General features: G+C 39.3%; 2 protein-coding genes and 2 pseudogenes across 3 annotated transcripts; 3 read left to right on the plus strand and 1 right to left on the minus strand.

Annotated features, from left to right (window-relative positions):
- The first annotated feature begins 1,112 nt into the window (after positions 1–1,112).
- On the plus strand, positions 1,113–2,550 carry LOC112400763 (polyadenylate-binding protein 4-like). The gene is given in 3 exon segments (XM_024746691.1): positions 1,113–1,432; positions 1,756–2,128; positions 2,131–2,550. Coding segments are annotated over 3 exon segments (1,113 nt in total).
- An 18,563-nt stretch (positions 2,551–21,113) lies between these two features.
- Positions 21,114–26,617, plus strand: LOC112400773 (nitric oxide-associated protein 1-like; annotated as a pseudogene).
- Positions 26,618–29,783: 3,166 nt separating this feature from the next.
- On the minus strand, positions 29,784–57,394 carry REST (RE1 silencing transcription factor). 2 transcript variants are annotated; one of them, XM_024746724.1, is made up of 4 exons: positions 56,466–57,392; positions 52,570–52,653; positions 49,884–49,886; positions 45,253–46,607 (listed from the first exon to the last, which is right to left on the minus strand). In XM_024746724.1, exons 1-4 carry the CDS (start codon positions 57,373–57,375, stop codon positions 46,252–46,254), a joined length of 1,353 nt encoding a protein of 450 aa, XP_024602492.1. In that variant the 5' UTR covers positions 57,376–57,392; the 3' UTR covers positions 45,253–46,251. The 2 variants fall into 2 exon arrangements, with proteins under 2 accessions (XP_024602491.1, XP_024602492.1); XM_024746723.1 differs by lacking the exons at positions 45,253–46,607; positions 49,884–49,886 and adding an exon at positions 29,784–29,841 and having other exon boundaries at positions 56,466–57,394.
- Positions 57,395–58,556: 1,162 nt separating this feature from the next.
- On the plus strand, positions 58,557–59,199 carry LOC112400787 (EKC/KEOPS complex subunit TPRKB pseudogene; annotated as a pseudogene).
- Positions 59,200–63,917: the final 4,718 nt, after the last annotated feature.

A 63,917-nucleotide genomic window follows, 5' to 3' on the forward strand; every position in this document is an offset into this window, starting at 1 on the left:
AACTTAAATTTGGGGGAAAGAGACATATTGGTAAAATAATTCAAACAGAACTTCAGAACTGTAAGAAAGCCCTAATTTACAAATGCCCTTTATATATCAATTTCATCCAATATGTTTGAAACATTTCTTGAAAAATGTGTCTGAAGATTAAAACTAAACAAAATGCACAAAGATAAAAATAAGTATGACAACATGAATGGACCTTTAGATAATTATGCTAAGTCAGATGGAGGACAAATACCATATGATTTCACTCATATGTGGAATCTAAAAAAAAAAAACCCAAAACCAAACCAACCAACAAACAAAAGAACAGAAAAACGAACTCACAGATATAGGACAGATTAATGGTTACCAGAGGGGAAGGGAGTTGAGGGGTAGTTGAAATGGGTGAATGGGATCAACTGTACGATGATGGATGGTAACTAGACTACGGTGGTGATCACTCTGTTGTATATACAGATGTTGAACTATAATGCTGTATTCCTGAAACTTATATAATTTTTAAAAAGGATTAAAAAAGGGATAAAATAAGAACTCTAGGCGGGGTCTACAGGGAGGAGAGCGGCCGGGGTTGGTCAGGGCGCATGCGGCCGGCGGCGCCTGCACGACCCGGTCCCGGTCGGTTCGGGGCTCCAGGACCCCGTGCCCGCCGCCCACGCGCCGCGTCCCGGGCCGCCGCCGCCGCCTCAGACGTCACTTGTGGAATTCTTTCCCCCGGCGGCTGTAACTTTAAACCGGCCTGAACGAGGCCTATTTTTAGTCAGAAACCAGCCACCGGAGAATGGCTGTGGAGAACGCTGAGATGGAGGGCCAGCCCGCCACTTGAAGATTCCTCACCAAGTGGCCGGGAAGGACCGGCTTGACCTAGGAATCCTTCTTTGAGATTTCAAGGTTCTGTCGCCCCCTTCCAGGGTTGGCCGGACTGGTTGCTGAGGGGCTTTTGACTGAGGGTGCTGCCCAAGCCTGGGGAGCTGTACATGAATGAACCGCATCGCCTGGCCTCAGAGCGCTGACTCTGAGGCCACCACGCATGAGCCCAGGCCACCATCCTGCAGAAGTCACAACAGGAGCTCCTTAGGGACCGGCTTGTGGTGGTGAGGAGCCAGGAGATGCATGTAGCAGCCAAGTACCGCCAGGCCTCCCTGTACGTGGGTGACCTCCACGCGGATGTCACCGAGGACCTGCTGTTTAAGAAGTTCAGCGCTGTGAGGCCCGTGCTGTCTATCTGCATCTGCAGGGACCTGGTCACCTGCCGCTCTCTGGGCTATGCCTATGTGAACTTTCTGCAGCTGGCAGATGCCCAGAAGGCCCTGGACACCACGAACTTTGACCCTATAAAGGGCAAATCCATCCGTCTCATGTGGTCTCAGCGTGACGCCTACTTGAGGAAATCTGGAATTGGGAACGTGTTCATCAAGAATCTGGACAGGGGCTTCCCTGGTGGGGCAGTGGTTGAGAGTCTGCCTGCCAATGCAGGAGACACGGGTTCGAGCCCTGGTCTGGGAGGATCCCACATGCCGCGGAGCGACTGGGCCCGTGAGCCACAACTATTGAGCCTGCGCGTCTGGAGCCTGTGCTCCGCAGCAAGAGAGGCCACAATAGTGAGGGGCCCACGCACCGCGATGAAGAGTGACCCCTGCTTGCCGCAACTAGAGAAAGCCCTCACAGAGAAATGAAGACCCAACACAGCCAAAAATAAAAAAAAAATAAAAAAAAAATAAAAAAATAAAAAAATAAAAAGAATCTGGACAAATCCATTGATAACAAAACCCTTTATGAACACTTTTCATCTTTTGGGAAGATCCTGTCCTCCAAGATGATGAGTGATGATCACGGCTCCAGGTGCTATGCGTTCGTGCACTTTCAGAACCAGAATGCCACCGATAGGGCCATCCAGGAGATGAATGGTGCACTGCTTAAGGACTGCAGGCTGTTTGTTGGCAAATTCAAAAGCCGCAAAGATCGGGAAGCCGAGCTCCAAAACAAAGCCAGTGAGTTCACCAATGTTTACATTAAAAACTTCGGAGATGACATGGATGATGAGAGACTGAGGGAAGTTTTCAGCAAATATGGAAAAACCCTGAGTGTTAAGGTGATGACAGATTCCAGTGGGAAATCCAAAGGCTTTTTGGCTTTGTGAGTTTTGATAGCCATGAGGCTGCCAAAAAGGCTGCTGAAGAAATGAATGGAAAGGACATAAATGGACAACTGCTTTTTGTAGGCCGGGCACAAAAGAAAGCAGAGCGACAGGCTGAGTTAAAGCAAATGTCTGAGCAGCTGAAACAGGAAAGATTTTGGCAGTGCCGGGGAGCAAAACTCTATATTAAGAACCTGGATGAGACCACTGATGATGAAAAGCTACGGAGGGAGTTTTCTTCATTTGGATCAATTAGCAGAGTTAAGGTAATGCAGGAAGAAGGGCGAAGCAAAGGGTTTGGCTTGATCTGCTTCTCCTCTCCTGAGGAGGCCACTAAAGCAATGACTGAGATGAATGGCCGCATCTTGGCCTTCAAGCCGCTCAACATCGCCCTGGCCCAGAGGCTGTAGGAGAGGAAAACTTAATGCAACAGCCAGTGTTTGTAGCAGCTTGGGGGATGTTAGTGGTCTCTGCCTGAATCGTCCTCAGTAAATTTCAAATCCCAACTGATGGGTGCTTAGTTTAGTAAACATTAGGATCGAAGGTTTTGTATACAAAGCTATTTATTTTTCTTTGGAGGAAAAATAAGTGAATCTTAGAACCTCAGTTCTTTTTATAGAGGCATACCATCTAATTATAATATGGTATATTTTTCTAATTTTGATGTAGTGCTAATAGCAATAAGTATAATTAGATATATTTTTACTGCATTTTGAACCAACTGAAGTGTGGTAATTATTTGCATTTATTGCATACTTTTTCTTATTTTAATAATATTGCTAGCTTTAATTTCTTCCATGAAAATATGCCCAAAGTAGTTCTTATACCCAAGGATTGCAAAGTAATTTATTTTTACAAACAGAAATCTTCTAATTTCTCATCTATTTTTTTTAAAGAAACCAAAGTTTAAAAATTGCTACTACAAACTCAATATCTAATTTCATTTTGAATTAATGTTTAAAATACTAGGAAATAGTTGAATTTCCTTTCAATTTATATCCTGAAATGGTGTTTTTCTGATGGCTGAAATTAATGATGGAGTTTTTAATGTTGCCTACAAACCTGCTTTATAGGATATTTTACTGTTCTTTCCATTGGTTGACATAATCCAGGTGCTTGATGGTTATCAAAATTGTGACTTGAATAGTAAAACCTTAACTTCCACATTTCTTAAGTTATAAGCCTGTATCATTTCAGGTCAAAAAGTTGGCCTAGATCTTAATTCTCTTCATACATATACAGCATAAAATTATGCTTTAAGTTTTGAACCAGGTACCAACATTACAAAAGTCATATACAGAAAACACAGACATTCTGTTTAACAACTGTGTTTTCTAATCTCTGTTATATGTTGTAACATGTAGTGATATTGTCTCAGGGTTCAGAACAGTAAAAGTTTATGAACTCCACGTCTCCTGTTATTAGACCTTAAGAGCTATGTAACCTATGAAGGCTCACTTTTAGCCTTGATTGATCAGAAGTTCGCTAATTGATTTTCTGATAAATTGAAGTTGTATCACTTAGGCTGCTTTCCAGCATGATTTTTATTTCAGTCCCATTCCCAGATCTTTTATTCTCTTCTGCCTTTCCTCTATATTACTCAGCTCCTCTATACTTTTTAAAAAGGGTTTTATTATACTGACTTTTACTGTGTGCTGTTTGAAATCCACTTTGGAAATAGATGCAAGAGTTATTTATTTACATTTAAGTAATTACTTTTAAAATTCTGATTCTCTCATACCAAAGGTGTCTAGAAAATAGTTTTGTTGTTGTTGTTTTATTTTTTTTTTACTCTGCTTTGTTGTTTCCTGTAACCATATATTCAAGTCTTCTGTTTCATATATTACCAGTACAAAAGAAATATTAAAATATTTCCGTGGCAATACTTTAGCTATGAAAGAATGAGAAAATCTGTTTTTTGTATGAACTATATCTATATTCACTGTACATTTTCTAAATTTAAAATCTCTTTAGACAATGAAAAAATTATGGACAATGAAAAAATTGAGGCAACACATAATCCTATTATGCAGACAGATCTTCTGTTAAAATTTCTTGCATCTCCTCCCAAATTTCTCTATATTTATACACATGATTTAACAAAAATGGAATCATGCTATAAACCTTGTTTGAAACTGCTTTCTTAACTTGACAATACGCCATAGTCAACTTCCATGACCACAAATAATTATTTGCACTATAATTTTAATGACTTTTATCTTTCCTTTAATGTTCGTACCATAATATAACAATTTCCTCTTGATAAACGTATAGGTTGCTAGATTGTTTCCTCCCTTTTTTTTCCTCTATCATAAACAACTTGGAGATAAACACCCTTTGCAAATTCTTAAAAGCTGATGTATATAATTATTTTCTTCAGAAAATGTATGATTCATTGGAATTAATGTTTAATATTTAAATTGCCCAAATGCTGTTCAGAGATTTGTGCCACTTAATATTTCTGCTATGAGTATGGAGGATTGCTCATTTCCATATACTCTAAGAACAAACGATTTTGATTAAGTTGTTGTCTGATTCAACATGACATGTAAAAACAAAATATCTCATTGTTATTTTACTTTTTTATCACCTCAAAAGTTAAAAAGCGTTTCTTGTAAAAAAAACCACAAAAAACAAAAAAACCCTCTAATTTGAATGACCGTGAAGATGATGATATCAATGACTGAAATATGGAATGGGTAAGAATTTCAACTTTAGGTTAAAATTATTCTACTTTGAATATGTTAAAGGTAAGATGAAAATAAGTCACTGAAGTGAAAATATTCAGCAAATGACTGATGATAACAAATGGAGCAAGAGTGAGAGATCAGAATTAGTAGTGTAGATAGAGAGAAATCACAGTATGATGCCTTAAAGAAGAACAAAGAATCTAAAAGAGTAGATGTACTGTTTATAAGGAATAGACACTTGTTCATGTCAGGGATGGGGAAGGTGATATACAATGAAGATACAAGTAGATATAAGTGCAAGAGGAATCTCTCCCCTCGCCACCACACAGGAAGAGCTGCATAGCTGGACTTAGCTTCTAGCCTCCTTTCCTTAGTAACTATCTCCCCCATCCTCAGATTAATTTTCTGAAACAACATGTGTAGCCCAACTAATCATCAGCCTCCCATTTTGACATCATCAGATTACCACACAGGTTACTGGCCAGCCTACAGATTGGCTAGCTTTGGGTCAAAGTCCCACCCTGATTCAATCCACCAATATTAGAAGTCAGATCCTATGGTAGAGAACACAGTACACAATCATCCCTGTACAAGGTATGGCCTCAAGAATGGTGGGGGCAATTTCCTTCAGTAGAGACTGTGAGCTGACAGGAAAGAAAAATTTCTCACAATGATCTGGGTTAGCCATTGATATGTAAGAAGCATCTAGAAGGCACTGTCCGTAAGATAAATAGCAATGGTTTTTATGGACAATTTACAATGAAAAATCTTTACAAAACTATGAACAAGTTTCAGTCCCCCACGGAGCTAGCTGAACCATAGTTAGTTTCCCCCAAATCATTAGAACAGTAGTACTTCATTCAAATGCTATTCTTTAAACACCTAAACTCTATGAATAGTTCATATTTATGCTATCTACCATCATAATTGTACAAGAAATCATCTTATTGAAAGCATTGGTGATAATTAAGTAATATCACATTCACAATGCTTGGGACAGATCACTTGATGTTAAATAGTGAAAAAACAAGATGTCATCTCACAATAGCCAAAGCACCTATAATCAATTCAAGTATAAGCATCTAATAATTTATTTTGTAACAAATGTTAAATGCAATGACTGGTCAAATAGAGTATTTTATCCTTGAGCAACCTGTCACATACATTGAAAACAATTCTCTTTTGGCTAAGATCAAAATATTCTTTCTCCCTAAGAGATTACAGAATATAGGCATAGCCTACAGAATATAGGCATTTAATAATAAAATGTCTCTTGGTGTTTAATACTCAAACATCATAGAAAATACAAAATATCTCAGTAAGAAGTTTTTATAGTCATGTTTAATAGGGAAAATACATATGTATTTACACACCAAAAACTCAATAGATTTTTAACAAAACAATGTTCAAGACAGGTTCACTTATCCTCCAAATACAACTAGTAGAATGTCAGAAGCATGTGTTCTTTGAAAAAGGAGAAAGGGTCAACCGAGAGGATGTGCATCTTGGAGATGGCAAGGCTCAAAGAGGCATCATAATGTTACTATATACAAAGCAACTGTCAGTTTGGTAAGAGAGGAGAGTTTTTACATTTTACATCCTGTAGCAGGATGTTACTTTATTTAGTTAAAAGTTACTCTTCTTACCTATATGTAAGGTTTCTTACTGACTTTTACTACAGTTAATTATACTCAGAATTGAATGGGAATTTGGGTTGAAATACTACCACCTACTGTAACTTCATCCATTTAAAATAATGAGAAAACAAAGGAATCAAATTAATAGCACCTAATAGGCATCATGTGCCTCCTGATATAATGCACTAAGAGCAGAAAATTCACTGTTTCCAAAAGTAATCATCTGAATCCAATTATGAGGAAACCCAAACTGAGGGGCATTCTAAAAAGTAACTGGTCTGTATTCTTCAAAAATGTCAAGGTAAGGAAAAACAGAAAAAGAGTGAGAAACTGTTGTAGATTATGGGAGACAAAAAAATAAGGCATGAAAACTAACTGCACTATGTGCTCTTATGTTGGATCCAGGATCAAAAAAGTTTTTTTATTTTGTTATAAACAACGTTAGTAGGACAACTGGCAGAATTTGGATATGGTTTCTAAATTAAATAAGATAACTGTATTCATATTTAATTTCCTGATTTTGATGAGTTCTATTATGAGTATATAAAAGAATGTTCTTATGTAACCAAATTACTCTCAAATGTTTCAGAAAAAAAATATGTGTAGAGAGAGAGAAAAAGGAAAAGACAAAGAAAATGTAATATAAGGTTAACATTTACGGAATCTGGGTGAAGTACATACATGATTTCTTTGTGTAACTTTTGTGTAGGTCAGAAATACTTCAAAAGTTAAAGTTAAATATTTAAATAAATAAATAAAATGAGAAACCAGCTCTCATGTAGCATATTCATATAGAAAATTTAATTTTCAAAAACAGAATTAGCAGGAAATCCCTGTATAGGTTATAGTGCTTTTTCAAGTTGATTCAGTTTGGTCTAAAAAGTTACCTGATTACAATCTAGCATGCCTCTTGCCACAAATCTGGGGGATTTCATCCTCCTCCTCCTCATACTGCATACCTACAAAAAACAAAAATATTCTCACTTTCAGTAAAATGCAACCAGTTAACATCTTGCTCCTATGATACGATGTAGCAGAAACATATAACTATCTCCTAAGTAAAAAACAATCCTTTTACCCCACTTTTCTAAAATTTCAACTACATTAACTAAATTGTAATGAAATAATATTCATAGGTCTATGTATACATATGTCTATGTCACACAGGTATTCTCCCAACACACTAAGAGGCTTCATGACAAAGGTTCAGTGTAAATTGTGTGAATTTTAAGTATTCCATCTTCTCCAGAAAGTCCATGTAATTCTCATTAATAGCTAACTATTGATAACTAGGAACAAGGTCACAGTCCTGTGACCAACAGGCTCCTTGGAGACATTTGGGTAAGAGGGTACAGCCAGCAAGGGACTCCAACAGCTAGGCAATACCTTAAGGTGGGCTGTCTATTACAGCAACATTTCATACATGGACAGGGATAACAGGCTGTGTTTTCCAAAGATGATCACAACCATATCGTCCATTTCACATGCTCCTTTATAATAATAAAAGTCGTATTGACACTCCTACTACGAAGATATGAGAGTCTATCTTTTCTTCCCTTGAATGTGAGTGGATTTTTGACTCTCGTATAACCAAGAGAATACAGCTAAAACAATGCTACATAACTTTAGAAGCTAGGTCAGGAAAGGCAATGTGGTTCCACCTTGTTTGCTGAGACACCTTCTTCTGGAGCCCTGAGCTGCCATGAAGAAGTTCTACTACTCTAAGCCTGGTATACTTGGGTGAGGAAGCCCAAACCATATGGAGAGGCCACTTACAGATGCTCTAGTCAGCAATCCTAGTCCTTGAGTTTTCCTAGGCTGGATGCCAGACATGTGAGTAAACACTCTAGGATCACCCAACCCCCAGCTGTCAACACTCAGCCTTTGAGACTTCTCAGTTCAACCACTGACATCAGGCAGCAGACGAGACATTCCTACTATGCTCTGTCCAAATTCCTGACCCACTGAATCCATGAACATATTAAATTAATTTTTACACAGCCACATTTTGGGGTAGTTATACAATAATCGGTACTTAAACAACAGGGCATTGTAAAAATTAGTGTGCACTGGTCCTAATATTAGTCTCATCTTCTTATGTAAAAGAATAAGTGTGTTGTGGAGATAAGGACGAGATGGGGGAGTAGAAGGACTTGAGCTCAACTCCTCTCATGAAAACACCAAAATCACAACTAACTGCTGAACAACCACTAACAAAAAAGATGGAAACCTACCAAAAAAGATATTCTACATCCAAAGAAAAAGAAGCCACAATGAGATGGTAGGAGGGGCACTTTCACGATATGATCAATCCCATACCTGCCAGGCAGGCAACCCACAAACTGGAAAATAATTATATCACAGAGGTTCTCCCATAGGAGTGAGAGTTCTGAGCCCCACGTCAGGCTCCCCAGCGGGGGACTGGCAACAGGAGGAGGAGCCCCCAGAGCATCTGACTTTGAAGGTCAGCAGGGATTGAGTGCAGGAGCTCCAGAGGACTGGGGGAAATACAGACTCCACTCTTGGAGGGAGCACTCAAGTTTTCACATGCACTGGGACCCAGGGCAAAGCAGTGACTCCATAGGAGTCTGGGCCAGATGTACCTGCAGGTCTTGGGGTGTCTCCCGGGTAGGAGGGGGTTGGCTGTGGCTCACACCAGGGGCAAGGCCACTGCTGGTAGAGGTCCCAGAGTGAGCTCTCCCAAGGTTGCCACTTTGGCACCAAGACCTGCCCCACCTGAAAGCCTGCAGGCTCCAGTGTTGGGACGTCTCAGGCCAAGCAACCAACAGGGTGGGAACACAGCCCTACCCATCAGCAGACAGGCTGCCTAAAGTTGTCCTGAACCAACAGCTGCTTATAAACACACCACTGCCCACCAGAAGGATAAGACCCAGCTCCACACACCAGTGGGCAGGCACCAGTCCCTCCCACTAGGAAGCCTGCACAAGCCCCTGAACCAACCTCACCCACCGGGGGCACACACCAGAAGCAAAAGGCGCAGCCTGAGGAACAGAGACCACAAACACAGAAAGTTAGACAAAATGAGATGGCAGAGAAATATGTTCCAGACAAAGAAACCAGACAAAACCAGAAAGAACTAAGTGAAGTGGAGATAGTCAATCTACCTGAAAAAGATTTCAGAGTGATGATAGTAAAGATGATCCAAAATCTCAGAAAAAGAATGGAGGCACAGACCGAGAGGATACAAGAAATGTTTAATAAAGAGCTAGAAGATTTAGGGCTTCCCTGGTGGTGCAGTGGTTGAGAGTCCGCCTGCTGATGCAGGGGACACGGGCTCGTGCCCCGGTCTGGGAAGATCCCACATGCCGCGGAGCAGCTGGGCCTGTGAGCCATGGCCGCTGAGCCTGCGCGTCCGGAGCCTGTGCTCCACAACGGGAGAGGCCACAACACTGAAAGGCCCATGTACCGCAAAAAAAAAAAAAAAGAGCTAGAAAATTTAAAAAACAAAGACATAGAGATGAACCATACTATAGCTGAAATTAAAAATACACCAGAAGGAATCAATTGCAGAATAAACGAGACTGGAAGACGGATGGTGGAAATCACTGTTGCGGAACAGAATAAAGAAAGAAGAATGGAAAGAAATGAGGACAGTCTAAGAGACCTCTGGGACACAGTAAATGCACCAACATTCGCATTATAGGGGTCCCAGAAGGAGAAGAGAGAGAAAAAGGGCCTGAGAAAATATTTGAAGAGATAATAGCTGAAAATTTCCCTAACACAGGAAAGGAAACAATCACTCAAGTCCAGGAAGTACAGAGAGTTCCATACAAGATAAACCCAAGGAGGAACACTCTGAGACACATATTAATCAAACTGATAAAAATTAAAAACAAAGAGAAAATGTTAAAAGCAACAAGGGAAAAGCAACAAATAACATACAAGGGAATCCCCATAAGGCTATCAGCTGTTTTTTCCCCCAGAAACTCTGCAGGCCAGAACGGAGCGCCACGATATATTTAAAGTGATCAAAGGGGAAAACCTACAACCAAGAATGCTCTACCTAGCAGGCTCATGTTCAGATTTGACAGAGAAATCAAAAGCTTTACAGACAAGCAAAAGCTAAAAGAATTCAGCACCACCAAACCAGCTTTACAACAAATGCTAAAGGAACTTCTCTAGATGGGAAAGAAAAGGCCACAACTAGAAAAAAGAAAATTACCAATGACAAAGCTCACCAGTAAGGATAAACATACAGTAAAGGTAAGAAATCATCTACACACAAATATGAAGTCAAAACCAGCAATCATGAGAAGAGAAGAGTACAAATGCAAGATATCGGAAATGCATTTGCAATTAAGAGACCAGCAACTTAAAGCAATCAAACATATAAAAATACATAGAGAGACTACTATATAAAAACCTCACGATAACCACAAACCAAAAATCCAATAGATACACATACAAAAAAGAAAAAGCTATAAAACACAACTCTAAACATAGTCATGGGACTTCCCTGGTGGTGCAGTGGTTAAGAATCCACCTGCCAGTGCAGGGGAAATGAGTTTGAGCCCTGGTCCGGGAAGATCCCACATGCTGTGGAGCAACTAAGCCCACGCACCACAACTACTGAGCCTGTGCTCTAGAGCCCACAAGACACAACTACAGAGCCTGCGAGCCACAACTACTGAAGCCTGCACACCTACAGCCCGTGCTCCACCACAAGAGCACGAGAAGCCTGTGCACCACAACAAGGAGCAGCCCCAGTGTGCCGCAACTAGACAAAGCCCGCGTGCAGCAACAAAGACCCAATGCAGCCAAAAATAAATAAATAAATGAATAAATTTATATATTAAAAAAAAACACATAGTCATCAAATCACAAGAGAAAAGAACAAAAGAAAATGGGAAGAAAAAAGACCTACAAAAACAAATCCAAAACAATTAACAAAATGGTAATAAGAACATACATATCAATAATTACCTTAAATGTAATTGGATTAAATGCTCCAACCAAAAGACACCGACTGGCTGAATGGATACAAATACAAGACTTATATATATGCTGTCTACAAGAGGCTCACTTCAGATCTAAGGACACATACAGACTGAAAGTGAGGGGATGGAAAAAGGTATTCCATGCAAATGGAAATCAAAAGAAAGCTGGAGTAGCAATACTCATATCAGACAAAACAGACTTTAAAATAAAGACTGTTACAAGAAACAAAGAAGAACACTACACAATGATCAAGGGATCAATACAAGAAGGAGATACTGCAATTGTAAATATATATGCACCCAACATACGAGCACCTCAATCACACCCATCCTTCTGAGACTATTCCAAAAAACTGCAGAGGAAGGAACACTCCCAAACTCCTTCTATAAGACCACCATCACCTGATACCCAAACTGGACAAAGATATCACAAAAAAAGAAACTTACAGGCCAATATCACTGATGAACATGGATGCAAAAATCTCAGCAAACCGAATCCAACAATACATTAAAAGGATCATACACCATGATCAAGTGGGATTTATCCCAGGGATGAAAGGATTTTTCAATGTCCACAAATCAATCAGTGTGATACGCCATATTACAAATTGTACAATAAAAACCATACAATCATCTCAATAGATGAAGAAAAAGCTTCTAACAAAATTCAACACACATTTTTGATAAAAACCTTCAGAAAGTGGGCATAGAGGGAACCTACCTCAAAATAATAAAGCCATATATAACAAACCCACAGCTAACATCACACTCAATGGTGAAAACCTGAAAGCATTTCCTCTAAGATCAGGAACAAGACAAGGATGTCCACTCTCGCCACTTTTACTCAACATAGTTTTGGAAGTCCTAGCCACCGTAATCAGGGTAGAAAAAGAAATAAAATGAATCCAAATTGGAAAAGAAGAAGTAAAACTGTCACTGTTTGCAGATGACATGACACTATACATAGAAAATCATAAAGATGCTACCAGTAAACTACTAGATCTCAAGAATGAATTCCGCTACACCAGTCCCTCCCATCAGGAAACTTACACAAGCCTCTTAGATAGCCTCATCCACCAGAGGGCAGAGAGCAGAAGCAAGAAGAACTACAATCCTGCAGCCTGTGGAACAAAAACCACATTCACAGAAAGACAGACAAGATGAAAAGGCAGAGGGCTATGTACCAGATGAAGGAACAAGATAAAACCCCGGAAAACAACTAAATGAAGTGGAGATAGGAAACCTTCCAGAAAAAGAATTCAGAATAATGATAGTGAAGATGACCCAGAACCTTGGAAAAAGAATGAGGCAAAGATCGAGAAGATGCAAGAAATATTTAACAAAGACCTAGAAGAATTAAAGAACAAATAAACAGAGATGAACAATACAATAACTGAAACGAAAAATACACTAGAAGAAATCAACAGCAGAATAACTGAGGCAGAAGAACGGATAAGTGACCTGGAAGACAGAATGGTGGAGTTCATTGCTGCAGAACAGAATAAAGAAAAAAGAATGAAAAGAAATGACGACAGCCTAAGAGACCTCTGGGACAACATTAAATGCAACAACATTTGCATTACAGGGGTCCCAGAAGGAGAAGAGAGAGAGAAAGAACCTGAGAGAAAATATCTGAAGAGATTACACTCAAAAACTTCCCTAACATGGGAAAGGAAACAGCCACCCAAGTCCAGGAAGCGCAGAGAGTCCCATACAGGATAAACCCAAGGAGAAACACGCCAAGACATATAGTAATCAGACTGGCAAAAATTAAAAACAAAGAAAAATTACTGAAAGCAGCAAGGGAAAAACAACAAATGACATACAAGGGAACTCCCATAAGGTTAACAGCTGATTTCTCAGCAGAAACTCTGTAAGCCAGACGGGAGTGGCATGACATACTTAAAGTGATGAAAGGGAAGAACCTACAACCAAGATTACTCTACCCAGGAAGGATCTCATTCAGATTCGATGGAGAAATCGAAAGCTTTACAGATAAGCAAAAGCTAAGAGAATTCAGCACCACCAAACCAGCTTTACAACAAATGCTAAAGGAACTTTTCTAAGTAGGAAACAGAAGAGAAGAAAAGGACCTACAAAGACAAACCCAAAACAGTTAACAAAATGGTAATAGAAACATACATATCGATAATTACCTTAAACATGAATGGATTAAATGCTCCAACTAAAAGACACCGACTGGCTGAATGGATACAAATACGAGACCCATCTATATGCTGTCTATAAGAAACCCACTTCAGACCTAGGGACACATACAGACTGAAAGTGAGGGGACGGAAAAAGATATTCCATGCAAATGGAAATCAAAAGAAAGCTGGAGTAGCAATACTCATATCAGATAAAATAGACTTTAAAATAAAGAATGTTACAAGAGACAAAGAAAGACACTACATAATGATCAAGAGATCAATCTAAGAAGAAGATATAACAATTATAAATATATATGCACCCAACACAGGAGCACCTCAATACATAAGGCAACTGCTAACAGCTATAAAAGAGGAAATCGACACTAACACAGTAATAGTGGGGGACTTTAACATTTCACTTACACCAATGGACAGATCATTCAAACAGAAAATTAATATGGAAACACAAGCTTTAAATAGACACAGAAGACCAGAAAGATTTGACATTTATAGGACATTCCATTCAAAAACAACAGATTACACTTTCTTCTCCAGTGCACAAGGAACATTCTCCAGGATAGATCACATCTTGGGTCACAAATCAAGCCTCAGTAAACTTAAGAAAACTGAAATCATATCAAGCATCATTTCTGACCACAACGCTATGAGATTAGAAATCAATTACAGGGAAGAAAACTTAAAATACACAAACACATGGAGGCTAAACAATACGTTACCAAATAACCAAGAGGTCACTGAAGAAATCAAAGAGGAAATCAAAAAATACCTAGAGACAAATGACAGTGAAAACACGACGATCCAAAACTATGGGATGCAGCAAAAGCAGTTCTAAGAGGGAAGTTTATAGCTATACAAGCCTACCTCAAGAAACAAGAAAAATCTCAAATAAGCAATGTAACCTTACACCTACAGGAACTAGAGAAAGAAGAACAAACAAAACCCAAAGTTAGCAGAAGGAAAGAAATCATAAAGATCAGAGCAAAAATAAATGAAATAGAAACAAAGAAAACAATAGCAAAGATCAATAAAACTAAAAGCTGGTTCTTTGAGAAGATAAACAAAATTGATAAACCATTAGCCAGACTCATCAAGAACAAGAGGGAGAGGACCCAAACCAATAAAATTAGAAATGAAAAAGGAGAAGTTACAACAGACACCACAGAAATACAAAGCATCCTAAGAAACTAGTACAAGCAACTCTATGCCAATAAAATGGACAACCTGGAAGAAAGGGACAAATTCTTCGAAAGGTATAGCCTTCCAAGACTGAACCAGGAAGAAACAGAAAATATGAACAGACCAATCACAAGTAATGAAATTGACACTGTGATTAAAAATCTTCCAACAGGGGGCTTCCCTGGTGGCGCAGTGGTTGAGAGCCTGCCTGCCAGTGCAGAGGACACGGGTTCAAGCCCTGGTCTGGGAAGATCCCACATGCTGTGGAGCAACTGGGCCCGTGAGCCACAATTACTGAGCCCGTGCATCTGGAGCCTGTGCTCCACAACAAGAGAGGCCGCGATCGTGAGAGGCCCACGCACCGCGATGAAGAGTGGCCCCCACTTGCCGCAACTAGAAGAAAGCCCTCGCACAGAAATGAAGACCCAACACAGCAATCAATCAATCAATCAATATTAAAAAAAAAATCTTCCAACAAACAAAAGTCAAGGAACAGAATGGCTTCATCAAACATTTAGAGAAGAGCTAACACCCATTCTCGTCAAACTCTTCCAAAAATTGCAGAGGAAGAAACATTCCCAAGATCATTCTATGAGGCCACCAACACCCTGACAGCAAAACCAGACAAAAATACTACAAAAAAAGAAAATTACAGACCAGTATCACTGATGAATATAGATGCAAAAATCCTCAACAAAATACTAGCAAACAGAATCCAACAACACGTTAAAAGGATCATACACTGTGAAGTGGCATTTATCCCAGAGATGCAAGGATTCTTCAATATACGCAAATAAATCAATGTGAACACCATATTAACAAACTGAGGAAGAAAAATCATATCATCTCAATAGATGCAGAAAAAGCTTCTGACAAAGTTCAACACCCATTTATGATAAAAACTCTCCAGAAAGTGGGCACAGAGGAAACCTACCTCAACATAATAAAGGCCATATACAACAAACCCACAGCAAACATCACTCTCAATGGTGAAACAAAACACAGGAAGAACACTCTTTGACATAAATCAAACCAAGATCTTTTTTGATCCACTTCCTAGAGTAATGAAAATAAAAACAAAAATAAACAAATGGGATCTAATGAAAGTTAAAAGCTTTTGCACAGCAAAGGAAACTACAAACAAGACGAAAAGACAATCCTCAGAATGGGAGAAAATATTTGCAAACGAATCAACAGACAAAGGAGTAATCTCCAAAATATATAAACAGTTCATGCAGCTCAGTATTAAAAAAACAAACAACCCCCCCCAAAAAACCCAAACAACCCAATCCAAAAATGGGCAGAAGACCTAAATAGACATTTCTCCAAAGAAGACATACAGATGGCCAAGAAGCACATGAAAAGCTGCTCAACATCACTAATTATTAGAGAAATGCAAATCAAAACTACAATGAGATATCACCTCACATCAGTTAGAATGGGGCATCATCAGAAAATCTACAAACAAGAAATGCTGGAGAGGGTGTGGAGGAAAAGGAACCCTCTTGCACTGTTGGTGGGAATGTAAATTGATACAGCCACTATGGAGAACAGTATGGAGGTTCCTTAAAAAACTAAAAATAGAATTACCCTATGACCCAGCAACCCCACTACTGGGCCTATACCCAGAGAAAACCATAATTCAAAAAGACACATGCACCCCAATGTTCACTGTAGCACTATTTACAATAGCCAGGACATGTAAGCAACCTAAATGCCCATCAACAGATGAATGGATAAAGAAGATGTGGTGCATATATACAATGGAATATTACTCAACCATAAAAAGGAATGAAATTGGGTTATTTGTAGAGACGTGGATGGATCTAGAGACTGTCATACAGAGTGAAGTAAGTCAGAAAGAGAAAAACAAATATTGTATATTAATGCATATATGTAGAACCTAGAAAAATGCTACAGATGAACTGGTTTGCAGGGCAGAAATTGAGACAGAGATGTAGAGAACAAACGTATGGACACCAAGGGGTAAAAGTGGTGGGGGGGAGGTGGTGGTGGTCTGATGAATTGGGAGACTGGACTGACATATATATGCTAATATATATAAAATAAATAACTAATAAGAACCTGCTGCATAAAAATAAAATTGAAAAAATTTTTAAAAGAATTAATTCTGCTAAAGTTGCAGAATACAAAATTTATACATAGAAATCTCTTGCATTTCTATACACTAACAATGAAAGATCAGAAAGAAAAGTTAAGGAAACAATCCCATTTTTACCATCACATCCAAAGAATAAAATAACTAGGAATAAACCTACCTAAGGAAGCAAAAGATCTGTACTCCAAAAACTTTAAGACACTAATGAAAGAAATGGAAGAAGACACAAACAGATGTAAAGATATATCCTGTTCTTGGATTGGAAGAATCAATATTGTCAAAATGAGTATACTATCCAAGGAAATTTACAGATTCAGTGCAATCCCTATCAAATTACACATTTTTACACATTTTTCACAAAATTAGAACAAAATTTTTTAAAATTTGTATGGTAACAACGAAGACCCCGAATAGCCAAAGGAATTCTCAGAAAGAAAAATGCCACTGGAGGAGTCAGGCTCCCTGACTTCAGACTATGCTAGAAAGCTACAGTAATCAAAACAGTATAGTACTGGCACAAAAACAAATACAGATCAATTGAACAAGACAGAAAGCCTGTTGGGCATATAAAAGTTATGTTTATACTACACCATAGTCTATTAATTATGCAATAGCGCTATGTCTAAAAAATTATGTATATACCTTAATTTAAAAATACTTTTTGTGAAAAATTGCTAACCATCATCTGATCTTTCAGAGACTCACTGTAGTAAAATCAAAGATCACTGATCACAGGTCACCATAACAAATATAATAATGAAAAAGTCTGAAATATTATAAGAATTAGCAAAATCTGATACAGAGACATGAAGTGAACAAATGCTGTTTAAAAATGGCATCAACAGACTTGCTCAATCCAGGGTTGCCATAAACCTAAATTTGTAAAGAACAGTAATGTGAAGCACAAAAAGAGGTGCAAAATAAAACAAGGCACACCTATAAATAGCTGTCAGCTCAAGGCAAATTCAAGTTTTCCTTCCTGGCACTGTATTCCCAAATATTTTCCATCTGAGGTTAAATTCCCAGATGCAGAACCTATTGATATGGAGGGCTGACTGTACTCAGAAGTCATCCACGTATGGAAACTGAAACCATGGAGAAGGGATGAAATCATCCAGGGATAATGTGAATAGCAGAAGAGAAAGAGAAAAAAAGCCACAAAGGTAAGAAGAATTAAGTGAGAGTGATGTTGCAGATAGAAGGAATGACTTTCCATGAGAAAGTCATCAACAGTGTTGACTGCCACAGGGTTTAGATAAGGTTTAAAAAATGTCCATCTGATTTATCAATTGAGAAGTCACTCATTTTCTCAAAATATTGGAAGAAAAAGGAAATAAACCATTCAACTTGCTTTCTTGAGGACAAGAGAGATCTAGTATTTCACACAGAAAGAAGCCAGCTGAAGAAAGAGTGTCTAAAAACTGATGAGGGCATATCAAATAATGATCAAAGGACACAAGCAGGACTGGAATTGAGACTCAATGCTGGAGCAAACTTGATAACTGAGATAACGTTAACTGTTTTCCCACAGGATTATTATACATTGTTAAGAGAATACTAATTAGCATAATCACTACAGTGGTCACTTGGCACCATTTAGCAAAATGTTAATATTTTGTGTAACATGTATACATTATCTGACCTGACAATTCTACACCTAAAATTTTATTCTACAGATATATTTGTATTGGACAAAATGATACGTACAAGATTACTCATTACAGCATTGTTTGAAGCAGAAAAAGACTGGAAATAACCCAACTATCCATCAAGACACAACTTTAGTTATGGTATATCCAGACAAACTAAGTAGCTGTGAAAAAAAATTAGGATGTTCTCTATGTACTGATATGAAAATCTCCTGGATATAGAAGATAAAGCAAAAAATAAAAGTGCAGAAAAATGTGAAGTTACTTTTTGTCTGTAAAAAGGGGGAAAACAGAATACTATATTCGTAGGGACTTCCATGGTGGCACAGTGGTTAAGAATCCACCTGCCAATGCAGGAGACACGGGTTCGATCCATGGTCTGGGAAGATCCCACGTGCCATGGAGCAACAAAGCCCGTGTACCACAACTACTGAAGCCCGTGCGCCTAGAGCTCGTGCTCCTCAACAACAGAAGCCAACGCAATGAGAAGCCCACACACCTCAACAAAGAGTAGCCCCTGCTCGCCACAACTAGACAAAGCATGTGCAATAAATAAACTTGTAAAAAAAAAAGACTACTATACTTGTATTTCCTTGAATATAAATAAAGCATCTGGAGAGCTAAGAATCTAAGAACAGTGGTTACTTATGACTCTAAAGAACAGTGGTTACTTATGATGGAGAGGGCTCATACAGGAGAGATGGCGGACAAGAATAAGACCTTACACTTTACATTTTCATGGCTTGTGAGCCATGAGAATATATTACCTACTCAAAAATAAAGCTAAAAAAACTTTCACTTTTTTTTCCAACACAGAAGTTAAGAGAATGTAAAAAAAAAAAAAAAGAGAGAGAATATAATAATGATGCTAATAGACTCAAGATTAAAAGTGACAGAAGTTTAAACAGTAGAGTTTAAGCTTCTGCTTCTATTTTCTCCACGAAGCAGCTGAGAAAATAAGGATAAATGTGAGGGGTGAACACGGTATAAGGAGCTAGAAGAAAACGACGTAGAAATAGAAGTTGTAGAGAATGGAATTGGGAGCTTTAAAAATACATAATGAAAATACACTAGACATGACTAAGAATTCTACATATAGAAAGAAAAAAAAGATATATTGGTCTTGTTCAGTGAAACACACGCCACCTAGAACTGTGTCATCTTGTGGAAAGAGGAAATGGAAAAGTCATCTTTTAAGATAATTTACTTAGGCACGTGACAGCATGAAGGAACGCCAAAACAGACTAATCCCTGCTCCCCTCCTCTCAATATTCTTTGTCCCCGGAGTATTTCCAGAGCCTAGCACAATGCCTGACACAGGCTGACGCTCAAAAATTCAACTATTCATAAATTCATTAACTCTGGCCTTAAGGGAAATCAAGAAAGGAGTCCTTTGCTTCAAAGTCGGAACAACGGAACCTGTCGCATGGTTCTGCGCGCTGTTTTCAACACGGGAAGGGAGTGTCAGACTCACCCAGGGGCAGACAGAGGAGAGAACAAGAGTCACCCTGACCGAGATAATAAAGGCTACGTTCCCTGCACCCTCCACCTCTCAAAATCCCGGATTCGTTCCCGGCCTCGGGAGTGTGGGGAAACGACTGGGGCCATGGTGCGGCGGGCCAGGGAGGAGGCCGCAAATCCTCAATTCGTCCAGCTACCCACGTTTCCCCCCTTAGATGGGTCGCCGCGGAGTGTTCTGAGTGGTCACCTACCCTTGTGTGCGTCACACATATTGACAAATGGTTCACGAGAAGCTAACTCTCAAAACCACAGAGAGAAAAGCCAAGCGCCCACAGACCTACGCAGCGTCGAAAGAAAACATTTCCGTGTCAGGCGTTCCCAGAATACTCTGCGTCTCACGGCGCGGAAGGGGCAGGGGGAGCGGGAGAAAAAAGGCCCAATATTAATTCTGCGCCTGCGCAAAGTGTAGGTTAAGCTTTGCTGACGGCTAGAACTGCACATGCGCAAGTTGTGGGCTGAAGCTTCAAGTGGTTGAAGCAGGGGCTGCTTCTACACTCTCAAGCTTTGGATCTAGCCAATTAAAGTTTTTGCTTTTTAATGCTGTTGCACAAATGACACATGGAAAAAGAGCCAAGAAGATGTATTAATAAAAGGTTTTTACCATTGTAAAGCAATTATACTCTAATATAAAGATGTTTTTAAAAGTTTTTATTGTGGCCATATGTCTGCGGCATTCGATTTTCTATTTTTTTCCAGTTCCAAAGACAAAAAAACACGAAGATTTTAAAAATGTGATTTCTTACCAGCAGATGGTGCCAGCGGCGGCGCGTTGAAGAAGCCTGAAAGTGAACAAACCCTCACTCGCTAGCCTATTCGACCAAACCCACCGTAGTCTTAAGCCCCCGGTGCCTTTATCTCGGTTTCAACTGGGCTCTCAGGCCACAGAGCCTTCCTCGCGAGAATTTACGAGATTAGACGCGAGAGGAGGAGCCGAAGTGCGACGCTGACAAATGACATTTCTCAGGTAGTCTCTACTGTTATACGCACATCTGGGGCCACAGAGCACGTGAGAAAAGGTGGCTCAGCCCCTTTTGCCCACGCCCGCGTTTCTCATGCTGCCCACGGGCCTCACTCAGGCTGCTATGCAGCTTCCTGCGGGGATCCACGCCCAAGATAGCGCGCCATGGCCTCCGGGAGACGCTCCTCGAGAGGAGATGTGAGGCCAACTCCTCCTCCCTGTACCCATCCTGCCTGGGATGTGGGCTTCCCCGTGGCGCGACAGCGACTGGGGATAACCAAGGAAGGGCTGACATGGAGGAGAGTTTTCTGTTCCCCGAGTACGTCCTGGATTCGGAGCCCGCAGTGACCCTCCAAAACCAGCTGCGGGAGCTGCAGCAGCGGCAGGAAGAGGAGGAGCGACGGTGCTACAGCGGCAGGAGGAGCGGCGGCAGCAGGAACTACGGAACTCCCGGCAGATGCACCCGGACCGTGTGCCAGCGCTGCTGATTGCTGGTGTTTCACCGGCGCGCCCTGCACCTGCAGGTGAGCCGCGAGCAGTACCTGGAGCTGGTGACCGCCGCGCTGCGGAGGCCCAAGCTCGCCCTGGTGCTGTACGTGATGGACCTGCTTGATCTGCCCGACGCCCTGCTGCCGCACCTGCCCGCGCAGGTGATCCAAGCAGCTGATCGTGCTGGGAAACAAGGTGAACCTGCTGCCCCTAGATACTCCCGGCTACCGACAGCGGCTCCAGGAGTGACTGTGGAACGACTGTGCCCGCGCCGGGCTCCTGCCGCCCCCTGGCTACCGAAGGCCACAACACCCCAGCGGGGACCGGCCACGGGACGAGCAGGAGAAAGCGAATCCTTCGCCCAAGTCCAGCACGATGCTCAGAGACGTGCGGCTCATCAGCTTCAAGACTGGCTATGGAGTCGAAGAGTTTGATCTCCGCGCTCCAGCGTTCCTGACGCTACCGCGGCGACGTCTACGTGGTTGGCGCCACCAACGCTGGCAAGTGCACTCTCTTCTACACGCTTCTGGAGTCCGATTACTGCATTGCCAAGGGCGCCGAAGCTATAGACCAGATGGTGAGCCTTAGGGCGCCAGTCCCCATCGTTTTCTGAGACGCTGGGAGTCTGATCGTGGTTCAGGCACCTATCTTTCATTAATGTCCACCAGGGGCTGGCTGGAGCCTTCACTTTAAAAATTATCTACCTACTTTGGTCACATTTCTCTTCTGTGTCAGTTTAGTGCTTGAAAATTCAGTATATGTTGTAGTAACTTTCCAACATAAATAATTAGAGTACTTCTATGTACCAGTCCCTCTTCTAGGCACTGTATGTGAACCAGATGACAAAGTAGTTTCTGTTATCTTGGAGGTTTCCCTCGTAGCTTTAGTTCTTTGTATATTTCTCCGGAAAATCCTTCTTTCACTTTCTACACCTAGCTTCACCCCTCACTTTCTCTTCATATCTTGAGTTTACTCATGAGATTACTATACAGATTTAACATTTGAATAATTCACTAATGCAATATGATGTGTGGCTTCGCTGAGATGAAATGTCAAATATGTGGCTTTAAGAAACGTCTGTGGTAACTGCAGAATGGGTGCTTCTATGGCCCTGTTTGCCATAGAAGGCAAAACTAAATACTTCATTTGTTCCTTTGAAACCAGTATTTAACTTTGAAAAGCTGTTTTTCTCTGTAGAGAACTTTAGTTGACTTATATACACAGCAGTTTTATACTGGTTGGTAGTTTTTCATTGTATAAAATAAGTTCCTTCTTCCTTTCTTAAGGAAAATCAGTGAACATGGCTTACAGTTGTGGCTTCCAACTTCCTTCCCGTTCACATTACTTCATTGGACAAGGCGGACACTGTATATCAGAAGCACGGGGGTCATACGTTACTCAAGGTGAGGCAACATGCTTTGATGGTTGTATAGTTAGGTTAACACACCCTGTAATAGTCCCACGGCCCTGCTAAAAAAGACTTTGTTGGACAGAACCAACTTTGTTACACCATCAGCTAGCTCTCCCCGACCTTGTTCACCTTGAGGATTTTGGCTATAAATTGAGGTGGGCTCTTATAGAAAAGTGATGTTGGATTGGACTGATCCTAGAATAGTGACAGAGCTGGGTTTTCTCTAGGTGACACTGTCCAATATTGTAGCGCCATGCGCCTATTTAAATAAGTTAATTAAAATGAAATAAACTTTAAAATTTAGTTCTTCCCTTGCACTAGCCACTTTTCAACTGCCCAACGGTCACATCATTGCAGAAAGTCATACTGGATAATGTGAGTGAAGAGCTCTAAGTTACAGATTTTCTCACAACTGGGTGATGCTACTGGCATCTAGTGGGTGGAAGCCAGAGATGATGCTAAACATAATGCAATGCACAAGACAGTACCTCACAACACAGAATTATCTGGTCCAAAATATGAGTAGTGCTGAGTTGAGAAGCCCTTGTATGAGTGGAAAAGCTCTCCTCTGAGGTTCTTAATCCCAGGCACTTAGGGGTTATCGTACCTCTTCTCTCCTGCTTTACTTGCTCCTTCCTTTCACCTGTTAAGGAGTGTGTTAAAATTTCTCTGACCTTTAAAAAAACAAAACTCAGTGTCCCACTCATTCCACCCCTTTACAATCAAGCTTACTCCTCACATCCCATGCTCTGCAGTCCCTGTTGTGCCCTTTCTATGCCACTGAAATTGTTCCAAGTTCACCAGAGACTGAATGAGGCCTGTTTACAGATCTTTTAACCAGACATGGGTACACCACTGGTGGCTGGTGTGTAATGTATGATAGTTAAGATCTCTGGAGCCAGGCTGGGTCCAAATCCTGCTCTGCTCCACCACTTAACGAAGCTGTGTGACTTTAGGTAAGTTTCCTTTACCTCTCTCTGTTGTACCTACACCACGAGGTTGTGGAGAAGATCAAGTGCAAGGGGACTGCTGTCACTGCTACGTAAGTATTTGTGGTGATGAAGGTTATGGGACATACCTACTGCAAAAATAGCAGGTACGTCCAATGCAGAGGTGATTTACCATTAGTTAATGCTCATACAACTGAAAATAAGTCAAAACACAAAATACACACCCACCCTTCAACAAGGATAAAACCAACCTGACTTGGGAAGTAAATGCTTCTTTCTCTCTGGATTTCCTAAGAAAGCCAGAGTGAAATTAAAACTCCATCGAAATAACTGTCCTAAAGTTAATACTCCAGAGACATGTGGGATTTTCAGGGTACGGCTCCACCCCCATGCATCTGTGTAGTCTTCAGAGTGGACTCACTGATACTTCTCAAAACACTGAGGCTTCTCTCCCGGTGTAATACAAATGGTTTCTTGGGCTGCTCTGTGGCTCATCCTTGCCTTCTGGTTTTCTTACTCACCTCCCAAGTCAAAGTCAATCCTGCCTCCTAATTATCACTGAGTCCAGCCTCATAGTCCAAACTGTAATCTACTTTCTTTAGGCTGTTTTGAGATCCTGTTTTGAGGTATTTTCCCAGTTCCCAGTTTTACTGCCTTCTGCCCACCCTCACCCCATCACAGCTGTAGTTCTCAACCAGGGTTGACTCTTACCTCAAGGGAACATTAGACAAAGACTGGAGGCGTTTCTGGTTTTCACAACTTGGTGGATGCTGAGTAGAGGCTGCTAAAAATTGTGCAATGCACAGGACAGCCTCCCGAGACAAAGAATTATTTGGCCCAAAAGGTCAATAGTGCTGAGGTTGAGAAACCCTGCACTACGCAGATTTTCCCAAAATACAAAGCAGGCCACAGTATTCTTTTTTGATTCTTTTCTCTTTCCTGCTTACAATTCCTTGGTAGTTCCACATTACTGAGAGAAGTCTAAACTGATAGCCTCATCACTAATGCACACACACACATAACATACTCTGCACAGTTAAACTACAGTTCTCTGAACTCATTATCCTTTTTCCAATTTCTGTGTCTGTACATGATACTAACCCAGGATACCTTCCCACTGAATAACTTTAATCTGTTTTTCAAATTCTGCTCTTCATTAATGTTTTCCTTGACCAAACCACGTTCATTACTTCCTTCACAATCACAGTACTTAGTAGATGCCTCTCATCACGTTTCTTACCTTGTAATTTATTTACTTGCTGTTTCCACCTTCTGATCTCCTCGAGGGTAGGGACCATACAGAACATACTGTAATAGCTATCTTTGTGTCCTTAGTGCTAAACACAGAGAGATCTGTTAATAAACAGGAAAATTATTATCCAGTTACTTCCAATTCATGGAAACACCTGTAAACATAGAAGCTGAATCTTACCCATTATCCATGTACCCTTGAGAGGTGATGAGGCAGGGATTAATCTCTGTGTCCAGCCAGGCCTGTAAGAACTAAGGTATTTGGAAGGATGTTGCTTTAATTGCCCAAAATTATCATGTCTAAAGCTTTATGGAGGACTGTAAAAACTGTAAGCTAATAAAGCAAGATTCTGCTGTCTGGAAGTTACCACCAGTTGGATGCCCACATGGGGCCCTTGTCACTGGGATCTATAGGCTTCATCCCATCACAGAGCTCCCGGGTTTTTCATTTGACCTAGAAGTAATTTGAGGTTTTTTCAACAGTTGAATGTTTAAAAGGATTTATTCTTGATACCTGTACAGTATTATCTTATCAGTGCCTTACTTAATATTAGAGTTATCAGGGGTTTAATTTGAACCTCCAAATATCTTCATCTCCTTCCAATGGAAGGTTCCAATGGGTGGAGAAGAAAGAATGGCAGGATTTCCTCCTCTTGTTGCTGAAGACATCACATTAGATGAAGGACTTGGGGAATCTGAAGCAGTGGCTGACATCAAGTTCTCCTCTGCAGGTAATTTTACACCAAGCACTTTTTTTTCTTTTTTAATTTGGCCGCACCACGCGGCATGTGGGATCTTAGCTCCCTGACCAGGGATCAAACCCGTACCCCCTGTAATAGAAGCACGGAGTCTTATCGACTGGACCACCAGGGAGAGGTCCCTACACCAAGCACTTTTTAAAAGGTGAATAAAGTAGCCTTACTGACCTTTAGTATATTTTTATACAGATGTGCCTTAACTGACATAAGCTGAATATTTTAAGAAATACATACTAGATTATTCATAAGATGTAACCTACTCTGAAAATAAATCTGTACCTTTTCACAAATGCATTGTATGCTTTTAAAAAATAGAGTGAAAGACAGCAGTAGCCTCCCTTGGGTTTCCATTTTGAGCTGTGTTTGGTGTTTTTAATAAGATAGTTGCTAACACCACCTGTGTTCTGCCATGTTCTTGCATAGGCTGGGTAGCAGTAACGCCGCAGTTTAAGGACAAACTGCACCTCCGAGGCTACACACCTCAAGGAACAGTTCTGACGGTCCGGCGCCCATTCTTGCCACATGTAGTTAACATCAAAGGAGAGCGCATCCGGAGAAGCGTGGCCTATAAAACCGAAAAGCCTCCTGCCCTTGTGTACAATCTGCAGAAAAAGAAAAAAAGATAAATATATGAAGCTGACCTGTTCACACTGAAGATTAACGATATAGAACATACTGTATACATTACATTGCATTAAATATTGCTATAATAAAACCTTCCGCCACCCTTTTTAAGCTACCAAGGACTGTGCCAGTTTTTAATGAATTGAGTTTGTAAACAGAAGTTATTTTTTGCTGGGTACATATATGTGTGTATCTGTGATTCAGATATACCTTAAAAGGAGTTCTGTTGAATTCAGGTTTCTCCCACTATATTTTTAGTGAAACCAGATGGCATTTCTAATTTGGAGTCTAATTGAGAGAGCAGCTTAGCAGTTGGCATATGAAAAAATGGCAGAAAATCAATGTCTCCAAAATACATGGCCTGAAATGAGATAAAAGCGAGTAAGTGGCTTTGCTCCACAGAGTCATCCAGGGACCCAACCAGGGGAACATGCCGCAGCTTCCATCTCTGGGTCTAAGGTGGTTGCTCAAGTTGTCATCCTTTCGCAATGGCAAAAAGAGAAGAGAGTGAAGAGCATGCAGCTCCCCTACTGAAAAGAAGGGGGAAGTACTGGAAGTTGCTCACATCACAGTGTCCATTGGTCAACACTTACATGGCCACACCCACCATGGGGAAGCTGGAGGATGTAGAGGGAAATGGGGATTTCGGACTTGTATTACTTAAGGGAAGAAGGGGAGAATGGAAACTGGAAAACAAGTAGAAGTTTCCCCTACATAATCTAAAAGGGCCTGAAAATCTTAGAAAAGAATTCATGTTATGTTTTTCTGGCATTCAGTTTCTTCTGCAAGGATCAGAGCACTTTAACCATTTTATTAACATTTGCCTGTAAACTGTATAACATTGCATCAGTCAGAAGTCTTTACCTTTATGTATTCCTAAATGAGTAAGTGGCACTAGAGCTGTGGACAATGCACTGGCCAGTCAAGTCCCAGATCCCAATGTTGAGATAAAAGCTCGTGGAGTAAGCTGGCCTGAAACGCAGATCCATGAGCTTCCTATAGACTCAGGTTTAGCATGAACTTTTTTTAAAAATAATTTTATTTTATTTATCTTTGGCTGCACTGGGTCTTCGTTGCTGCGTGTGGGCTTTCTCTAGTTGGGGCGAGCGGGGGCTACTCTTCATTGCGGTGCACAGGCTTCTCATTGCGGTGGCTTCTCTTGTTGCGGAGCACGGGCTCTAGGCGCACGGGCTTCAGTAGTTGTGGCACATGGGTTCAGTAGTTGTAGCTCGCAGGCTCTAGAGCGCAGCCTCAGTAGTTGTGGTGCATGGGCTTAGTTGCTCCGTGGCATGTGGGATCTTCCTGGACCAGGGCTCGAACCCGGATTCCCTGCACTGGCAGGCGTATTTTTAACTACTGAGACACCAGGGAAGCCCTAGCATGAACTTCTTAATAGTCCCATGTTCTCTGTCAACGTGTACACTCTAGCTCCCTTCTCACTAAGTAAGGATAAACAGTCAGTGTTTTAAAATGCAACTTGTCAAAACTTTGTAGAACTCACTTTCATTGGGTTTCAAAGTGAATACTATTGACATCTTGGGAAAGGTAGTTCTTTATGTGCATCCTTCATTCCCAGATATGAAAGGCCAGGAGCAACTTCCCCGCCCCATCCCTCATCGTGATAGTTGAGAAGTACCCCTGACGTTTCCAGACCCACCCTCTAGAGGGCGGTAGCTTCCCAAGTTGAGAAAATGATTGGTAGTCGATTTCTAGTTTATTTTGGAGAGAGTGAAATAGTTAATTTTACAAGTTAAAATTGTGACCATTATATTTCTATCTACTGTTTATAGTTTAGAGCTAGGCCTGAATCTTTAGATAAAATGAAGAAAATATGGTAAACTTAGCATCTGTGGAAAAATACAGAATCCAAAAACTGATACTGTATTTACCCTGAAATCTTATAATGTATTTTAGAGAGCAGAATATTTCTCCCTCCTTATCTTCTCTCTAGGCTTTTAGACCTCTCAACCACCAAGGATTCCATTTTTAAATGTTCATAACTTATATTCTCAGGTTTTTCTTACCTGTAAAATTCAATGGTTATGTTTTGACTGAGGCATATCTAAAAATGTTCCAAGGTACTTTGCTAGCAATTTCAAACAGTGCAATTTACTAAGTAAGTTTCAGTCTCCCTGGTTGTCTTTAGTCTCTTTGGGTCATCATTTTCTCATTTGTAAAATGGGGGAATGACAGCAGATATTTCAGTCCTAACATTTTATGATTCTCAGCAAAAACAGGCAGGAAAGCCAGGAAACGGTGTTTACAATACCTCAGACAGAAAAGGCCCTCAGACCTCAGACAACTGTGCCTAGACAGTTGAGAACTGGTGCTATGATCTGCTATTAATTTACACCACATTCTGCCAACCTAATGCAGCCCAGGATCACTGCTGTTCTATCCAACTGACCCACAATGGGTTTTGGTTTAAGAAAGTTCTCTTACTGTGTTGGTTTCTGAGCATACGTCAGCTTACTGATACTCCTTAATCCATTGATCTTAGTGTGAAGAGTGCCCTCCCATCATTAATCATTTACACTATGACAGCAAGCAGGAATTAGTAAAGAGTAGAAATTAATGGCAAGGTGTCAGTACAGCCCCCTCATGTCCACAGAACAGAAGTTGTTTTGAGGGGCTAGAAAATGATTTAGTAACTTTATACCAGTTGGTTCTGCAGCCTTGTTGTGTTCAGCATGTCACCCCTTTTGTATTCATGACACCTTAAAAGGAAGAAAATATGTGCCATCAAAGAGTTTTTGACTTCTATGTGATATTAAATATGCATTTTTATTTTTTAAAGTTCCATCATATCTTTCTTCCCCTCTTTAAAACAGGAGCATTTCCTTCAAAGTTACTGAGACAAAGTGAAGTTTAAACATTTTGCATTTTTAATCACCATAAACAGCAAGCCCTACTAATCATTAGGTCTTTACCGTGTAGTTCCGCAGAGTCTAAATTTGTTTATGTTACTTGCAACAATTCCCATGACAACCAAGGAAAAGTGGAGCACAGATGCAATCCTGTGTGCTTGTGTTTCTTGATCACTCAGATGCTTTTTGCAAAATGGAAATCAAGGCTAGTTTCCTGCAGATGACTAACTTGGAGCTCCACCTGTGCCAGACATGGCAGAGCTGTTAATCACTGAGTAGGCACCCAGCACTGAAGCTGAGGCGAGCTGTTTTGTCGATGGCCTCTGACCATTTACCCTGGCTTCCCTCCCACTTGGCTCTGTCTTGTGGAGCAATAGAATCATTTCCATTCTTTCTCAGAATGTTCCATTTTCTCTTGGCTGCTCTTCTCCTCCTCGGGGGATTGTTTTCTTTCAACTGTCAAAGAGTAGTGCTTAAACAATAAAAAAAAAAAAACTTCAGACTCACGTGAATCCAATCGATAGCACCTCTGCCTGCTCTTAATGTCTCTGTTATGTTGTCTGCCCCACTGATGCCCTGTAGTGGGTGGGAATGGCTAAAGATTAACATTTTAACATCATGTAGGAATGATGCCTCACTTTTCCCCTTCATGTCAAAGACCATCGATATTCTCTCATTTAATACAGGAGTTTCATGATCTGATTATTAAGTCTAGACCATCCTTAAAACACTGTTTTGCAGAAGCTTCCTTTTGCTTCTCAAACAATTATCAGAATTTACTTTCTGGCTAATCAACCTAGTGGAAGAATTTGGTTATAATATTCTCACTGGTAGGTGCAATAGGTATGATGCTTAATCACAGTCAGTCAGTACCTCTGGCCAGTAACTGTGGTAAATCTGAGAAAACTGAGGCCACACACACACACACACACACACACACAAAGACAGACATGCTAGAGAACACATCATCAGATGATTTTGGACATGAGAGACTGCCAAGATCCTTTCTAATTTTTCAGTAAGCCCCTCGAAAATAGCCAGCATTCAATGCATGAATGAATGAATTAGGAGGAAGAGGGGACTTTTTTGTTTTGGGAGCTGGTTTTTGCCTTCCCTGAAAAATAGCAATAGAGCAGACTTAAATTTGCTTAGTAACTTGACATTTTTCTAGGGTTTCTTCCTGTACTGCCTAAAGACAGTACCTCAGGACACTTGTATGTGAGACTTCGCAGCTGCTATGATCATGATAGCCCATATAGCTTCTTTTTATTCCTTTACATTCTTATAATAGTAATAATAGCTAACTCTTATTTAAGCAAGCACAATGAGCCTGGCGCTTTTAAGCACTTTACATGATTAACTGAATTCTTACAACAATCCCATGCAGGTGGTACTGTTATTACCTGCATTTGGAGATGAGGAAGCTAGGGAACATGTAACCAGCCCAGGGTCACACAATGAAGGAGTGATGGATCTCTGATTCAAACAAACCCCAGCAGCCTAGCCACAGCACCCTGTGGGTTTGTTTAATTATACAGTAAAACTGACTTTTTTTTCCTCTTTCGATGTACAGTTCTATGGAGTTTTAATATATGTACAAGTTAATTAACAACCACCATAATCAGGATACAAAACAGTTTCACCAGCACCCAGGTTTTAACCACCACATAATACTCCCTCTATATACTAGAACCCATTACAAGGCTAAAGGCGAGAAGGCAAGAACTTTTCAACCTTAAGAGGTAAACGTGTTATCTTAGAAAAGAAAAGCAACCCACGTTGAAGACCTCAAAGGTTATGACACAATTTCCTTGGAAACCCTGTGTTACTGCCACTTAGTTCTCTTTCTATCTTCCTTTGAACCCTCCCATATACAACTCCAGCCTGAGAACGTTCCTCAGAGCTAAGGTGTGTGACGTGCTGCACCCTTGCTGTCTGACTTCAGCACTGCTGCCCAATCCTAAAGTGTCTCACTGTGATTTCCATGCTGTCTTACCCTCTCAGGTAGTTTTAAATTGAAAGTGCTTTCATGGCTGGCTGGGAATCTTTTCACATTGCTAGTGAGCTTTGTCAAGTGCTAGTGAGCTTTGTCAAGTACCACGGACAGATCACAGCATGAGTGGAGATCCTGACCCACAATTCTGATGAAGAAAATAACATACACAGGAAATTTGGAATGCAAACATCCAAAGAAACACACCAGTAAAGTATCCTAAAAAACAAAAACTGATATAAAGTCCTGATCCTGATGCTTTAAAAAGTGGAGTCATCTGCAGTTACAGAGCCAGAAGAGAGGTCAGCAGGCAGCAGCTTGACTTCTACATTTGTGCCTATAGCTGTGCTGGAAAATATGTTCTACTCAGAATTTACCACTTCTCATGAAGGTCTGTACTTGATCTAAGAACAAAACCATCGATGCAGCTCTACCCAGCACCAGTCCCTCCCATCAGGAAACTTACACAAGCCTCTTAGATAGCCTCATCCACCAAAGGGCAGACAGCAGAAACAAGAAAAACTACAATCCTGCAGCCTATGGAACAAAAACCACATTCACAGAAAGACAAGATGAAAAGGCAGAGGGCTATGTACCAGATGAAGGAACAAGATAAAACCCCACATAAACTAAATGAAGTGGAGACAGGCAACCTGCCCGAAAAAGAATTCAAAATAATGATAGTGAAGATGATCCAGGACCTCGGAAAAAGAATGGAGGCAAAGATAGAGAAGATGCAAGAAATGTTTAACAAACACCTAGAAGAATTAAAGAACAAACAGAGATGAACAATACAATAACTGAAATGAAAACTACACTAGAAGGAATCAATAGCAGAATAACTGAGACAGAAGAACGGAGAAGTGACCTGGAACACAGAATGGTGGAATTCACTGCTGCGGAACAGAATAAAGAAAAAAGAATGAAAAGAAATGAAGACACCCTAAGAGACCTCTGGGACAACATTAAACACAACAACATTCACATTATAGGAGTCCCAGAAGAAGAAGAGAGAGATAAACAAAATTGATAAACCATTAGCCAGACTCATCAAGAAAAAGAGGGAGAGGACTCAAATCAATAAAATTAGAAATGAAAAAGGAGAAGTTACAACAGACACTGCAGAAATACAAAGCATCCTAAGAGACTACTACAAGCAACTCTGTGCCAATAAAATGGACAACCTGGAAGAAATGGACAAATTCTTAGAAAGGTATAGCCTTCCAAGACTGAACCAGGAAGAAATAGAAAATATGAACAGACCAATCACAAGTAATGAAATTGAAACTGTGATTAAAAATCTTCCAATAAACAAAAGTCCAGGACCAGATGGCTTCACAGGTGAATTCTATTTAACATTTAGAGAAGAGCTAACAGCCATCCTTCTCAAACCCTTCCAAAAAATTGCAGAGGAAGGAACGCTCCCAAACTCATTCTATGAGGCCACCATCACCCTGATACAAAAATATTTGCAAATGAATCAACAGAAAAGAAGTAATCTCCAAAATATATAAACAGCCCATGCAGCTCAATATTAAAGAAACAAACAACACAATCCAAAAATGGGCAGAAGACCTAAATAGACATTTCTCCAAAGAAGACATACAGATGGCCAATAAGCACATGAAAAGCTGCTCAACATCACTAATTATTAGAGAAATGCAAATCAAAACTACAATGAGGTATCACCTCACACCAGTTAGAATGGGCATCATCAGAAAATCTACAAATAACAAATCCTGGAGAGGGTGTGGAGAAAAGGGAACCCTCTTGCACTGTTGGTGGGTATGTAAATTTATACAGCCACTATGTAGAACAATATAGAGGTTCCTTAAAAAAACTAAAAATAGAATTACCATATGACCCAGCAATCCCACTACTGGGCATATAGCCAGAGAAAACTGTAATTCAAAAAGATGCATGAACCCCAATGTTCATTGCAGCACTATTTACAATAGCCAGGTCATGGAAGCAACCTAAATGCCCAACGACAGATGAATGGATAAATAAGTTGTGGTACATATATACAATGGAATATTACTCAGCCACAAAAAGGAATGAAATTGAGTCATTTCTTGAGACGTGGATGGATGTAGAGACTGTCATACAGAGTGAAGTAAGTCAGAAAGAGAAAAACAAATATCATATATTAATGCATGTATGTGGAACCTAGAAAAATGGTACAGATGAACCGGTTTGCAGGGCAGAAGTTGAGACCCAGATGTAGAGAACAAACGTATAGACACCAAAGGGGGAAAGCCGTGGGGGTGTAGGGATGGTGGTGTGCTGAATTGGGCAATTGGGATTGACATGTATACACTGATGTGTATAAAATTGATGACTAATAAGAACCTGCCAAAAAAAAAAAAAAAACCAAAAACCATTGATGGTAAAGGAGAAAAAAGGAAGTTCATTAAGTTTCTTATCAAAGAAACGGAGATGATTAATTTTAAAAATTTCTGTAGTTGTATTTTAAGTAAACTAATGTAATGTTAAATATATATATAAAGTCCTGATCCTATAAGTGACATAGAACTAGTAGTCCCTATTTATTCACAAATCAAATAGCTTCAAAAACCAAATTAATTTGGTTCTGAACTTGTTTAAATTGCCTTGCCTTTCTGCTTGAGCATTCATCCTGTTTCCTGTTCCTTTTCACATCTTAACTGATTTTCACTAAAAGGGGATCTTAGTTGTCCAACTAAAAGCTTTCTATTACCTCCAGTTTTCTCAACATTTAACATGTAGCCTAAAGAGATTTCTCATTTTCCACTGTTCACTTTAAACTTTATGGTTAAATATTCAACTGGAAGAAAAATTAGAGATATGGTGACCTCTTTCCCTTAAATACTAGATAAGAGATATATTTTACTGAAACACTTGCTAAGGAAAATGTCTTTTTCACTGGATGAAAAAGCTATTATGTAAAGTTAATTCCAAGAAATGTACTGAACATTTACAGCATGGGAACTTGGATGAGACTATTCAACAAAAGAAAACAATGCTTAACAGTCCCACTTACCAACTCCCCCATTCAGCCTGGCTTCTATCAGTTCTAGGTACAGTTGCTCATTTGTCAATAGGAAATGCTTCTTTTTTAACTAGACTGAAGGCATAATTAGGTTTCTACCCACATCTGTTGCTGAATAACTAACCACCCCAAAACTTAGTGACTTCAAAGAAGCTTCTATTTGCTCTTTAGTTTGGCAGTTTAATCTGGGCTCAGCTCAATGGTTCTCCCACTCTGTGGGGATATGCATTTGCAGATCTCACTCCATGTCGGGAGCTTCAGCTGGGATGGCTGTAATAACTTGGAAACCTGGGCCTTCTTCCATGGGTCCCTCTCTCTACCTAGAATATCGTCCCGAAGGAGGCCAGTTCAGGCTTGTTCACAAGGTCATCGTGTTCAGAAAAAGCATGAGAGTAGAAGCTGCAAGGCCTCCGAAGCTCAGAGATCAAGCAATGTCACTCTGCTGCATTCTACTGGTCAAAGCAAGTTGCAATGGCAGCGCAGGCTCAAGTTGATTGCAAGGCTGCAAAGAACCTGTAGCCACTTTCACCCATTACAAGGTTTCAGCATGTTCATCCCCTTGAGGAAAATGCAGTATAACATGCTATATATTCTGACCTATGTGAAGAGAATCCACTGTAAATTTATCAAATAAGAAATTTGATGCTGACTTAAATTTACCTCAGGAGTCAGATACATAGAACAGCTCATGACTGAGGAAAGGTAGGAACACAAGGCTGTGGGATTTTGATTTCATCATGAATCTTTTAGGAATAGTGTTTTAGCTGTGCATGTATTACTTTCATAAAGTTAAAGTGAAAAAACAAATCTGTTCAGGTGCAAACCTAGGCAATCTCTACTCCCATCCTGACCCACCCTCATGGAGCACTTACACTATCAGAAAGCTAAATCAGGAAGTCAGCTATCTGCATAGTCTCTGTTAGGGGAGGTAATGAGGACACAGAAATGAAGGAACTTAGTATCTCAAAGTAGTACCCTATTACTCTCCAAGAAGGAGAAAGGAGGTTTTAGGCAGAATCCAAGCTTAGGATCCTGAGGCCCTAGAAACTCTTCCTTTCTTTTCCTGGCTCTACAACCAGGGAGAGGAGTAGAGTGACATGGGGTTGAAAGTGATTTCAGAATCCTGCTCTTAGCATTGGCCACCTACCAGCATTTCTCCATCTCTGATGCCAAACAAGGAGACAGAAACCCACGTGGAGACATTTGTTGCTGTATGTCTCCACCACTCCCTATGGATTCTGAGAGACCAGGAGACAGGCACCTGATGCCAGGTGCCTGCAACTCAAGTGATATTCTAATAAATGGATCAAATGGGACAAATATCTGGGCCTACAATATAGCAGGCTCACAGGGCCCAAGAACCAAGGACATTTCAAAATAAATGCCGCTCTTCTCTTTAAATTATATGTTCGTCTGTTTTCAAATAGTTACCCACAAATCAAAACTACAATGAAGTATCACCTCACACCGGCCAGAATGGCCATCGTTGAAAACTCCACCAACGGGACTTCCCTGGTGGCACACTGGTTAAGAATCCACCTGCCAATGCAGGGCACATGGGTTTAAGCCCTGTCCAGGAAGATCCCACATGCCATGGAGCAACTAAGCCTGCGCACCACAACTACAGGAACCTGCGTTCCAGAGCCTGCGAGCCACAACTACTGAAGCACCCACGCGCCTAGAGCCCGTGCTCCGCAACAAGAGAAGCCACCACAATGAGAAGCCCGGGCACCAAAAAGAGTAGCCCCCACTCACCGCAGCTAGAGAAAAACCCACACGCAGCAACAAAGACCCGACACAGCCAAAAATAATTAATAATTAATTTTTTTAAAAACTACAAACATTAAATGCTGGAGAGGGTGTGGAGAAAAGGGAACCCTCCTGCACTGTTAGTGGGAATGTAAATTGGTAGCCGCTATGGAGGACAGTGTGGAGGTTCCTTAAAAAAAAAAAAAACAACTAAATATAGAACTACCGTATGATCCAGCAATACCACTGCTGGGCATATACCCAGAGAAAACTCTAATTCGAAAAGGTACATGCACCCCAATGTTCACAGCAGCACTATTTACAACAGCCAAGACATGGAAGCAACCTAAGTGTCCATCGACAGAGGAATGGATAAAGAAGATGTGGTATATATATATACAATGGAATTATTACCCAGCCATAAAAAAGAATGAAACAATGCCATTGGCAGCAACAAGGATGGACCTAGAGATTATCATAGTAAGTAAAGTAAGTCAGACAGAGAAAGATAAATATCACATGATATTGCTTATATGTGGAATCTTGAAAAATGATACAAATGAACTTATTTACAAAACAGAAAGAGTCACACAGTAGAAAAACTTATGGTTACCAAGGGGAAAGGGAAGAGGGGAAGGGATAAATTGTGAGATTGGGATTGACATATACACACTATATAAAATAGGTAACTAATAAGGACCTACTGTATAGCACAGGAAACTCTACTCAATACTCTGTAATGACATATATGGGAAAAGAATCTAAGAGTGGAAATATGTATAAGTGATTCACTTTGCTCTACAGCAGAAACTAGCACAACATTGGAAATCAACTACACTCCAATAAAAAATTTTAAAAATACTAATTATTTTTTAAAAAATAACTACCCACCTAATTTAGTCGCTTACCTAAAAATGCCAGCTTATGCTATCTCAGAACCGGGCATCAGTAGAATCAGGGAACAAGTGTATTACCCTACTTCACTTTCATTTCAAAAAGGTGAAGTTCATCTCACTACTGCTAGTAAACTACTCATGATCGTCAGTAAATATAAACTGGTTAGATGTTATGATAGAGAGACGGCTGCTTAAAGAGTGACCTCTATATCATGTTAATATAATTAATACATTATCATAAATTGAGAACATTCAGATCAGGCTGAAATCCTTTTCACCACCACTCCTAATTTCCCCACATAAAATTCTTCACTTAATCAGAAAAGCAGTGTAACACAGACCTGCCACTTCCTACTTGTGTGACTTCAGGCAATTGGCTTGTCTGTAGGAAGCCAAGTGGGAATGACAATCTACTTTTTAGGGATGTTGAGAGGATTCAGAGTTAATGGGATGTGCTTAGAAGAGTGCCTGGTACTTAGAAAAGGACTACTCCTAGATGCTAATGTGGGATCTCCAGTTCTGTGCAAAATGTTTCCCAATTATTTCCGGTGTCCCCAGGGTTGGCTCCCGTGGGTCATGAATAAGGCCAGCCTGCTCTTACGTGAAGTCAGCCATTTCCTTCCTCCCCAACAACAGCTCCCTTCAGGGGAAATTCGTACTTGTGCACACAGGACACAGAGCAGAAACATGCAAGTCTCACCACTCCACTGCTGCTGCTACTAACCTACAGAAAAATCATGTTCATTAGTGTCCCTACCAAAGAGGCTATCTCAGCACTTCTGACACACTAGTGCAGATTCCTGCCCTTGCCTCTCTCTGGTCCCTGGGTACTGCCATCACTACAGCTACCTCTGCTACTGTTAACTGCAAGGCCTCATGCTTGCTACTAGGCAAACTTGCCTACCTTATTTTCAGTATCTGTAAGATGTGCTGTATCTCATCAGAAAAATCTTTGGTCTTAAACGGATTGAAAGGGAAAAAAAGAAAAAAAAAGTCTTTGTCCTGCCATGCAGATAAAACTCCTGCCGGGATCCCCACACTGGTCCACTAGACATGGCAAAATAACAGCTACCATTGTAGCTCGTGCTCAAGCAGGGACCTCTGTCTTATTAACTTGCAATTCCTTAATATACCATCATATGGAGAAGTCATTTCCCCCCAGTAAAATTAGCTGAGTACCAAGGTGCCATTCCCCTATCACATCAATGGTGAATGTTAAATGAAAATGTTACTCATCATTCTGTTACTTTAAGCAACACTAAATTAAACATCCATCTTCTGTATTTAAAAAAAAACCACCTTGAAATAGGGTACAAGACTTAATTACTATTAGCAAATATAAAAGTTGTTGTACTTTAAGAACATAAGCATAAACATAACTTGTGGGCTTCCCTGGTGGCGCAGTGGTTGACAGTCCGCCTGCTGATGCAGGGGACACAGGTTCATGCCCCGGTCCGGGAAGATCCCACGTGCCGCGGAACGGCTAGGCCCGTGAGCCATGGCTGCTGAGCCTGCGCGTCTGGAGCACAGGCTCCGCAACAGGTGAGGCCACAACAGTGAGAGGCCCGCGTACCACAAAAAACAAACAAACAAACAAACAAAAAACATAACTTGTAAGGTTGTAAGATCCTTTGGATCCCCTGAACCACTCACTCCACTTGGTGTCCACTCTCAAAATACTTCCAGATGGTCAATTTTCACTATAATCAGTGATTAAACCATGATACTATGAAATATTATGCAACAGTTGTAAAGAATAAGGAAGGTCCTTAACTAGGACAAAGATCCTCAAATTCTACTCACTGCAGAATATCAATAACCTGAATTATGTAAAAAGCATAGAAATCAAGCATTTCAATATGCATACACATATGGAGGTTAAGAGTTAACAGCAGATCATTAACAGTAGTTAACTCTAGAGGAGAAACAAATGAGAGTAAGAGGATTAGTAGGAAGAGAGCTAGTCGGGATGAATTTTAACTTGCTTGAATTTTGAGTATGTAGTTGTACTTGCATTATGTCTTTTAAGAATTAGAGCACACCAAAAAAGAAATGAAAGGTGTGGTATTTTAAAATCAATAAAAGAATTAAAACATCATTCTCTAAAATTGCCTTCTGGTGGTAGAATCTCTACCACTGGCAAATTTCTACTTGCAGTTTATCCCTTAAGGCATTCCATCAAGCTTCCATAACTTTTATTGACTGTTATGACTTAAGCACAGAGAAATGTAGTATTTCTGAGTTTCAGTCGTTCAGTGTGATACTCAAACTGTAATAGTCTCGTTTAGCTTAAAAGGGCACCCCGCCCCCCCCGCCCCGAACTGGGGTAAAGTGAATAACTCAGCTCATGAAACAAGAACCTAGGTCTATGGGGAAAAGAGAAAGCTGTTTTTGATAGAGAATATCAGTTACCATAGAAGATATATAATTGACTTAAACAAAAATCAGTAGATGCTAAAATCAATGGCTGTGTTGAAGAATAAGATCGTTTCACTATATCATCCTACAGAATATTAATTATAAATGGAAAAAAAAACTTTCCGATTGAGAAATGTGGTGGACAACACCTTAACCAAATAATAAAAGTTAACACAACCAATAATGGCATCATATGCCTTCTGATGTAATGCACCAGTACTTACTATTCCTACGAAGATGCGTAACCTGAACTGAAGCATGAGGAAAACAATTAGAATAACCCAAATTAAGGAACATTCTTTAAACAGCTGGCATACGCTCTTCAAACTCTTAATGTTGTAAAGGACAAAAGCATAGAGTTGTTCCAAGTTAAAGGAAACTGAAGAGATGTGACAACGAAATGCGATGAGGGATTAGGAACAGGGAGATTGTTGAAGGTTAATATTAAGACATTTGGCACACTCTGAATATAGACTGTGTATTAAAGACTACACCCATCTTTAAAGTCATGAATTTCAACATTATAAGAGAATGCCCTAACCCTTAAGAGATAAACTGAAGTATTCAGAGATGAACAGGTATGCTTGCAACTTAATTTCTGGGGGTCCACCACATAATATGTAGATAATAGAAAGCAAATGTGAGTAGTGGATCACAATAAGGGGTACACAAGGGACTTCCTTGGTGATGCAGTGGTTAAGACTCTGAGCTCCCAATGCAGGAGGCCCGGGTTCGATCCCTGGTCAGGGGACTAGATCCCACATGCATGCTGCAACTAAGAGTTCGCATGCCACAACTAAAGAGCCGGCGAGCCGCAACTAAGGAGCACACATACTGCAACTAAGACCTGGCACTACCAAATAAATAAAATTAAGTTAAAATTTTAAAAAATAATAAGAGGTACACAAGAATTCAGGGTACCATTTCTGTAACATCTCTGTAAGTCTGAACCTTTCTCAAAATAAAGTTTCTTTTTTTAACTTATTTATCTGGCTGCGCTGGGTCTTAGCTGCAGCACACGGGATCTTCATTGCGGCATGTGGGATCTAGTGCCCTGACCAGGGATCAAATCCAAGCCCCCTGCATTGGGAGCACAGAGTCTTAACCACTGGACTACCAGGGAAGTCCCAAAATAAAGTTTCTTCACTAAGTCTCTTTCTCAAAACTTACTATTTCCTGCTACTTGGGTGAACTCTCCTTGACTTGTTAATGCACCCAGAAAAAAAATCCTACTCTATGAACAGAGATTTCTGCATTATCAAAATCTTAAAATTACCACTACCATTGTATTATTAGTTGAAATCAAGGAAACACACACACACCAAGGCACCACGCACATAATTATGCTTGGCCTGGGCAATTAAAAACTATTTGCCTTTCCACGGGCCAGATACTGTTTTAGGTGCTTGAGGAAAGCAGTGAACACAAAAGCATTCTGACTGTTAATGGAGATTACAATATAGTTGAGTAAAGTAGTGGACACAAAAGCCCACATATAACATTAAAACTCCACTATTTTGCAAGACATGAAGACAAGCAGGTGGATTATACAATTTAATAATGTCAAATACAGGAAGCACACTATATATTTAAGGATACTTACTTGCTCTGTTATCTAGTGGAAAATGTCTTAATATTAAAACTACATGCCAAGCACTAGGCTAAGTGCTCAATAAGCATTTAACACTCAAAGCCACTCTATGGACAGAAGTACCATATGCCCCCATTTTCTGGATGAAGAAAGAGGTTTAATAAAGTTAAAAATGATTTGCCCAGTTATAGTAGTAAGAAGAGAGGCCCATTGTGAACCCAGCTCTAATTGCAAGGGCCACAGAGCACCTCATACAGCAAACATCGAAATCCTTTAAAAAGGCAATTTCATACCACAAACCTTCCCTGATTACCAAACATTAGCACATTGTTTTAGCAGCTTCACCAACCTGCCTTTATGGAGCTAAGGATGAGAGCTGTAACGTACCCTAGAGATCATACTACTGTACCGTTAACTCTACCTACAAACTAGTGTTAAGCCCTGACTGAGACCATGGGCAGAATACAAAGAAAGGATGGCCAAAAGTTAAGTGTAAACAGATGATACATATAAAAATCATAACAGGGTGAGCCTCTGAGAAAGGAGTAGCAAGGGACTGGAGAAACACACTAAGAAGAATTCTTTCCTTCCTTAAAATAACAAACCAAGTCACACATCAGTAACATTTATATATTCATGATAAATTTCCCATATATCCTTGCATTAGGCAGAAACTTACAGCTCCTCATCACTGATTCTACCATGCCAATAAAACAAATGCTTGGAAACTCGTTTTGCTTTGTTCATGATAAGGACTCTTGCAAGAGGCAGAAGCAACAGGGGCAAGAGAGTGAATCACACTCATCGGTTCAACGAGAAATCTCTGTCCTTTCCTGACAGCTTCCAGGTCACTTGCTGCATCAGGACAGGATGCAGTCCAGGTGTTTTGAGGCTTTGCATCGCTTTCCCTTTTCCCTAAAGTCCACAAAAACACCTAAGCCTTCAACATACAGCACCACTGTTTATGTGAACTAACAAAGGAAAAAGAACCTTACTAGAATGTGGCTTATCACTTTTTCATGGGTTTCATATTCTTCTCAGACTCTCACTGAATACAGTAAAATCCTTAAAGTAGTGCCCGGGCTTTCAGTGAACATTCAATGTAACTCATTTTATTTTCTCTTCAGTGCATCTTTTTCCAATTATGAGTCAAAATTTACTAATACCAGGCCTGCAACTGAGAACGGACGTGTACATTAAAACTGTTAAAGGGACCTGTAGTTGGGAAGGAATTACTACGTAAAATCTCCTATAAACTGTCTGCAGGTTGTTTTTTCCCAACCTTCAGCTCTGCCTCCCAAAAAGCAAATTATAGAAAGATGGGCTTTAGACTACTACCCACTGGGATTGTTAACTCAAACAAAAACATCTGCCACAACCTTTCTACCTACCATGGGTTATCTGGGGTAAAAGATTTTGAAAATTAATACACTTGCAATTCCAGCCAAATAAATTGACTTCCTTGATACTTGATGTACCAATAATAAACAAAGGCATAAAATGCTTTTTAAAACTTTATTTCAACATAACTATACTTACAGAAATACACTCATATTGGTTATTAGAATGCAATTTAACTTATCCTACACAATTTGGACCAAAAAACTTGGTACATGGTTTGCTTTAAAAAAGAAAGAAAACGCATTTGCAATCTGGTTTATTTTTCCATCTATTACAAATGTATATAAAAGATCCACCATCAAATGCTGCTAAAGCAAACAGCATGAACCTTGAGAAATTAAACTTTGGTTTGTCTCTGAAAAATAACATGTATTGCACTGTAAAAGTTTATAAAATTGGTGCAACAAAACATTGTTGTAATGTTTCAATGCCAGTTCACAAAGTTCGATAACTAATGGATGTTGATGAGGGTGGGGAGTGCCTATGTGTACGTGTGAAAATATAAAAGCAATCCAATCTAGTTAATATTGCATGTAGATCACAAGTTTACTCAAATCAAGATTCAGATAATTTCTTAAATCTGAATTAACACTACCAGTCCAGTTCATCTGCTGAGGTCAACAAGGAAACTGCACAGTAGCTGTTTTTCTGATTTGTGCAAAAAAGAAAATGAAGTTTCTTCCCCCAGGTTTTCAGTCTAGAACTGAAACTACAGGAAAGGTATTCCTTCCACTGTCAACATTCATGGGGTGATAGGCGATGACTCAAGCTTAAATCTGAATTAGCACTCAGATGAGAAATAGTTCCCAAAGTTAAAGACCACATGACTTTAGAAGTAACTCTAGAGGGAATCTAAAGTCATGACAAAGATAAAATGGCCCTTCTTGGGAGACCAGAGTAAAACACCCAGCCATAGTCATAAGAAACCTTAACAAAAAATGCAGCCCTTTGTGAATGACACCTCAATTTAACTTTAAAAAAGAAAAAAAGGCAGCCCCACAGAAGCAGCTCTGAAAAGAGGAAGAAAATATAACTTAAAATACCTTGAAAACCAATGTGAATATAGGTTCAGAAGATAGTTAAAAGATATATTTTTATAAGACTACCAAGGATTAGGCTTATATTCTAATATTTCAACTTTTGCTCTAGTACTAAACATCAATCTACAAATAACATGTTCACTTTTCATTCTTTATCAAAAGGGAAAATTCTAGCTTCAATCCTATTCAGTGGAGGGTATACTGAGAAAATAAAAAGATTCAAACAGTTCCATGCAAATATCACATTTTTCAAATGGAAGAACTCCCAACTAGACCAGAAGTTCTTATTACTAATGCACTTTTCATTGAAACAATTTTTAATAAGAACAAATACATGGCATTAAGGTTCAGAACCTAATATAGGCCTGACAATCAAGTCCTTGTTTTCTGGAGGAAAGGCCTCAAGTTCATTCAATTTCCAGTAACAATGTTTTCACAGATCACTTTCATAATAAGGAGTTTTAATTTCCTTCACATTTTTGTTTTTGGCATTCTAGTCTTAAAATCTAGATAAGAAAATTAGTCCAATTCCCCAGAAGTCAGATTTTTTTCTTTTGAAGTATCAAAAGAATCCACAAAACCTCTTCCCAAAACTGATTCCCAATCTGTAGTTTGTACTTAACATGAATCTTTTCATGTATACTGTAAAAGGTAACTTATATAAAATGTACCCATGAATATTAAAAAATAGTTGTTAGAAAGATTTAACTAGCCTTATAATTTAAGTTTTAAAACATAAATATTTGCAGCTTAATCTTCCATTGACAATGATTGTCGGAGCTTAGAATTCAACATCATTTACAAATCCCCAACGTGCACACAAAACACACACCAGTAACACAACTTACTCCTCATGTCTTGAGAGAATCTTCTGCTTCTTTAAATCTTTGGCCTCCCAGTCAATTCCAAGTTCAAATGTCTTTTAACTTGGACTTCACTCTCAGAATTTTAACAAGTTTTCCACCCATACTTCAATACTTTTCCTAATCTTTCCTGTTGCATTGCCAAACTCTGAAACCTGCTTCAGAGGTCATCAGACAAAAGAAAATCAATGAAATATAAAGTGGTTATTTCAGAATAGAACATGGGTGAACTGGAATTGTTCAGGGTTCCCTATGGGGATCATACTTTATTGGACTACAATGAATAACTGCTGTCAACAAGAAAAATCCTTTACTGGATTCTTTCATATTCTTTGGTGACTGGCCAAAGAACCTACCAACAAAGTTTGGAAGTACATACTCTTCCATACAAAGTGCCCCACAGGAACACGAGAATAGCTTCAGCTCATTTGAGTCCTCACCTGTAGAAAAAGGCAGTCACAGGAACAGCTAGGACACCCACTAGTTGGTGGAGATCCCTGAGAAAGTGTGATTTTTTTAATCTGGACTGAATTTAACTTTCACCAGCCCTTTTCACTGTATTCACAGGAAGTAGCAGCTGGTCTACCAGCACTCATACTACCTTTCTCATCATAGGTTTTCTGTAAAATCGCTATGGCTTTGGAATCTCACAAACTGATATTCTGTATAACTTGAAGGAGTAAATTATGCCTCCTAATTCCAGATTTGCAGTTTCCAAATAAAAATTACAGTTCTTTATTCAGCGGAGTAGACATAAAAACACCAACCATCTATGAAAGAGGTTTCCCTCTAAGATACGATTTAACACTGTACATTTAGGAAGTAGATGTACTAAGACAGGCCAAAAGTTTACTTATGGTTGGTATTTGAGATAAAAATCCATTCAGAAAAAAAAAATCCATTCAGTATAGACCTAGTGGCTTATTTATTGTAAAGTTCAAACTGAGAGCTATGAATTCATTATACGCATTTAAAATAAATAGCTTATATGAAATGCAGATTCTGGCATAGATATGAATATCAAAATCAATGAATTTAACCTGCATGTTTCATTTGCTCAGAAATTTGCACACACTAATATTCTGCCAAAACGACAATTGCAGCAAAGGAAAAAAGAAAACTGCCCTTTTGCAAACAAGATTAAAAGCATCCCTCCAAAGAGGAAAAAATAAAATGCAAATATATGTATAAAGTGTTACTGTTCAACAAAAATGCTAGTTCTAGAAAAAAATGTAACTGCATAGATTAAAAAAAACCAAAAAAACAATGTGCAACATCTTAAGCTATTAAAGCACCGAAATAAAAAAACACACCAAAATCAATGTTTTTATGACGATTAACATATACACAAATAAGAAATACGTATTGATCAAAACTCAGGAAGTAAATACCTGGGCTGATACACTGTCCATTGTTGGCAGAACTTCTCTTCAATTTAAATGTCTCTTTTCATCTCTAAAACAATTTTAAAGTGCTAACTTTATATAAAGCAGGCAAATTCTTCAAGTAAGTTGCTATTTAAGTATGCCAATTTTTACAGAGCTAAACAAGGAACTAAGAATAAACTAAAGTGAAACAGGAGTAGACATGGGGAAAAAACTCAATAGTTATAGTTGAACAAATCAATAGAATGCTCTAATACCACCTTGGCCCTCTTGGTTCAATTAAAAGCAAAAGCTAATAGATTTAGCTGGTTTATTACACTAACTCCCTTGGATTTGCTAAAATGTGTACATCATTAGGTACACGGATTCCTAAGGAAAAGAATGCCACTTAAAAATCAAGACTGGATACTAATTAAAGCAATTTTTTAAAAACAAAAGGCTGTCTACTACTACAAATGAATACAAAATGTCACAGACCTTACAAACTAAGAACTGAAGCCTTGCCCAAAGTTTATTTACTCCTGCCCTTGAGCTGCCTCTTCAAGGAAGTATACATTAACCAAATGGCGATTGAGGTGTTTGCTGTAATCTTTTTCCTTTCTAAAAGAACGATCACAGAAGATACAAACAAAATCTCCCTCGGCCACTTTGACTGCCAAGGCTTCCTTTCCATTTTTTCTACTAGTCTCTTGTGGAACCGGCCGAGCCCCATTCAATCCAGAGTCATCACTATCCTCTGACATGTTGTCACTTAGGTCACTTCCATCATGACTGTGGATGCCTTCGTCTTCATCCATTTCCTGAGACTCATTTACTGCCACGGTGACAGGAGGTGATGCCACAGTAGCTGTGGACACTGCTTCACATTTTTCTAGCGGTAGAGGAAGAAGTGGCGGTGAAGCTGGTTCTTCAACCGCCGAGTCTCTGCCGGGGGGATTCTCTGTTTTCTTCTCATCAGCGTCCATCTTCATTTCACAAAGCATAGCGTCAGCCTGATGTTTACCATCTGAAGTTTCACCCTCTGGCATATTCAAGTTTTGTTCAGAGGATGAAATACTGGCAGATGCCTTGGTAACAGCAGCAAGACCAGCTAATTGAAAAACAAAAAAAACTCACAGAAACTATTTCTTGAAGACTTTATCATGCAACTCATATTTACCATATTTATTTGTATATCTTTTCTCTATCCCTTGACATAGATTCTCATATCAAATGGAGGAATAATCATCTCAGTTAATCATCATCTTCTAAAAAGTTCATCAAATACAGATTCATCAAGAAGTACACAACAGGACTTCCCTACCATTCCAGTGGTTAAGACTCCGAGCTCCCAATGCAGGGGGCATGGGTTCGATCCCTGGTCGGGGAAGATCCTGCATGCTGAGTGGCATGGCCACGAAAAAAAAAAAAAAAAAAAAAAAAAGAAGTACACAACAATTACTGGCAAAGTGACTTGTGCTCTTGATGTTAATTTTGGGACAAGGGCACTAAAAAAGAAGGTAATTTTAAAGTTTTCATGTTTAGTTAAAACAAATGTATAATGGAATAGAACATAAAATTCCCATACATTTCAGATAAACCTTGAGACTTCAAAAGAAATATTATACACTATAGGCTACACTCCCAGACCTTCCAAGTGAAAGTTTTAAAACAATTCTTGGCCTCAAGGAACAAAAGGCTTTTTCTTTAAATTTAACCCTTTGGTCTGTCCATCGTGGCAAGAGCTGAGTCAAGTTTCACTCAGCAAACTTTTCCACTGCCAGAGTTGCTATTCCACAGCAAAAATAAAACAAGTCAGAAATCTTTTCTTGATTTTCTCTCACCTTCTTCTAAAGAATGGGCAAAGAAACTAGGTAAGCAAAAAGGGGCATACAAATATATATGGTATATAAAATAAGCACAAAAAGTCATAATCACAGGTACATACAAGACCAGAAGCCCACCCCCAACCCCCAAATTAAAGGCATTAAGATTAACTCATTCTACCTGAATACATACCCATCTAGATCACACTCTAGCAAATATTACCAAATGGTATCCATACCCCACTGGTCCAATGGAATGCATAGCAGAAAAATGGAAATTGACATTTATGAAAATTCATCTCTCAAACATTCTCAAATTCACATCAAATCTTATTTAATTTTTTTCATAAAGCAAAACTACTCAGACATGAAGTAAAACCATATAGATGGTAAGCTTTACATGATTAAAAAATGTCTGATGATAGAATACTCGATCACAAAAACAAAAACTTATCCACGTATGTCAGATTGTAAACGTAGCTAACTGGACAACTCTTCTCCACATTAGTCCACTAACAGATTCATAAATGGAGGTTTCTAACAACATGCTGCATTAGTCTACACCTGGCCCTATCTTGTCCTCTCCATTGAATGACTTCAAAGGAGACAAACATTTACTTAACATATATAGACACAGAATGGGGAAAAGATATGTGACATAACAGTTAAGAATTTGTTCTACAGTAAGAATACCTGGGGGGATCAAATATGGGCTCTGCAAATTACTGTGAAGTCTTGAGCAAGGTACTGAAAACTCTGTAAGCCTCAATTTCCTCATCTGTAAAATATTCTTAAGTGTTGTGAACTATAAATAATCTAATCCACATAGAGCTCTTAGCAAAGGATAGATAGCCAAGCAGTCAATACACATTACCAGTAATGCATCACTTTTGGAATGGCTGGTAGGTTTTAGAATGGGTAAACAAAAGGGACGATTTCACGTGTTTATTCTGCCTTACCATATAAACCCTATCTCTCAGTAAACAAAGAGCTGATGAATGGAGCTGATCTCTTTAGGAAAGTATTTGTGCTCATAAAATAATTTAAATGAAAATGGTCATTTTTAAGTCCTAATGAATGAGGGTATTTACACAGCCAGCATCAAGCAAGGTGCAAACCTCCATCTGTGAAATGGTCAGGGAATGGGAGTTCGTAGGACTCTCTCTAAACAGCGGTGGCATCATTTAGTTGCTTCATTCACCCTACCCACATTTTTGCTTTGTTGCCGTTAACCTCTTTCTTGTATTGAAAGATCTATTCATCAAGTTTAGTTTATTAATACCTAGCTGAATGAAAATTCTTTTGCCCTGAACCAACAGTAATATTTACCTGTTTTTGATCTTTATAAATGTGTCAGATGTCTATTTTATTCTTCCTAAATTAATTTACAGAGATAAGGGAAATTCAAAAAGGGGGTTTTACAAGCTTTACACATTCTTATCAAGAGCCCAGAAAGAGTAACAAGGGAACTTTTAATTAAAGAGTAATAGGGGGATATTACTCAGCAATAAACACAAAGTTCTGATAATGCAGCATGGAAAGAATCTCAAAAATATTTTACAGAAGGATGTTACATTTAAGTCAGAGTATCAGTTGAGGGGAGACTATGGAAGTATTGACTAGAAAGGGTAAGGAGGGAACTTTTCTGAGGGTGGTAAAACATTTCATGCCTTCACCTAGATGGTAGTCAAACAAGAGAAAACATACATAAGGTCACTGACCTGTATACCTAAGATGTGTGCATTTTCATGTGTATTAATTAAACCTTAACACTATTTTTAAAATTATTCTAAAATTCACAAAAAGACTCTCAAACCATAACATGTTTCAAATACTTGGTGAAAGGAAAATAATTTTTGCTGAAAAAAAATATTTTTCCATCTTAAAGAGTAGTTGATGGAGGTGGAACTTGGCAAGTTGTTAGTTTCCTTTAACAAACATCCATTATACTCATAATGGGAAAATAATCAAAATGAACTCCTATGCTGGCAGGACGGGAGAACTATCCAGTGTGATATCTACAAAAACATCATAAACTGGATGTATTTCCTCCAGGATGAAATGGCAGCATATCCACTCAGAATAGGAAATGGAGAGCTGTGGATTATGTCAGGATCTCTAGACTACCCAAGTGAGGATACTTCAAAACCATTAGTTACAAACACCAATAAAACGCAGAATAACACCAGATTAGGTTAGTGTGTCTGTATATTTCACCAAACCAATACTCTGATTCCTTCTTACTTTAGCCTCAGAAGACCTACCCTAATGGAAGTGCTCCAAGGAAATAACCAATGTGGTTTTGCTTTATAAACCAATTTGTCATTTTAGCTAAAATGTACCAACTCAGCAGAGCCTAGTCTCTTCCAGAAATAAGAGACTGAGCATACACTTCTCTTCCCTAAAATACATTCACATGAACAAGGAAGTGAATGCCCAAGATGACCTATAAAGATCAGACTCAAGACCACAGAGAAAGCATCCAAGATATTCACTCCATGCAACCCAGTCAGAAAGACTACCTACCCAATTTGACCACACTTAGCCTCACTTAATTTGCAAGTGTTATTATCAGCAACTTCAAAGAGAAGTACTAAAACATAGGATCGGCTGGAAATAATTCAGCACACTTATACACAAAACAATCTAACCATGTTTGTTTCCTGTTTGTGACTCACAAATTATTGGCATACAATAAAAGACAATGGCTCTGCTCTCTCCATACTCTGTGCTATGCTGTAGTTTCCTGAGCCATTTTCTGAGCCATAATATCCTTTAAACACTGCTGATGATTGAAAATGAGGGTGGGGGAGTCGAGGCCAAACTCGAGCTCTTCTAAATTGGAAGAATGACAATTAACCTTAGATAAAACACTTATCTTCTCTAAGCCAGTGTCCTAATCTATAAGCTGGGATTTAAGTATTCTAGAGGTACTAAGATTATAGATAACAAATTCCAATTTTTCAGTACCCAGCATGCATACAATAAATAGTAACTGCTACTCATTATTATGACACTTTTTAAATACTTGCTGTACTATAACAGCAACTACTAAAAATCACCTTTAAAATATAGCAGACAAAAGATAACAGTAACCAACACAAAATCATTAAGGCAATCATTATTGTCTGGTGTAAAACACCATAGATAAAAATTTATACAGTGACAAAAGTATTATCGATTCAATGAAAAAAATACAAGTGTGTTGTCATTCTGATCCAGTGACACTAATATTAGGTCAACCAGATATGACTTCAAGTGAGACACATTATTATCTACAATTCAAGCATCTAGATTTAATTTCCAGTGTACAAGCTATACAAGGCACAGGGACAGAGGAAAAACTAAACGATACCATGAGAAAGCAAATTAACACAAATCCAGAAGAGGGGACATTCCAGAGGAAAAATGGCCATACTTCTCCAAGGCCTTAGTTTCCCCATTTGTAAAATGGGGACAATAACAGAATTTACTCATCATGAGACAGTTATGAAAACGGAAATGATCCAACTCATGAAAAGCTCTTAAATATTTTATTTAAGGGCTAGAGCACAAGTATCAGTAGGATATGATGGCCTACCCTCAATAAAGCAACCATATTACCCACAGAAAATGAAACCAGGAAGCACCCAATAGTAATACTAAAAACAGGTTTCTGGTTAAGTGACTCAATAGTTTAGGAGATTGAGAAGGAACATTCAAAGTATAAAACTTGACAAGCATGTAAGGTCAAGTTGAGCCAGTAAGCATGCTGTGAGCCCTCACAGTTGCTCAAATTAGAATTCATACTATAATCAAGTCTTACTCAATCACTGACTTAAAACAGCAATACCCAATAGAAGTAAAATGCAAGCAACATAGGTAACTTTAAATTGTCTAGCAGTCACATTACAAAAGTAAAAAAGAGGTAACATTAACTTTACTACTTATTTAACCCAATATATTCAGTATCATGCCAACGTGTAATATTAAAAAATAGGTATTTTACATAATTTTCTTCATACTGTTTAAATTCAGGTGTGTTATTTTATACATCTCAATTCAAACCGGCCACATTTCACATGTGGCTAGTGGCTATCCAATTAGACAGCACAAACTGTTAACCTAAGGTAATTGGTAATTGTTAAGGGAGTTGGGTCTACATACACTTTGGTAAACAGCAAGATTTTAGCATACCTCCCCCACAGGGGTATATATTCTAAATTTAGGAAGAGAGTACTCTGATCAGATGTGACTGTTCACCCAGGGTCAGTGTGGCCAAAATGAAATAATTATCCATTCAAGACCACTATGCTTTTTAACTTTGCCATCTACCTACATATTTCGACTTTTTAACTTTGCCATTTACCTACATATTTTGATAATGGGGACCAATTCTGGTGGTGATCATGATAATTTCAGTCACTAGAGGGGATATAAATCTCCCACTTGTTATAGCCCTGCATTTTATCTATTATAGGTGAATAAAATGGGATCCTGGATTATTTATCATTCTTTAAAGTTTGGCTTTTATAAATCAGTCCTCAGATGCCCTATCAATTGTCAAGAGAATAAAGCCAAATTTCAGGACCTGAGCAGGTAGCTAATAAGGAACCCCTGGAACCTGGCAACCACACACTATGAAACTTGGTGTTATACTCTGTTGGGGATGCGGAGGGAGAGTCGGGAAGGAGTATAAGAAGGCAGAGGTTGCTCAAAAAGGATAAACCAGCCTTGGTCTATGATAGCATTTCAACTTTTATTACATCATGGAACTTGATGAAGGTCTGATGAAAATTAAGGACACTCCTCCCAGAAAAAGTACACACATACATTTACATTTAGTTTTGGACATTCCACCTACAGACTCCCTGGTTAGGAATCTCCATTTAAATACAGCTCCACACTAGTAGACCACGAATTTTTAACTCTAATTTCAAAATTATATCATAAATGAACTATAAATAAGGAACCAGTTCCAAGTCTAGAAGAACTTTTTTATAATGGTAGTTTACAAAGATGATAGAAACGTTCCCATTTCTTACCAACCTGAATGAGTACGCATATGTCTGGTTAAATGAGTCTTCTGAGAACTTGAGTAAGGACAAAGTTCACATTTATACGGACGTTCTCCTACAAAAATATAATGATTAGTGTTCAAATATGATAAAATAATGCAATTACGATTCTCACTAACAATATACACATCATTCAGTATTGAGCACTTTTTAACAAGGATTTCTTTTTTCCTGTCCCTGGCAAAATGATCGATTTTTATCATGTATTAGAAAGATTATTCAGAATACAACTAACTACATTATTTTAGCTTTGCTGACAAAAAATACCATTGGCTTTCTGAATTCTCACAGCCCTTTTAATTTTCACAGTAATGCTACATGTTATTACATTAAATATTAAGAACTGAAAAAGTATCTTAGATCAGGTATAAAATTAGAATTATCCTTTTTAAAAAAATCCACATTGTAAATCAACAATACTTCAATAAAATTTAAAAAAAAAACTACCCAAATTTTCTGATGCTATGACTTAGGTAACTTTTTTTTTTTTTTTTTTGTGGTACGCGGGCCTCTCACTATTGTGGCCTCTCCTGTTGCAGAGCACAGGCTCCGGATGCACAGGCTCAGCGGCCATGGCTCACGGGCCTAGCTGCTCCGCGGCATGTGGGATCTTCCTGGACCGGGGCACAAACCCGTGTCCCCTGCATCGGCAGGCGGACTCCCAACCACTGCGCCACCAGGGCAGCCCAGGTAATTTTTTTGATCCTTATAAATGATAAATCTACCATTTGAAATTGTTAGCTTAAAGCAATAATTTTTGAGTGGGGAAGCTGTTGTTGTAAGCTAAAAATTTCAAGTGGTAGATAGAACTTTTATAAAATAGTCAGCTCAGTGTTAAAACAAATTATAATCATAAGGCCACAGGGACTGAGAGCAACTGAAGATGAGAGGCCAGTGATTTAATAAAGAATTTAAGACTCAAAGGCAGGAAACGTGTATTTTTTGGAAACACGTTGTCAACCACAAAACATATCAAAAAACCAGCTTGCTAATTTGTTTTCATATATTCTTTAACCACAAGGTAATAATTATGACCTCAGGCAAGCTTCCTCATCTGTAAAAGTAATAGTACCTTCACTTCCTAGAATTGTGAGAATTTAAATCAAGATAATATATCCAGAGCATTTGACGTGGTGCCTGGCACATAAAAGCCCTCAAAAACCATCAGTTATTATTTTGTCTACACTATAAGTTACAGTAATAGATGTGTCTAAAAAAATGGGATAAGGAAAAGACGAGTACAAAAAAAAAAGAAAGAAAAAAGAGAATGTGTTGATGATGGGACTTCCCTGGTGGCGCAGTGGTTAAGAATCCGCCTGCCAACACAGGGGACATGGGTTCAAGCCCTGGTCCGGGAAGATTCCACATGCCGTGAAGCAACGAAGCCCGTGCACCACAACTACTGAGCCTGTGCTCTAGAGCCCGCGAGCCACAGCTACTGAAGCTCATGCGCCTAGAGCCCGTGCTCCACAATAAGAGAAGCCACTGCAATGAGAAGCCTGTGCACCACAATGAAGAGTAGCCCCCATTCATTGCAACTAGAGAAAGATAGCGAGCAGCAACAAAGAACCAATAAAACCATAAATAAATAAACAAACAGAATGTGTTGATAACTGTGAAATGTGTTCCTAGTAACTATTCAGCTGTTATTAGCCAGTAGCTATAGATTAGCTGTAAATACATTATAGCAACAAAATGCCTACTTTGACCTAGAATTATTTTAAAACAGCTTAAAAATGCTGAATGTATTTCTGTAAGGAAGATACATACGGACTTCCCTGGTGGCACAGTCGTTAAGAATCCACCTGCCAATGCAGGGGACATGGGTTCAATCCCTGGTCCGGGAAGATCTCACGTGCCGCAGAGCAACTAACTACGCCCCTGTGCCACAATTACTGAGCCTGCGCTCTACAGCCCACGTGCCACAACTACTGAAGCCCATGCACCCTAGAGCCTGCGTGCCACAACTACTGAGCCCACATGCTGCAACTATTGAAGCCCAGGTGCCTAGAGACCGTGCTCCAGAAGAGAAGCCATCGCAATGAGAAGCCTGCACACTGCAACACAGAGTAGCCCCCACTCACCGCAACTAGAGAAAGCCCACGTGCAGCAACAAAGACCCAATGCAGCCAGTAAATAAATAAATAAGTTAATGGAAGAAAAATTTAATACCCTTACAGATTAACATGAAGAATCCACTAAGGACAATTTACTTTAAAATTCTTCATAACAAAATAGATTGCTTCTAACTGTGCAACTCACCAAAAAAGGCATAAATACTCTAGAAACACTAGTAATTTTTCAGTCATACATATAGGCAAAACTGTCATCTTTTTTTTTTTAATGTCATCTTTTAAAGTAGAATTTGTGTACTCCAATAAAAATTGATTTTAAAAAAAGTAGAATTTGTGAACTGGTTAAATATCGAGACTACAAACTGAAAAATCTTTTGACTGAAGACTCAAATGAAAATCCTCAGCCCCCTACCATGATAACTACCTATAGAAATGACATTTGGAACTTTGAATCTTAGTTGTATGTGACCCTGAGCACATCACTTTAGGCTTTCAGTAAACACTTACCCTGTTTTCCTTAGTAAATTGTTCTGAAGATTAGCAGAGAGTAGAAGAAAGCACCTAACACTGAGCCCTCAATACAGGAACATAAGAGACTCACTAAGTGAACTTGAAAAGCAGGCTACCTAAGTGAGAAATAAGAAACAAGCGATTCCTGTTGATGATCATTTCTTATCTCTGCTCTTCAGCACTAGCTGAATTTTTCCATAAATACAACTTCAGAACCATGCATTTAATACCACTGATACTCTCAGAATTTACATAATCAAAATACTATCCTTCTGTTTATACACCAACAACCTGTTTTGAAATTTTTTTCTTTTAAAAAACCACAAATTAGGTAATACTGGGGGGAAAAGCTTTTAAAAAGTATTTTTAAAAGACAGGGACTTCCCCGGTGGTCCAGTGGTTAAGAATCCACCTTCCAATGCAGGGGACATGGGTTCGATCCCTGGTCCGGGAACTAAGATCCCACATACCACTGGGCAACTGAGCCTGAGCTCCACCAACTAATGAGCCCGTGTACCACAAATGCAGAGCCCATGTGCTCTGGACCCCTGCACCACAACTAGAGAGAAGCCCACGCATGGCAATGAAAGATCCCACATGCTGCAACTAAGACCCAACACAGCCAAAAATAAGGTAAATAAATAATTTTTTTAAATGTATTAAGTCCAAATAAGTTTAACATTAAAATGTGAAATGAGATATGTACAACCAATGTTAGCTATGTAAGTCATAACCTTATTGTGGAAATATCAACTTTAATGTGGAGAAAAAGTAATGAATGATGAAATATATAAAATAAAGCTATTAAAATTAGTCACCTGGACTGTAATTAAGTGAAAATAAACCACTATAAGAAAAAAAATTAAATGGCAAAAAGTAGAGATCCTACTTAAAAAAAAAAGTATACATAAAGTATACATAAAAAATTGGAAATATACAACAAAACTGAAATTTTTCCAGTTCTTTCCATTTTCTTTTAATTCTAAAAATGTCTTACATTTTTAGAATCTAAAAATGTCTTACATTTTTAGAATCTAAAAATGTCTTACATCTAAAAATGTCTTACATTACATTACATTGGAGTACATCTCAATAAAGCTGTTATTTAAAAAATTGAATTGCCAAATATGACAAAATATTAATAACTCTTCAGTATAGCTGATGGGGACCCATGGGTGCAGTGGGGCATTCTCTTTACTTCTGAGATGTTTGAAATTTTTCATTTTTAAAGTGTTTCATTTGGGGGGTAGCGTACACTTATAAACAAGAAAGGTCCTCTTACCTGTATGAGTTCGAACATGCTGAACATAATTGTTTTTTCTGTCTGAAAAATAGTTGCATTTTCCACATGTGTATACTTTCCTTGGAAAATGGTTTCTCAAGTGTTTCCTCCAGTGATATTCGCTTACTGTGGTGTACGTGCAAATGATGCACTTGTAGACTCGCTCATTGTCCCCGGCTCGGGTGTGGTGTTTCAGGTGAGCAGTATAGTGATCATAGCGATTGGTATTGTAGCCGCAGCGGTCACAGCGGATGGGGCCCTTGGAGAAATCTCCCTCTTCCCCAGTGGAAGAGCCGCATTCCCTGGCTTTGGCTTGCTTCTCTGCACTTTCCTCCACAAAAAATTTCTTGGCACTATGAACTCGGATGTGATGCACAAACTGTTCTTCAGATTCTGCTTCATACTGGCATGGTTTACAGCGAAACGGCTTGGTCTTCAAGTTCTTGCATTTGTCCTCTGCTACAGGTGTTTCCCGAGGAAGATCTTTATTTGCGCTGTACGGTTCTGAGGCAGCTGACACCTCAAACACAGGCCGCGGTTGCACAACACTGAGTTCCAAACTCTCCAGTTCCATGTTTTCCAGCGCACTGGGCTCGCCTTTGACCTCAGGAGACTCCTCAAGTCCTTCTCCATCACTATCTGAAAAGTTGTTATCCCCAACAGGCATCAATTCTGCCATCTGTCTTTCTTCGCCAACCAGGTAATCACAGCAGCCGCCGTTTACTTCTCCAGTTAAGGCCACATTTGCCAACATGATGAGCTGAGGCGCAGCCAGTTCAGCTCTGGAGAGATCAGGCAAGTCATACATGTCGTTAGGCAAGGCCATGCCCATGGTGCCACTGCCGGTGAACAGACCTCCTCCTCCGGAAGACTGCCCCATTACCTGGGTGGCCATAACGGTGTTCTGCATTCAAAACAAAACAAATAACATGAAAGCACCAGTTTAAACACAACTTTTACTGGTCTAAAACCACAACATCACTGTAATTCTCCGTAACTTAAAAAAAATACATTTTCCCATATAAGCTTTAAACTCAATCAGCCTCATTAACTACTGAAAATAAGCCTTTACAATATTTTTATAATTCCAAATTCTCTTTACTGCAGTCATCAAAAAAATTTCTATGACCCCCTACAAAAAATTCTATCAAGCGTTTGACACAACTCATCCATCAACTAGGTTTACCACTAGTGTGCCTTCCCTCAAGCACTTTTAATTTCTCTGGTAGAAAAATATAAGTAACCTTCATTTTTAGTGTTAATTAAAATTATATTTTATATTCCATACATGAATTCCATACATAAATTCCAAACATGCTGTCCTCCCATCTCCTGCTTCAACAGCTTACTGGTCTGAATCAGAAAGGGGAAAAATTCAAAAGCCAACTGTGCACTTATTAAGTATAGTCTGGAAAGTAGAAGCCTGTAATAATTGGCCAGTGGATTAAATCTCATATGAACTCAACTACCTCCAAAAGAATAAACTACAGTTGACCCTTGAACAAGGGGCTAGGGGCACTAACTCCCTGGTGTAGTCTTAAATCTGAGTATAACTTTTGACTCTACAAAAACTTAACTACCAACAGCCTACTGTTGACCAGAAGTTTACCGATAACATAAAGAGTAGATTAACACATACTGTGCATGTTACATGTATTATATATACTGTATTCTTACAATTAAGTGAGCTGAGAAAAGAAAATGTTATTAAGAAAATCAGGGGCTTCCCTGGTGGCGCAGTGGTTGAGAGTCCGCCTGCCGATGCAGGGGATGCGGGTTCGTGCCCCGGAGCGGCTGGGCCCGTGAGCCACGGCCGCTGGGCCTGCACGTCCGGAGCCCGTGCTCCGCGGCACGAGGGGCCACAATGGTGAGAGGCCCACATACCGCAAAAAAAAAAAAGAAAATCAAAAGAGGGGCCAGGCCGGGCTGGGCTGGGCGGGAACAGGAGACTCAACCCCAGCACCCATGACCATGATTTTCCAGGTGATGCCTGTGATTCTTGACGCCTTCATTTATCCAACACCTTCCGAGGCCTGGCCCTGGGATGCAGCCTGGCAATAATCAGCTCAGTCTCTCCCTTTGAGGGTTGACAGCCTAGCAGCGATACATCATCCTGATAAGCCTGTTGACTCACCAAAGTTGTGACAAAGTAGCCTGCAGAATAGGGAGCTAGTCCTGGGGTTCTGGGCCTGCTGAATCCTGCTTATCTATGAAATGCAGTTAACACATCAGCTGGACCTATTTCCCAAACACAGGGTGACCCTTCTGTTATTTAATGATGTAAAAAATGCTTGAGAATAAAGGCCATGGAAGGCGACATTGATGGCTTGTTAATAAACCCTACAGTGACTGTCGATCCATTTCAGATACTTGTGGCAGCAAACAAAACAGTTCACCTCTACAAACTGGGAAAAATGAAGACAAAAACTCTATCTACTGAAATTATTTTCAATCTTTCCCCAAATAACAATACTTCAGAGGCCTTGAAAAAATTTGGTACCTCGGCAAATGACACATCAATTCTAACTGCTTATACTGAAGAGGGAGAAAAACAAATAAATCAAGAAGACCTAATATCTCTGATAGAAGGTCAAAAGTTTCTCTGAAAAATCTCCCAGAAATAACACATATTACAGAAGTCAAAAAGATATATGAACTATCTTCACAGGAAGAAAGTATTGGGACATTATTGGATGGTATCATTTGTAGAATGTCAACAAAAGATGTTTTGTGAAATGGGGACTTCCCTGGCAGTCCAGCGGTTAGGACTCCACGCTTCCAATGGCGGGGTGTGGAGGCGCGTGGGTTCAATCCCTGCTCGAGGAACTGAGATCCCACATGCTGTGCAGCGTGGCCAAAATATAAATTGGAAAAAAAAAAAAAGATGTTTTGTGAAATGACAGAAATATTAAAAATTTTCAGCACTAAAAAAAAGAAAATCATAAGTGAAAATATATTTAAAGTACTGTATTTATTGATACCATAAGTTTGTGTACAACATGTGTATAAGACATCCATCTTGTCCTATATGATACAAAATACTGTTGATGTTAAACATTACTAACACTAGACACCAAAAATGAAAATATGAAAAAGAAATTCATACTTTTTTACAGGTATAACATTTATGCATTGACAACAAAGAAGCAGCAATATACTTGCTTTATGGTAACCTAATACCATCAACACGATTGTATCCCGGTAGTCTAGTGTACATGCAAACGAATCTTTATTAAAATTTATGGCATATAGTATTACAGTTATATTCATCATACAGCATTGGAAATGTCACATTTTTTTTAAAAAGCCACTTACCTGAGATGACAGGCTGATACATAATTTGACCAAGTAGGAGAGAGAAAGGCATACTGTTTGGTACTATAATTTTTGAAAGCAAAGTTACAAAACAGTAGGAAAACTAACACATAATTAATTTTATATTAAATATCAGTCACCTTATACCAATGTAAGGATAGGCTATCCACGTCAATACAGGTTTTGCACACCATGTTCTACACAATGAACCTATAGGCGATAAAGATGATGACACAATAATGTCTCAGGGTTCTTGCCATAAAGTTACTAGATTTTCACAAGACACTAACACACAACAGATTAGTTCATTAACTGTACAGTATATTGATTATTTACTATTCATTAAGTGGAAGTGGATCATCACAAAGGTCTTCATCCTAATAGTTGTCATTCACACTGAGTAGGTTGAGGGGAGGAAGAGGAGGGGTTGGCCTTGCTGTCTAAGGGGTGGAAGAAGTGAAGGAGATGAAGGGTAAGGCAGGAGAGCCAGGCACACTCATGTAACTTGATGGAAATACATCCTATTTTTCTGTCTGACTTTTTTGCTTTTTTTATTTCTCCCAAAATCTTTCCATGTGGTACCAATCCTTCCACGCTTTGCTTTAGTTTTAGTGCCTGTATCACAGAAGGTCCATGCTGTGAAAGGAGTCAAAAACAGTCTTGAATAATCAGAACCCTTCGGTCAGATTGTCAATTTGTTTCTGACACTGCTTCTTCTGCATCTTATTCCTTATCACCTGGCGCTGGTTCCAAAGCACTCATCTCCATCAAGTCATCTTAATTCCTCTGATGTGTTTATTAGCTCTTGAATTTCTCCAAGATCCCTATCTTGACACCCTTCACCCTCCACCTTTTTTCTTTTTCTTTTTGCCATATCCAGAATCTCATGATTTCCTTGATTGGCTCTGTTGTAAATCCTGTTAAGTCATGCACAACAGCTGGACACAGTTTTCTCCAGCAGGAATTTACTGTTTGGGGCTTGATAGTCTTCACAGCTTTTCCTATAACAACAGCCAACTTCAATCATGTAATCCTTCCAGACTTTCATGATGTTCTATCAGGGTTCCCCTTCCACAGCACTGACAATCTTTCCAATCTTTCCATAGACTACCACGTGTAATGAGCTTTAAAAGACTCCCTAATCTAGAGGCTGAATTAGAGACAGTTCTGTCTGGGGGAAAGCAGACCACTTCAACATCATTAATGTTGAACTCATGGGGTTCTGGGTGGCCAGGGGTATTGTCCAAATCAAAACTACTTTAAAAGGCAGTCCCTTACTGGCAATGTATTTCCTGACTTCAGAGACAAAGTATCAATGGAATCAATGCAGAAAAAGGGTTCCCATTGTCCAGGCCTTCTTGTTGTACAACCAAAAGACTGGCAGCTGGGGACTTCCCTGGTGGCACAGTGGTTAAGAATCCACCTGCCAATACAGGGGACACAGGTTCGATCCCTGGTCCGGGAAGATCCCATATGCCGCAGAGCAACTAAGCCCGTGCGCCACAACTACTGAGCCTATGATCTAGAGCCCGCACACCGCAACGAAGAGTAGCCCCCACTCACTGTAACTAGAGATAGCCCACACGCAGCAACGAAGACCCAATGCAGTCAAAATATATATAAAATAAATAAATTTAAAAAAAAAGACTGGTGGCTGGTGTTTATCCTTTCCCCTCAAGGCTCGGGGGTTAGCAGCTTTATAAGGGCAGTCCTGATCCTAAACCCCACTGCATTTGCACAAAACAGAAGAGTTAGCCTATCCCCTCCTGTCTTAAATCCTGGTGCTCATTCCTCTTCCTAATAAATGTCCTCTCAATTTTTTCCACTATAGGGCACTTTTGTCTGCACTAAAAACCTTGAGACTTGTGGTTGCCAAGGGGGAGGGGGGGTTGGGAGAGGGATAGAGTAGGAAGTTGGGGTTAGCAGATGTAAGCTATTATATATAGAATGGATAAACAAAGTCCTACTGTATAGCACAAAGAACTACATTCAATATCCTACGATAAACCATAAAAAAGAATATTAAAAAAAAAGAATTTATATATATGTATAACAATCACTTTGCTGTACAGCAGAAATTAATACAACATTGCAAATCAACTATACTTCAATTTAAAAAAAGTCATTGAGGAAAAAGAATAGCAGCCTGAACAGGTTTGTTTTTTTTTTAACTGAAGTATAGTTGATTTACAATGTTGTGATCAACGACTTTCTTTTAATATTTATTTATTTATTTGGTTGCACCAGGTCTTAGTTTCAGCTCTCCAGCTCCTTAGTTGTGGCATACAAACTCTTAGTTGCGGCATTCATGTGGGATCTAGTTCCCTGACCAGGGATCGAACTTGGGCCCCATGCACTGATCCACCAGTGGACTGGGAACTTGTCTGCTGTGTCTTGATTGGCAGACACTACTTCTGTTATCTTGACATGTTTTAAGCTAAATCTCTTCCTAAAATTATCAAAACAACCTTTGCTGGCATAGAATTCTCCAGCTTTAGATCTTTTACCTTCCTTTTGCTTTAAGTCATCATATAATGACTTTGCTTTTTCTCAAATCATATTGAGTCCATAGCCTTACTTATAGCAATCCTGCACCAACGTAAAAACTAAATTTTTAATTCGAGATAAAAAGGTATTTCCCAAAACATGCAAGGTTTTCAGGCCTGCTGGCGTAGATGCAGTGATGACCTCACAAATTTCCTTTTTTTTCTTTTTTAACCATTGGTCCTTAGGGTCAATTCATTTATCTTGAAATGGTGAGCAACCTCAAGTGCTGATATCAATCTACCCCAGTACACATCAAACAATTCAACTTTTTCTTGTAAAGTCTTGCCTCTACTCTGCTTCTGGGGAGCACTTCCAGCATCACAAGTGGCACTATGGGGTCCATGATGTTATTCAAGGTTTCTGGTATTGCACTGAACAGGATGAAAAATATGCGAGAACCGTGAGTGGTGACTTTTTACTGCCACACAATTTACTGGAGAGACTGCTCACATGGAGATGATTACCTCACCTGGAATTTTAAGCAGATACTTGCAACACTTGAGCTCACCAAAATTAACAAGAGATGGCCACAAAATTACTACATTAGTACAGTATGTACTACAGTTAATTTTAAGCAATTATGATTTAATAATGAATCTTTATGTTTGCATTTCTGTGAATGGCACTCGTGTGGTTGGTTATGAGTTTGTGTGCAATAAGTCTTGATAAATTTTAACCTTTTATTAGATTTTTGTTATTTTATGGCAGTAAATGATAAGAGACTAGTATCTACATATATTTTACATATTAATAACATCTATTTCCTAATTTTTTATATTAATAGGCTACATGGTTCAACTGTTAATTTTTTCAAAATATTGCAAATCTCCAAAAAATTACAATATATTTCTTGAAAAACAGCCACGTATAAGTGGACCCGCAGAGTTCAATCATGTATTGTTCAAGGATCAACTATATTATAAAAGTACCACTTAGTTTCTTCCCTTTCTTTTTTTTTTTTTTGTGATGACGACCTGTTAAAAAGTAAAAAAAAATTACGGACCTTTTCTCCTGTGAAAAGAGAAGTTTGGTGTACTTAAGAGATCACAAATCAAAGTAAAGAAACTTTCAAATCCCCATATAAAATAGCCGATCAAGTCATCTCCGCAATCAGCAACTTTCTTGCACTGCGCTTGACTTGGCTCACTTGCCTACCGGAGCCATTACAAGATCACCTTGAAAACTTGTTGGTCTTTTTATAAACCGTCTTCACACTTTACTTTCCAATCTAAAAGGTGTTATTCACAAATTAGGTGTTCTCCTGCAAAATAGGTGGCAAAGGCTAAAAAAAAATGTTAAACCCAAAATACAAAAAGTAATCCTGTCTCACCCAAGTGCATAAACACAAACCGGTTGAGTTATAGGTACCAACAAAAGTTGGAATCAAATGCCATCACACAAAGCAAACGCTGTCCAAGGGTTTAACATAACAGCCCAGAATACTCGGTAATTTCTAATTCTTCCCAAACTCTAACTCTAACTACCATCTCCAAAGGGATTTTAACGTTGGTCGGGAAGACTGTCCAAGCACAGTCAGAAAGCCCAACGTGCTACGCGAATTCCTACGTGCTGCTGCCACCAGCGCCTGCC

The sequence above is a fragment of the Neophocaena asiaeorientalis genome, unplaced genomic scaffold (genome assembly GCF_003031525.2).
Source record: "Neophocaena asiaeorientalis asiaeorientalis breed wild unplaced genomic scaffold, Neophocaena_asiaeorientalis_V1.1 scaffold19, whole genome shotgun sequence".
Classification (NCBI taxonomy): Eukaryota; Metazoa; Chordata; class Mammalia; order Artiodactyla; family Phocoenidae; genus Neophocaena; species Neophocaena asiaeorientalis.

What these genes read in the sequence shown, in the direction of transcription:
- REST (XM_024746724.1), bottom strand. Translation starts at nt 57,375, where the DNA reads ATGCAGAACACCGTTATGGCCACCCAGGTAATGGGGCAGTCTTCCGGA. An exon ending in GCATGTTCGAACTCATACAG is followed by an intron (nt 52,654 to 56,465) that starts GTAAGAGGACCT and finishes ATATTTTTGTAG; the next exon opens with GAGAACGTCCGTATAAATGT.